We start from the raw sequence: 72,089 nt of genomic DNA on the forward strand, positions 1-72,089 counted from the left end.
TTCCAACATTTTTGATCACTTTGTTACCACTGTTTTATACTATACTTTAATACATGTATATTCTACCTAGACTATAAACCCTTAGACGCTAAGACTTATGTCTTTTTATTCATGACAGACTGGAATTAACAAAGCCACTATAAATTCAATTTCTTACACTTTACTGAGGTAACAAATGGCCAAGTAATGAAAAACCAGATTCTTTGAAATCCAAGCAATTACGGTTATAATAAAATCAATTTATACTTCTTCTTAAACTTGTTTCTTAAATAGGATATATTTAAAGCATTATCATATTCTTATTTTTATTATATTTAAGTGTGAACATTACCAGGTACATTGCTTAGTTCATGAAACCTTTCAGGCTACTTTAAGAGGAATTTTGAGAATATACTTATAATATCAGCTCATTTTGTCAGTAAGATTATTTAAATTTAAAGAGAACGTACATAAGCAGAATAAAATTGTATTTGCTCAATTAAAAAATTCATCATTCAATTCCTTCTGTTGTCCTTATAATATCCTAAATTATGAAGAGCTTTAATAGTACTTTAAGTAAAAATAAAGAATAAAAATAACAGTTCTATGACTATTAAATTCTGGAAAATATATTGAACTCATTCAATTTGTCCCAAATCTAAACCTAGGAAAACTTCTCCACAGCTCTCAAATATCTCATTTTATTTACTGAAATAAATTAGGTTTATTCAGTTAGTTCTATCCCAAAGCTGTTTATATTCTAATAATAACATGATTATTACAGTTAATATTGCAAAGGTATTATTGGGAAAAAATAATATTAATAAGCAGATTATTCTGTAAAATTCTTTATGTTGACCATTTCTAATCTCCAGATCCAGTAAAAAAAAAAAGAATTCTAAACCACAGCTTGCCATATCTTTCTGTGCCCCAGCCCTCACCCATAACTGTTTTAGGTGGCTGGGCCTTAGATCAGGAATTGGTTGTACAGACAGAAAGATATCAGGCTTTCTGGGTTTGAAAGTTTTAGGTAAGAGCCATGGAATTTTGAGAGTTTCTATGCTCTTCTTTTAACTATTTCTAATTATGAGATCTATTTTATTAAAAGTTGTGACCAGACCATTGGAAAAGATCTTTGCTTTTTCCAGAGGCAGCTATTTGGCAGTTTTATGCTGCCTTAGGGAAATTCAGGGGCAGTTATTTTTCTAATGTCCCCCTTTGTTTACCATAATTACAAAACTAAATTTTTTGAATTTTGCCATTCAGAGTTTTTTCTTTTACTTCAGAAGTACCAATTTATCTATTTGTATCAGACACCTAATTATTTCTAAGCAGCTCAAATAGAGCTCATTAAGAATTTTCCTATTAATTTGCTCTTACCATCCAGAGGTATGAGACTATACATTGAAAATGTATAAAGACATGGAAAAACTCAGTACTTCAAAAAACAGAAAAACAATTTTGAGAGGGACAAATAAAGGATCAAATGTATTATCTCATCCCATTTCTACCTTTTGCAGTACAATTCTAACTGTAATATTTTTAACTATAATCATAGTATTTCCATTTAAAATCATAATGATGCCTGATTATGCTACACAAATATAACCTTTTTAATAGTCTCATAACTGAAGTCTTTCCAATTTTCAATACAGCCTAGAGGATCCCTTTTTAAAGGAACTTCCATAATCAGCAACCAATTATGTTCATTTGACCAACATAAATGCAAGAGCACACCAATTAATAACTGGATTGAACACATCAGCTAACCAACAGGCATTAAACACTTGATACACTGATTAACAATTAAACAAACATCAACATTTACTATACCCAGGTAACACACTGGCTAGCATTTAGACAGGCTTACTTAACATCAATAAATACCAATTAATTGTTGGATTATTCCTTTTTTTTTCATGGGCAGACACTGGGAAATGAAACCAGGTCTCCAGCATGGCAGGCAAGAATTCTGCCACTAAGCCACCATTGCACCACCTGGATTACTCATTTTTTTAGAAGTATTATCAACAGACAAATTTAGGCCAGGGTCTCTAAAATGACATCACCTCCTCTTGCTAGAATCCTTAAAAGCTTTGAATTCCCTTTGTTCAGGGAAACAGATTTTGGGCCATTAGGCTGTATGCTCTCCTGCTGCACATGCAGTAATAAACTCTTTCTCTCTTTGAAACTGCATTGTCTCAGGAATTGGTTATTGAGCACACTGGGCAAAATAATCCACAGCCTTTGTTTGGTATCCATTTGGCGACCCAGGGGAGACAATGCCTGAATCTCTGGACCCCTAGCAGAGCAGGTAAGCCAGGTAATCAAGCCTTTTGTGGATGCTGGGGAGTGAATTTATTCTAGAGGCTCAGACATTGGCATCTCTCTGTTCTGCTGGCACTCCAGAGACTTTTGGCATCTTAAGAAAGCTTCAAAGAAAGAAATCATTTCCAGTTATGGGTTAGGACATCTGACTGGGTGAGTGGGGTTATCAGGGAAAAAGTGGATTGGGGAGTAAATAGGATGTTTGAGTCCCCTTGACATAGCAGGGTCATGCTTCCAGAACCTAAATCTTTTCAGTTTTCAATGCAGCCTAGAGGATCCCTTTTTAAAGGAACTTCCATAATCAGTAATGAGTTATGAACATTTGACCAATATAAATGCAAGAACACACCAATTAGTAACTGGACTGAACACACTAGCTAACCAACAGGCATTAAACTCTTAACACACTGATTAACAAACAAACATCAATGTTTACTATACCCAGGTAACACATTGGCTAGCATTCAGATATGTTTACTTAACTTCAATAAATACCAATTAATTGTTGGATTATTCTTTTTTCTTTCATGGGCAGGCTCTGGGAAATGAGCCCAGGTCTCCAACATGGCAGGCAAGAATTCTGCCTCTGAGCCACCATTGCACCACCTGGATTATTCATTTCTTTAGGAGTATAATCAAAAGACAAATTTAGGCCAGGGTCTCAAACCTTATACTGTATACACACTGAATACATTGGCTAACAATTAGCCATAAAACATGTGGTAGTTAGATTCAGTTGTCAACTTGGCCAGATGAAGGTGCCTAGATCTATTGCTGTGGACATGAGCCAATGGCATGTGAACCTCATCTGTTGCTGATTACATCTGCAGTCAGCTAGGAGACATGCCTGCTGCAATGAATGATGTTTGATTTAATTGGCTGGTGCTTAAATGAGAGAGGTTAATGTAACACAGGCCAAACAGCTCAGCATACCTCGCCTCAATACTCACAGCTCAACCCAGGCCTTTGGAGATGCAGAAAGAAATCACCTGGGGAAAGTTGTTGGAACCCAGAGGCCTGGAGAGAAGGTCAGCAGATATCGCCCTGTGCCTTCCCACATAAGAAAGAACCTCATTTGAAAGTTAGCTGCCTTTCCTTAGAACTAACTAAATAAATCCCCTTTTATTAAAAGCCAATCCATTGCTGGTGGGTTGCATTCTGGCAGCAAGCAAACAACAACAAAACACTTATCAAACCAATTCCACAGTTAACCAATACCTGGGTAACATGCTGGCTAGCATTTAAACAGGCTTACTTAATTTCATTATATGTCAGTTAATTGTTGGGTTAGGTCAGGGCTTCAAATCCTATACATTATGATACCCAATATCAGAAGGTGTAGAGGTCAGAGCAAATGGGATCATTCTGGAAGCATGACCCTAGCCTAGATCAAGAGATTCAAACCACCTATTTACTACCCAGTCCACTTTTACCCTTTAGCAAAGGGCAAGCAGAGGTTTCCATGTGTCTTCCCATGTGACAAAGACCAAAGAGGCCTGTTTTTCTTGAGTGAAGGTGTTCTCTTTTTGATGCTTTAATTTAGACATTTTCATGACCTTAAAATGGTAAATTTGTAATCTAATATATCACCTTTGTAAAATCCAATTGATTTCCGGTATATTGTATTCTGGCAGCATTAGCAAACCAAAACAGTGTTCATACCCAAATTATACCCAATGCTTAAAATATAATTTCAAAAATCAACCTTCTGAAAACACAAGATGAACAAAAAAGAAAAGACAAAAAAATTTGTTTTCTTTGGATTTCTCATTCATGTTATTTCTCAATTTTAATACTCTTTAAACAACTCCTGAAGACAATACAAGACAAGAAAGAAACCAAGAACCAAAAGCCAAAAAATCAAGTCCTGAATCTAGGCCTCAAGTTTCAGGGACACTTCTTGTGCCACAGGCTGCTCCCTTTCCCCAACCAAACAAGATTCCAAATGCAGTTTCCCACTTGCAGCTTTGCAAGGCTTAATGTCTCATTGAACACTCAGATAAGGTCCATACACCCATATATTCATCTGCACTCACACATCAGATCTGTTTTCCTCCACAGACAGCTACAACTGGGATCTTAGATGCCTGAGGCTGGAAACTTGAGTGCTGAATTCTTGGAGAAGAATTTCTTCAGTGGCCACAGAGCCAAGACTCATGAACATCTTAACACAGAGGTACATAAATTGACCAAGCAGTGCATCTTTCAGACTTTGGGTCCCATGTTGGGTGCCAAATTGAAGATACATCTACCCCAAGTATGGCTTCATTGATTTGTATGACTTAATGCACAGGCACACCAAGCAGACTGTGAAGAAAAATGTTATTCACACCAACTGGAGGGCAGGGGGAAATTCCCAAATCTATCTTCCCATAGTGTTTTTTTATGGTTTTTATACACATTAGAGACATTGGAAGGTAATCATCTTGGGTAACATGTAGCAGGGGTCTGAAAAACTTCATTATCTCAGTTATTTACTACTTCATTTAGGATTTACCCCCTCTGAAATACAAGTGCATGGTGTTTCCAAGTCTGGGGCAATAGATGAGAGAACTCAAATAATAGAGATGAATGTATAGCTTAATTGGTGTTTATCCATGCTAGGTGCATACACATTTCACTTCTGTGAGACACATATTTAAATACTCAGCTTGCTTACAGTTTCAAACTTACATCTAAAAGGCTAACACTATGTTATATTTTAATCTCTGTCACTGATTTAATATGGCTTACTACTGATATGAAAGTCTGGCTTGGTCTCTAAAGATGAATGCTTTCAGTGAACTGCTTTTCTTTTGCCTATGAGACCTCATTATATTTTGATTTCCAAGAACAGTTTTTGAAAAAAGAAATTCAAGGAAAGGAATTCAAGGAAAGAATGATGGATTCTGAACAAATATATTCACAATAATTAAAACACCATAGGTCACTTGCCAGTAGAAAGGATTGTATGCAGTTATGCTGGTCAAAAGTTGGTTAAATTGGTCATTATTTGCCAAGGGATGGCTTATAACACACTGAATCCATGAGGAAATGTAATCTAGTGAAAATAACATACATCTTTTAGTAACACGAATGTGGTTAGAATACAAATGCCTCAATTTACTCTTTACTGGCACTGAATACCAGATTATCCACCAGTTAAATGAGCATAACAGTATTAGGGTTAGAATCTTTTTGAGGATTAAAAAATTTGGGAACATTATATTTATATATTTCTTAGTCTCCAGTATCTTGGAGCAGACAGAAGGAAAGACCTAAAATTGTGGCACTGCAACCCGTACCAATCTCGGAAATCTGTGGTGTGCTTTAAAATTTGTTGCTTTTTTGTATATGTTATTCTTCATATTTAGAAATAAACAAGATTTGCTTTGCTGTAAAAAATGATAACACTTAGTATTGATAAGTGTATGGAAATAATTACTTAAGCAAGGCTGATTATAATACAATTATAATTATGATTATAATATAAATCAGTAGAAATTTGGGGGAGGAGAATTTAGCAGTATCTATCAAAATTTTAAATATTTTCTGTTTCAACAATTCTACTTCTAGAAATGTATTCAATTACAATCATCCTAAAAATTGACAAATATAAACCAGAAATATTCGTTATAGTATTGTTGTTTACATTTGTGAAAAACTGCCTGGTTTAGGTAAAATATTTTATATCCAAGCAGTGGAATATCATGTGGTTATTAAAAGAATAAAATATGTTTCTGAGAAAAAAATATGAGAAAGGATAATGGCTCATGGTAGGCACTTGAACATCATCTTATTATCTCACTTTTTACTATAAGCCCAAAGATTTGAGTTCTCATTACAATTCCATTAATTATAAATCATATAAATATGAAGGAATGATTTCTAAATGAGGATACCATATGTAATAATTGAAAAATATATGAACTATTTATATATATATTTTCACACATGTCCCCATGCTTCTAATAAATTTAATGACAATTTTACAATTATACAGAGAGGTTTAGAGTTTCTAATTCATGCACATCTGTATTTCATTTTAGAGAATTTGTAGATTTACAGAAAAATCATGCAGAATATACAGATTCCCCATATATCTCCACTATTACTAAGATCTTTTATTAGAATTATATATTTTCTTATAATCAATAAAATAATATTATGTTTTATATATTATTAACTATATTCCATGGTTTATAATCTTAAATTCCACTTTTTGTGTTGCAGTATCCTATGTTTTCTTTGTTGATTTTTCTTAAATGTTAATTATTAGGTTTCTTATTCATAATTTGAAAGTCCTGGGTATTTAGAAAACTATCTAGTCAAAGTAATACTATAAGAATATTAAGGTTAAATTTGAGGATTTTCCACATAACTATTAATATAGGAAAAAACAGAATGATTCTCTCTTAACATTTTCTGGTGATATGTAAATTGACTTTTTCTTTTCTGAGAATTTAGCAAGTAGGTTTTGCAGCAGGCAGGCCTCTCCCCCCCATTTTTCTTCTGATTTGGCTGCTTCCTCTGTGGAAAATCCCCAAACCCCCTCCCATATACTCCAGAAATGGGTGAAACTGCAAGCAGGCAAGATAAGACACATTCCTGAGGAGGGAGCGTCTCCCTTAGCCTCCAGGAATGAGTGAAACTGTGAGTAGGCAATACAAGACACATTCCTGGTGATAGGGACCCCTCCCTTAACCACTTATCTACTTCTGTAACCCAGCTTTGTACCCTTCTCAACTTAAACCAACCAATCATTTTTCCTTTTATGCTTACCTTATCTCTAGCATGTAAGATGGTCTATAAAAACTAAGGTTGCCTTTTGTTCATGTCTCAGTCTTTTCAGGTGGCTTGGCTGAGCCCCATGCACATGAGCTAATAAAACACTTTCTTCCCAAAACCCTTGATGTCAGCTTGTTCTAATTTCACATAATGTTCCTGAAGGCCTCCAGCCTCATCCCTCATTTTCATGCTATAAGAACAATTGGTTTCAATTAGAAAAGTGTTACAGAATTGTTAATAAATGAGTGCCACTGTGAAACATATCACAAGAAAATATCTCAATTATAGGTAGTGGGATTATGAAAAGTTATGTCAATTTGATGTACTTCAAATCTCATTCGGGGCACCAAATAAGTACAAAGTATAGGATTTTCAATTTAGAAAATTAAGTTTTTGCTTATGCACACAAGGATGGAATGGGTTGTAAAAGTGGAAAAAAAATGCATGAACTCAAACAATGAGATAGAGTGTAGCATAAAATGTAGAGAGTGATGAAAAATTAAGTAGGAAGGAAGGAAGATAGGAAGGACCCACCACAATACAACAGATATTAACATATTGACAATAGTATTTGAATATATTTTTTCTGCATGCATATATAATCTACAAGCCATATCATTTGAATACATAAAAATCCATTATTATTAAAAAACTTATTTAGAAAACTGCTCTTTTTGGTTATCAGTTAGGAAAAATGTTCAACATTAATAAAGGTAGACCTTTTTTATCAGATGTAATGGCCATTTAATATTTTCCCAAAGAGCTGCTCAATAACTTAACTAACTAAACAACTATTAGAATATGTTTAGACAACTTTCATTTTGGGCTAATTGAAAAAACAGTGTACATACTTATACACTTTTTATTATGTCCATAGATACCCAGCAATAGAATCATGGTTTAAGGAACTTTCATTAAAAATTTGCTGTTTACTCTTTGTTTTTGTTTCCTGACTGTTGAAGCAAGTATCATAGAATGCATTGGCATAACATCATGAATTGATTTGTTCACAGTTTCAGAGAGTAGAATGTATGTTCCCTCCTAGGATTGGAGTCTTTTGGCTAGTTCACAATATTTTGGGTTCTGTTGAATTCCAGTTTCTGGATACTCCCTATGACGTCTTTTGTGCATCCAACTTTCTTTGATTATAGCTACATTGGGTTAAGTTCCCCTTTCACTCAATTTAGGCACTTCTTATTGTAACTGGTGCCCAGCTGGCAATGATGCAAGTTGTGCCCTGATCCAGGTTCATTAGTTTCAAAACTAAATGAATTTAGAGAAAAGAGGGCCAGTAGGTATAAATAGCAAAGTTTCTTAAAAAGAGAAGCTTATTAAAGACAAAAAGTACACATTAGAAAGGTTAATGTGGACATGCCCAAGGGAGAATTGAGTGGAGCTGGCTAACTTGTTTTATAGGAAAGTTTTGTTGGTAGCAGATTTCCATAGTAATCTTTGAATACAAGGCATCTTCTTTGTTCTAGAAGGAGATAGCTAACTTGTGGTTTGCTGCCACATACGTAAAATTTGTCTTTCAGCCAAAAGTTAACAATCTGTATGATCCTATACATCCTATCATTAATTAAGACCTGGCTTTGGGCCCAGAATTTTACAAGATTTTATGGTTTGGGGGAGATTTCAATGGTTTGGGGAGGTTTGAGGCTTTAAGGAAAATTTTGTACCAAAATTTTCAAGTCTGCAGTGGAAGTTTGCAGTTTGCATTTGTTCCTTTGGAGACAAAAAACAAAGGGACTTGGAGTTGTCTGTTAACTCATTCAGAGTTGAATAGGGAACCCAGTACTTACAGTTATCCTGTTTTATCCTGCTTCATTACTTAGTTAATAACATCTGAAAAAGTCCTATTAATAAATATATTCACAGAACCAGGGAGTTGGAACCAGGCTTTACTTTTGAGGAATATATAACTCAGTCCCCAACAGTGTTAATTTGCTTTACAGAAAGATGAAAACAAATTAATCACTACTAGATGTTTAAGATTATACTTATTTGCCACCAAACTTACCAAGAAAGGACATTATCACTTTTTTAATTGTCTCACTGATGGAAAAACTAGTTGTTACCCAGCCCTTTGATATTTAATGTGATGTATGTATTTCAATGAAATCAGTATATAATAGTATTATTGCATATTAATGGAAGAAAGATACTTCAACCCTCATCATTGATTTTAAATGCTGCTTTTAATGTTTTTTAATGTGAAATATAATATATATACAAGGTAAAGAAAGATAAAGAAAAAAATATTTGAAGTACATTTCAACAAGTAGTTACAGAACAGATTTCAGAGTTTGTTATGGGTTACCATTCCACTGTTTCAGATTTTTCCTTCTAGATGCTCCAAAACACTGGCAGTTAAAAGAAATACCAATATAGTGATTCAGCAGTCAGACTCATTTGTTACATCTTATTTTCTCTGTTCTAACTCCTCCTTCTTCTTCTTTGGTCCTGCTTCCAATCTATAGGAATCTTTGTGCAATATCAACTCTGACTTTCTTACATTTTGAGAAGGGGTGTTGACAATAAAGGATAGAGGGAGTAATTAGTTGATAATCTTGGAGAAGTTGGTCTCTGTGTTTCAGTATTTATCAGAATTAGGAACTCTCTGGAAGTTCTAGGGTCAATGAAAGTAAACATAGGACATGAAGCTTTTATAGAATCTCAGTTAGAGCCCTAGTTGTTCTTAAGAGGTAACAGGGGTGATATTGTTTACATAAGAGTGGCCTCCAGAATAGTCTCTAGATTCTATTTAATCTCTCATAGCCAGTGGTGCTTTATTTTATGTACTTCCTTTCCCCCATTTGGTCAGGAAGGCATTATCAATCACACAGTGCCATAGCCAAACTCATCCCTGGGAGTCACATCCCATATGGTCATGGAGATTTTAACCCCTGGATGTCATGTCCCATGTAGGGGGGAGGGTAGTGATTTACCTTGCAGACATAGCTTTAGAGAGAGAGAGAGAGAAAGCCCACCTCTGAGTAACAAAAGAAGTTTCCTGGAAGCAATTCTTAGGCCTAATTGTAGGTAATCTTAGCTTCTCCACTACAGAAATAAGCTTCATAAGAGCAAGCTTCAAAATAAAAATGTGGCCTAATTTCCTGATAATCCACAATGTTTGACAGAATATCCAGAGTTCCCAGATGGGAAAGTTTAATTATTCCATATATTTTTCTTCAGTCTCTCAAGGGACTCTAATAATACTCTTTAATTATTGGCCCACCATAGTCTGGGATGTATCTGGGTAAAATGCTGGTTTAAAATATGGTAAAATTACATAAGGTATGTCTTTTACTAAATGTTATATTAGATTATTTTATTTATGATACCAATTTACTGTTATATAAGTACCACCAGTTCTCTGCTGGAGGCAGCTTATATTAGCTTGTAAGAGTCATTCTGACAATGCACCCAATTATGTTAGTAGAAAATGGCCATGGATTCTTTTGCCTGACATGCTCAATAACCAATTCCTGAAACACTGGGGTTTCAAAGAGAAATAGTTTATTACTATACATGTAGCAAGAAAGCAGATGGCCTAGCAGCCCAAAATCTTTCTCACCAAATTTAGGGGATTCAAGTTTCTTAAGGATTTTAGCAAGGGGAGGTGAGATCATTTTGAATAGTAAGTTTAAAGCAGAAAAGGAGACAGTGTTATCATTATAATTTCAATAGAATATAAGTTGAAAGGAGGGGAAGCAGAGCTATCACTTCAATACTAAAGGTGTAAGCCAAAATGAAGGGAGACAATTTCCTTTCAATAGCAGAGTATAACTGATATGATTTTAAAATTTATGGGTCTGAAACTAGTTAATGTCTGACTTCAAATTCTTCATTAGCATTAGTGCCTTTGCCCTACAATAAAATGACAAGATAAAAGGAGAAATACTCCTAAAATCACAAAGGCACAAGATCAGGGCATTTATAGTCTTTTCAGATATCAGGGTGGCTGAATTATAATTTAGGGATTTCAAGTATTCTCCTCTGTCTACTCCAATATCCCAGAAAGAAAAAAGGAGTGTCTAAATAATGATTCTGCGATCAAAATTATCCCTCAAATCCTGATTTCTGTTAGAACTTCTGATAATTATCTCTCAATCTTGAGGGATATATGGGTGACAACTCTCTGACTGCTTCAAAGCTGAAAAGAGGTGTTGCTGTTAAGTGTCAGAGGAATGAAACAATGGAACCTGTTGTTGTTCTTGAAGAACCTAGTTTTTCTGGGTTTCAGAACTTCTCTGGCATCAAAACAATATGGAGGTTTCAAATCTTTGAAAAACAAGCCTAGTAAGAAAATTTTATAAAGCCCAGGATATCTTTCAGGGTTTCCAGGAATACTATTGATCTGTTGATTACTGGCTGCTGGAATGAGATATACCAGAAATGGAACAGCTTTTAAAAAGGTGAATTTATTTAGTAGCAAGTTTACAGTTCTAAAGTAGTGAAAATTTCCAAATTAAAGCAAGTCTACAAAAATGCCCAAATTAAAGAACCAAGAAGAGGTTGCTTTCACCCAAGAGAGGCCAATAAAGTTCAGGGATTCTCTCTCAACTGGAAAAGGATGTGGTGAACATAGTGGCATCTGCTAGCTTTCACTCCAGGCTTTTTGTTTTATGAAGCTCCCCAAGAGGGTTTTCCTTCTTAAGTTCCAAAGATTTTTGGTTGCATGAGTTCTCACGGTTCTCATGGCTCTCTCATAGCTCTCTTGTGACTCTCAAGCTTTTTCCAAAAGTGCTTCATCTTTTAAAGTATTTCAATAAACTAATCAAGATCCTCCTGGAATGGATGGAGTCACATCACCCTCTAATCAAATGTTAATACTCACAATTGGGCATGGCACATTTCTGTTGAGATAGTTTAATAAAGTCTCCACCTACAGTACTGAATAGAGATTGAAGGTAATGGCTGCTCCCACAAGATTGGATCAGGATTAAAATATGACATTTGTAGGGCAAATAATCCTTTCAAATCAGAACAGTTCTGATATGTCATACTGTGGTAGTTTTAAAAAATCATTTTTCAACATTCTGAGCAAAGTGCATTTTGGACCCAAGAGCTTACTTGTGTGAACTAAATGGGTCTCATCAGAGAGACTATTTTTATATCTTAAGATAACTAATCCAGTAATATATATGAAACTATTCTGCATTGATTGAGTGTACCAAAATTTTAAAAGTTGGTTTATTTTTCAGAAACTTAAAACTTCCAGACTGTTCCAATGCCAGATAAACCCAGAAACATAAAGGTTCTTCATGTTGTAGAGAAAAATTTCTCTAACCATAATGTTGACACTCTTTTTCAACATAAACAAGTTGGAATGATCATTGCCCAAATTGACAGCATGATCAAATGAAATGGAAGAGTTGTAACAGAAAATTTAGGATTTAACAATTAATTATTACTACTGAATCTTCAAATAGATATTTTTTTTGTTTCTAATATAGTGGAACAGCCAAAGGAAATAGCTGAAATTGTGGAAATGAAATCCATGCTAATCTTTGAAATTTGCTCCATAACTAATTGTTAAACTGTACTTTGGGATTTATCACTTTTCTGTATATATTTGATGCTTAACAATAAAAATGTTAAAAAAAATATGAATGATTGAACATAGAACCACCATATTGCTCCTAGCATATGTCCAAAAGAATTGAACATGGACACTGAACAGGAATTTGTAGAATGTTTGCAGCAAGCTAATTCACAATGGCCAAATTGTGGAAATAACCCACATGTCCATCAACAAATCAATGGATACTCAAAATATGGTAAATACCTTCAATGAAATATTATTCAGTCATGAAAGCAGTGAAATTCTGATACAGGCAACAACATCGATGAACATTGAAGACATCATATTGAGTGAAATCAAGCCAGACATGAAAAGGCAAATATTGGCTCTCATTTGTATGAAATAACTAGAATAAGCAAATTTCATTGACACAGAAATAGATTACCAGTTACAGGGGCCATGAGAGAAAAGCATGGAGTCATTAACTGGTACAGAGTTTGTTTGGGGTGATGAGAAGTTTCAGTAATAGATGGTGTTGATGGTAGCAAAATGTGAATATAATTAATGTCACTGAATTGTACCCTTGCAAGTGGTAAAATATTAGAAATATGGACTTGAATATTACTCTACCACAATAAAAAGCTTAAAATATGAAAAAAATTATAAAGTATGCATGTCTACACATATCTTGCAACCTTCCCATCATAGAAATGTAAATGTCAAATCTATATGTAATAGAAAAGGGGAAATAATATCCATCTGAGAGCCTTTTAGAGCATATAAACAAAACATGGAGAGATTCAATTTTTGACTTGAGACTATAAAATTAAAATTTTGATTAGCCTGTCCAGAAATAGGGACCCTCAAACAATGTTGATAGAAGTGAAAAATGTTATACCTCTTTAGTGGAATGCTTGGCATTATCTCATAAAGTTGCAGCAGCCAATAATCCCACTTCTGAACAAAAATTCCAAATAAATATTGATGCAAATATAAAATACACATATGCAAATTTATTCACTGAAATATTACTTACATTAGCAATATATTGAAACACAAATATTTCATTGATATGGCTGCAATCCCAGGAATAAGGAAAAATTTTTGGCATGATAAATAATGATCATCAGAATGTGATATTGCAAATAAAAAAGGAGAAAGGAATTAATTGTATGCTCCATGCTGTGGATGAAAAAATTAAGATTAAAGATATGTATATTTAATTAATATTTGATTTAAAAGTAGGCATTGGTAAGTCAAAATGAATAAAAAATTACATTGGCAAGTCAAAATGAATAAAATGGTTACCTTTAGGACATAAAAGGAATGGAGGGGTAGGTCAATCTTTTTTACATACCTTGCTATGTAGCCTTGATTTTGGAAATATATTAAAGATTTACATAATTCAAAAGTAAATCTTCAATGAGAAAATAGTCATCTATAGTAGTGTAATGTTTACCTTCAAGTGTCAACCTAGCCAGGTGATTTCCTGTTGTCTGGTGAAGCAAGCACAGGTCTATCTGTTGCTGTGAGACATTTTCTGTACTCAAATCATCAACACATTGAATGTGCCTATATCTACTTACATCTGCAGTGGGTGAAGTGGAGTGCCTTCACAATGAGTGTCATTTAACCTAATCAATTGAAAGTTTTGAAAGAGAAATCAAAAGAAAGAATCCCTCCACTTCAACCAGTCAGCCTTTCCTGGGGAATTCATCAAAGATCATCATTGTAGTTGCCAACTTGTGGCCAGCCCTATGGAATTTGAGCTTCTGCATCCCCATAGTAGTGGAGACACTTTTATAAAATCTCATATTTAAAGATGTCTCCTGTAGGTTCTGTTTCCCTAGAGAAACCTGACTACTATAACTAGAAACTTTCCAATGTTTTCAATTTTATTCCAGTAAAAATAAAGAACAAACGTGACCCACAAATCTCTAAAGAATTTGGCCTCATGTTGACTCTTGGACCTTGTTGCCTATTCCTCTTCCTTTTCCACATTGTCTCTCAAAACTGCAGCCTTGCTCCCCCATAGGGTTTTTGCAAGTTCTTCAGCCTGGTATCCTTTTCTCCAGATATCTGCTTTCTCTTTCACTCCCCTGTCAGTCTGGGTTCATTCCAAAATAAAGGAATATTTTGGAAACAAAAAGCCTTCTTATAAGAATTAAGGCTGAGACAATGTTGGTACATATCAATGAGCAAAAGTCAAAGCATCCAATACAGGACTAGAAAAGCTGCAACCCAAAGGACAATGGAATAGATAATGAAAGCCTCATCCTAAAACACTGACGCTAGTTCCCATAGCTCTCCAGTATACTTTGTGCTAAGAGGAATCTTTCAGAAAGCTCGACATTCTGAGCTTACAGCAATAAATCAGAGGCTTCATGACCCATGCAAAGATCTGATATGACTCTCACATTTATTTGCTCATAGATCAGAAGTAATCACAACCAGGATAAAGTGGCTCTTACTATTATACTGCTGTCCAAGTATTTCAAAAGTTCCTGTCCCTATCAAATTCTAACATGATACCTTATTTGGAAGGATATTCTAGAAAAATGAAGATCCTGACTTCTCTGCAATGCAGAGGAAATTTAGAAGGAGTTGATGGTGATTGTGTTGGTTTTCTATTGTTGCCATAATAATTACTAAAAATGTAATGATCTAAAATGATCCAAATTTATCTCACAATCTTCTAGGTCTGAAGTTCAGGGACAGTGTGGTTTGGCTGATAAGAATCTCATAAAACTGAAATTAAGGTATCAGCAGTGTTATACTCCTTCTGGAAGCTCCAGGAAAGAATCTGTTTCCTCTTTAATTCAGGTTACTGGTAGAATTCAAAGTCTTACATTTGAAAAACTGAAATAATCTTTTCCATGTTGGCTATCAGCTTAGACTTCTCTTATTCTAAAGGTCTCCCATATAAATTGACTCATGCCCCCCTTCTTCCAGTTTTGAATCCAAGCAACATCAGCCTGAGCTCCAATCACACTTCAGCTCTCTTGTACTTCTTACACAACATCTCCACAACTGCAGCTGGGAAAGAGTCTGTACCTTTAAGGTTTCATGTAATTAGATCAGTTCTTGCTGGAAAATCTAGGATAATGTCTCCCATCTCACTATTTATAACCTTAATTACATCTGAAAAATCACTTATGCCATGTAATCTAGCATATTTAGAGGTTCCTGGGATTAGGATATGAATATCAATGTGGTGCTGTTAGTCTGCTTACCACAGTGCTATTTAGTTTAAAACTGAAATACCAAAATAGTCCATTACATTGCAAACTCTGCATTCATCCAAATGTTAACAGAAACATTATTGTTTCCCCTATTGGAAGCTATCCTCCTTTGGCAGATAAAATAGGTGAATTACCAGAGAACAGAATTTTGGCTTAGGGAGGCAAATATTTTGCCTTAAGATTATTACTTTTAATAGTGAGGAGACAATTTAAATAGTGACTTTTGGTTTCCAAACCTGTATATGTTGGCTAAGAGGGAAACTACCCAATAATATGTTATCACACAATTGCCCCTCTTAATTGTCAACAGCCCATTACAAATGTATATCACATTGGCTGTTTCAGCATGACAGGGTAAGGCCAAAATAAATTCCATATGCATTTTATAGTTCATTTCCTATGTAATAAATGTCTTGGTTTGAAGCAATGTTGCTAGAATACCACAATAGTCAGAAGAGCTTTTTCATGTTAATTGGTTTAGTAGAGACACAAAAGAAAACTCAGTTACATAACCAGAGTTAAACATCTATTCTGGTGATAACAGATTGTTGCTGTTGCATGCTGATGCACATCCAGAAATAGTTACTATGCTCAACTATGTTCTTGAGTCAATGAATAACCATCATCCATCCTGCCATAGCTACCTTACTCAGGAGAAAATTTCATGTACAGAAGTAGCCAATAAAGAGACTGATCACAGCCATCACAATGCAGATCATATTTACTCATGCTTAGAGAGGCTTCTTAGGTGAAGAAACCCCTAGGTGAATATTTACATTGGTATCATTACCCTACCAAATAGTACAAAGACAGAAATTGCTCCATGTACCACTTAGTCATTGCTATTGCTTCCTACAGACCGGAACTTGAAGGATATTAAGGAATGATGAGAAAGAGATGGGATCAGAGGGTCTGAAGATCAGTGATAGCAGATAACAGACAACTTTATTCTTAACCAGATCCTGCTTATATACTGCAGGATGACAAAAGACATGCATGCATTTCCTGAGGGAACAGAGTGCTTATCTTTCAGTGCTCTTCCTTCATACTTAAGATAACCATTTGGGCTAAACAAACATTCTCTTCCTCCCAGACTGTTCTACATAAAGCAGATAACATAAAGCAGATTACGAGCTCCACATTTTACTGCCACCACCACCCTGATGCCAGCTGCTCCCAACTAATTCTGCAAGTCTTGTTTTAACCCTAGCTCCTATAGCTGCTTGTCAAGTTTTTAAATCATTCTTTCAAATTCCTTATATTAAGCCAAACTACTATCCAAAGCTCAGGTATCCTTGAAGAATCATACTTCTGGCCATCTTCTTCAGATAAAGAGAACAACCAAGTGTATTGCTTGAATAAGAGCTCTTTTTGAGGATTTCCCTTACCCATGTTTTTTTTAACCACCTCTAAATGGAGTGATTTTATTGTCAAAGTGTATGAAAGGTTTGAGATTTCACCATACTTAAAGCTAACAAATTAGCCTTGCCATCATTTTATAGTTCTAAAAGAAGAGAAAAGATATCAGAAACAGGAACAAAGAACTTTACTACTCATTGCCCAGCAAACATCAAAACCTTCATTTTATGTCTGCTTACCTTACTCTCTTCCCCAACATCTTATTAGTGTGTGTAATTACTGTGTTCTTGATTCTTGATTGTTAATGCTTTTGTTCAATTTTTATCCCAGCATCATATGTGCTACCTAAATTTCCCCTTTTTAGCCACAGTGAGATATATAATTCAGTGTTATTAGCTACATTCACAATGCTGTGTAACCATCACTATACATTACCAAAACTTTTACATTACCCCAAACAGATACTCTGCATCAATTAATAATTAACTCACAATTCCTATCCCTACCCCAGCCCTTGTTAACCTGAATTCTAGTTTCTGAATCTATAAGTTTGCCTATTCTAATTTTTTCTTATCAGTGAGATTATATAATAATTGTCCTTTGGTTTCTTACTGACTTCACTCAATATATTGTTTGTCTTCAAGGTTCATCCATATTGTTGCATACATCAGACTGGACTTTTTCATAGATGAATAATTTATTATATGTATAAGCCATATATTTGATTCAGTCATCAGTTGATAGACAGTTGTATTGCTTCTGTCTTTTGGCAATTGTGAAAAATATCACTATGAACATTGGTGTGCAAATATCTGTTCAAGACTCTGCTTTCAATTATTTTGGATATGTTCTTAGATGTGAGATTGATGTGTCACATGGCAATTCTATAATTAACTTTCTGAGGAACTTCATAATTGCTTTCCATTGTGGCTGCACCCATGTTATATTCCCAAAAACAATGAATAAGTGTTCCTATTTCCCCACGTCCTCTCAAACTCTTGTAATTTTTCATTTTTTTAAGTACCTATTAGAGTGTTGTATAGAAGGGTAACCCATTGTGGTTTTGATTTGCATATTCCTAATGGCTAATATATTTGATCATGTTTTTATATGCCTTTTGGCCATATGTATAAAAGAAATGTGAATTCAAGTTTTTCATCAATTTTTAAAATTGCATTCTCTGTCTTTTTGTTGTTGAGTGGTAGGAGTTCTTTGCTAATTATGGATAGTAAACCCTTATCAGATATGTGGCTTCCAAATATTTTCTCCCATTCTGTAAGTTATCTTTTTACTCTCATTATGAAGACTTTTGTTGCACAAATTTTTTTTTATTTTGTTTAAGACCCATTGATCTATTTTTTTTCTTTTGTTGTTTGTATTATTGGTTTAAAGTCAAAGAAGATATTTCCTAATGCCAAGTCCTGTATAAGCTTCTCTATATTTTCTTCTAGGAGTTTTATAGTTATGTCTTTTTATTTAGGTATTTGATCTGTACCAAGCAAGCTTCTTGCAACAGGTGGGCCCCTCACCCTCCTTGCACATTTAAGCTACCTCCTCTTTAAAAAATCCCCCAAATTCCTCTGAGCAGTCAGAACTACACATAAGCAGGATGCTTGCTCTGGGAATGGGTAAATCTGCACGTAGGCAAGATAAGACAAATTCCTGTAAAGAAACCTCTCTCCTAATTGCTCATCCACTTCTGTAAACCCAACTTCATGCCCTTCTCAATTTAAACCAGCTAACCATTTCCTTCCAACACCACCAGTTACCATATGAAGCATACCTTGTCTTTAACATGATATCCTGTCTATAAAAACTGATGTTAACCTTTTGTTCCAGGCTCAAACTTTCAGAGTCTACATGGCTGAGCCCTATGACCATAGAGGAATAAAAACCTACTTCCTGAAACTTTGGAGCCTTGACCCCAGTCTGTTCTGTTTCTGCATACCATTCTTGGAAATTTGCAACCTTGTCCCTGGATTTTGTGCAACATTTCTGGGGGCTTCTCTGGGATCAAGAAGCCAGTGATATTTTCACCTCCCTTGCCCATAGTGACAGCACCACCCAAACTGGTGACCCAATGTAATCCAGTGCTGGCAATGGGTCCTTTTCCCATCATTTAGATTCCTGACCTCCCTGGGTAGGGCACCCATCACTGCTTGAGTGGCAATGGATCCAGGACAGTTTTTGGAATCAGATTTCTGGAAACACCACCCAACTGACTGGTAAGCCCTGGGTGCATTAGGTATCAGCCCACTCATAAAAGACTAGGGGAGCCTGAATGGAAGGGGAACCTGATCACCTCCCAGGACTCTCTGACATACCAGTCTCCATACAGAGGACCAGGGGAAGTGGAAGTCTTCAGGTTCAGTTTTGGGAAGGGTGGTGTGGGAGGGGTGTGGTGTGGAATCTGTACATGTGATTGTGTGAGTGAAAGGAAGTCCTGGGTCACAGGACTGTGCACCAGTCCATGAGTGAGTTCAGATTCTGCAACTTTGTGGTGACCCTCATATGGCTCAGGGTGGGCAACCCCAAGAGGTGGGCCAGCTAGGGGTTTATACTGTACCACCAAAGCCAAGAGGTGCCCAATGTCCCCACTAGGGAAGCAGCTAGACTGAACAAAGGGACAGTTTGTTCAAAACCCTTTGTTGTTTGTCCATAAGCCCTCTCCATAATTATTGGTGCCACAGATATGAAAGGGGAAGTAAGTAAGACACTGTTGTGGTGCATAATGTCTAACTTTAAGAAAACTTTTACTGATGACTGGGAGCCAAACTGACCCCTGGCTGACTTAAGAAACTGTATGAATTAAAGTGGACCACTTTTTTTTTCTCTTTGCATAGGCATGCACTGGAAATTGAACCTGGGTCTCCAGCATGGCAGACAAGAACTCTGCTGAGCCACTATGGCCTTCCCTAAAGTGGACCACTTTTGGGGAGGATAAAAAGAAATTCTCTTGTATTTTGACTTATCATTACCCTGTCTTATAAATTAAAATTTCCACATTTCAGAGTAAGAGGAGAACATCTGTATAGAGGTTTTAAAATTTTTCTCATTAAGAGAGTCTGTGCTGTACAACTGATGTTGCCATTGCATAGCCTTGGTAAGAAACAGTTGAAATGTGTACTCTTTCTTGGAGGACAGGCTACCTTCCCAGAAGGAGGTGTACTTTAATAAAGATATCTAGGTCCAAGGAAGCTCCTCTTGGTCCCTAGCCAGTTCACAGAAGACTGAACTGGGCCCAATCACATAAGCTAATTGGAATTTGGCCACTATTATGTGAAAATATCATAAAAAGAGACAAAAACTGCATGCAAGCAGAGAAAGAAAGAGGAGAAAATTAGGAGAGGAAGAGAGAAGAATCTTATGAGAGAGGAAGAGCACATTATCAAAATCTTATGCTCTCCTATGTATCTTAACTAAGGAGACTTTGAATGCTGTCCCCAAGATTGCTGTGTATTTTCACTAATGAGACTTGGAATGCTGCTTCAGAGACTTCCCAGCACTTCTCTTCAGGTGTTGGTGCCATCTTATCTAGTGAGGTAAATATGCTTTATTTTTGAAGACTCTTTTAATTACTATCTTTTAATTATTTTATTTAATTACTTTCCTAATAAAATCTGTTTTTATATCACTGAAGTCTGTGTTGTCCACAAATCCAAACCTATAAATTAAATGGCTACAAATACCATGTTGTCTTTCACGCAACAAAATTGGTACTGTGAGCAGGATTTGCATTTCAGCACAACTTTATTATGGTGAAGGTCAGTAAGATAAGCTTTAGAAAATTTGTGAAAAAAATATGGGCTGTGTTCTTCTGAAGATTGTAGTGCTTTATTAAGATCATTCTTGATAAATTTAAAGTTGCTGACTTCTTGTTCTTTTTGTGTGCAGAGTGTTTTCAATTTAAACTTTTTGTCTCCCTGGGTTGTACTTTCCAATGCTATAAGACATTTGGGAATCTTTAAGTCAGTAACCCCTCTTCAAGATTTACTTGAGATAGATTAATAGTGGGCCATAAACTTTGGACTTGGATTAGGAGATAATATCATTTTAATCCCAGGATGGGATGATTTACCTTACTCCTCACTTGCAAAGGAATGAGCAAAATGCAGCAAGACCCTGTGAAGATTGGGGAAATAAAATCCAACAGGGAAAGCCTATTCAGGTTGCTCTGTGTCTAGAAAACATTCCATTAGAAAAAGGGAAAGAAATGATTGGAGTGTATAGAAGGGGTTGGTTTTTGTTAATGGAATGTAAAAAATAATGTGTGAACAGAAAGATCAAGTAGTTTCTGAAAAAAAATGAATTATGAAAAGCAATTGGCAGAATTACAGGAAAACTGTCCATGCTGCAGAATCAAAATTTGTTTTGGAAAATCAAATTTTTAATTATCAGTCAGTAGCTGAGAGGGCCACAGTCCATGAGGCCCAATATAAATATTAGAAAAAAGATGAGGTAAAGTGAACCAAAAGAAAGTACATATGACACTAGCCACTGTCACTGCTGATTAGGGCCCTGATAAATGGGATGGTGATGTGTGGGATGAGGCAGATGCTAAAACAGATGGAAATATTTTAAATTAGAAAGTTTGTCAGAACAAAAGAGTACATATCCTCCAAAAATAGGAGTTAGCTCAATACAAAGGCAAAAAGAAGAGAAACAGGGAAATTGGGTTACTTTCAAAACTACTATAGAAGAACAGAAAGTAACTGACATTCTTAGGCATTTTACTGAGAAAACTGGTGAGCCATTAATGAATTACCTGGATGGTCAGAATTGCTGATGCAGGGGTTGGAGGAGGCTGCTAGTCTATGCTGATTGCATAAAACTTGTAGGAATTAGCACCGATCCTTTCATACAAACTGCTTTTCAGGAGTTTGGTCAGCAGACTGGAAAAAATTCTAAGTTGCTGGCATTGGCTGGAGAAATGTGTACTGAACAATGTCCTGCTGACATTATATGACCACAAAATAATCAATCCTGGTACACTTTATGAGATGCTATGCAGAAATTTTAAAAGGAAGTTAAGAAGTCAGCAATTGTACTGGAGAGGCCAACACATACAATGTCCTCCTGGTCAATGCTTCACAGAGAAATGCTATCATTAAGGCAGCACCTCCACCATATAAACACTTGATAATGACTTTATTATTAGGAAAAACAGGCAGTCCACTTAAAACTGTCTTAAATAAAATGGCAGAGCTGAGAGACATGGGAAACTGGAACATAGGGAAAGAAAAAGGTCAAAAGATATCATGGGAAATGGCTCTTCAATACCAGTGACAGGATTTCCTGCAGAGACATTTCCAAGCCCTGCTGGAAGCTGGGCTCAAGTATTAAGATTTTGTCAAATGGTGAGATAAAAAGAATGTATAAAAAATGTAAACCAAGTTATAATCATAAGGTGAATAGATCTCCTACTCCTGTCAAGGCAGAACATGTGCATCCAGCTCCCTTGGCACCTTTGTACCCTCATTTAGTCCCTTCTTTCCATACAAAGGGATTAGGCCAAACCCCATTATCTTTGACTCCAAATTTGTGGCTACCCTTTGGTTTTAGTATCATATTTTTAAATTGGGGAAGCTGTTTCATATTGAGAAACTCCTTGCTTGCAAGTTTTATCCTTACAGTTTTTTTTTAAAGTCTCAATATGTGCCATTAATTCTTATTAAAAATTTGTATATTGATGTTTCAAATATGCTTTGATTAAAGCATGTTAAGTATTTAACATTATTCTGATAAATTCAATTTTGATGGTAATTGTACATACTGAAATGTTTATTTGAAGTAATAACTTAAGTATGAAGGATATAATGGATGTGTTTTTTACTAAAATGAAAAAGAGAGTAGTGTTGTCCTAAGATAAAATAAATGGCTGTTATAGAATAAGGGAAATGTAAGACAAAGCCTAAACAAATATAGTAAGTTGCTGAAGGTTTGTGAAAAAGGAAATTATGGCCAAAGTTAGGAAAAGTTTTAGGTGAACTTTTGGTATTGGAAGCAGTACCCAAACCCTTTAGCATCCACCCCCCCCATAGGAGTTTGAACCAGGGGACTTGGTGTGAGTAAAAGACTGGAAAAAAGGCTCCCTCCAGTTTCAGTGGAGAGGAGGGAGTTGTTTTGGTAACCCCAATAGCTGTCAGAGTCGTGGAGATCATCCCATGAATTCACCACCCTCAGGTCAAGAGGGCCACTGCAAATGACCCTGGGAGTACACCTGTGATCCTAAATTCCTGATGCATATCATCCCCTGAAAGCCACTGTGCCCTTCTCCATTGTAGCAGAGATCAGCTGACCAGCCCACGACTGAAGCCCAAATGACCATTGTTGCCCTGCTCTAGCTCACCAAAAGCAGCTAGTCAATGCACAGGTGAAGCCTGAGGAGACCACCAAGCCCTGCCTCAGTCACCCCAGAAGCTGACTGATCTACACATAGTCAAAGATTAAGGAATCAATGCATGAACATACAGCCTGCCAGGTCTGTGGACTGATTGTCTTTTCTTACTCTTTGTGTTTATATTTTGTTTAGCAGTTTTAGCCTTCCTGGAAATAGGTCGCCTGAAGTTCTTACCAAAAACCAACTTTACTCTAATTTGGTGGGATCCCTCTTGCCCAGGTAATTTCCCCCTTCTTAGTCGCTGCCTGGAGTGTGTGTTTCCATTCCTTCCTTGAGGCTAATTGTATGTTCATGTGGTGGCACTCCCCATAGCCAGCACCATGCACCTGATTCCTTTGTTTCTGCTCAGCGTGTCCATTAAACCCTTCCAAGTGGAATGACACATGCCAGAGATGTCTCAAGACCACCTATGTTGAGAAAAAGGTAAAAACTATAACCGGTATTTATACCAGGGTAGTTCTCAAACCTGCATTATTCTGTATGCACCCTGAATGAAGATTCCCAAGTATGCTATAATCCCACCTCACCAGGTTCAGAAGTGCTGTTTTCACTACTCTAGGGCAGCAAGACTATAGCCATAACCCCTAAAAAGGAAACATTTCCAAGTCCACCTGGCCTTCAACACATGTACAGTTTTACCCCCCCACTGAATCTGATATCTTTCCTGGTGCAGTTCTCCTGGTGGTGCAATGCATGTGAGATCAGGGGGGAGCTCTTGGCTGGGCTGAGGTGGAGGTCTCCTGGGAGCTGGTGCCATGAAGTTTGTCTCTTTCCCAAAGCAATGAGCTGGTCCCTCATGGAAGGAGAAAAACCTGGGTTCCTCAAACATGTGACTAATGCTGGGGCCCCACCAGTGGGTAAGGAAATCCCAAGGCAGGTGCTGAGCATGGAGACCAGGTGGCATAGATTGTTGAGGAAACAGATTGGACCCTCTGGGGGGCATTGCCCCTTCCTTACTTGCACACCTCACAACAACCTGCTTGACCCCAGAGGATGACTGGTTAGCCAAAGATGGTTAAGTTTCCTCAGGGAAAGAGCAAGCTAAGACAGCCACAGTCACAAAGGGGCCAGCAGGGGGAAATATGAGGCCAACAGAGTGGGGGCACAAACCCTTACCCTCCCCAACTTCACAGGGGCCTAAATCCTGCATGGCTACATTGTTTTCCCTGCCCAGATCAGATCAGGACACACCAACACCTGCAGCAAAAAAAGAATGAAATATAAATGATGCTAAAATCCCTTCCTATAAAAAAGATTTTTTTTTTTAGGATAAGCATCAAAGGGAAATGTAGCAAACAGACTTTAAACCATGCAGGCTTCTCCCCCCCCCCCCCCCACTTCTTTTTCTGGTTCAGCTGCCTTCTCTGTTGAAAAGTCCCAACCCCCCTCTCCTAACCTTCAGGAATGGGTGAAATTGCAGGCAAGCAAGATAAAACACCTGGGATGGGGACCCTCTCCTAACAGCTCATCTGCTTCTGTAACCTGTTTTGCACCTTAAAGTAACCAATTGTCTTTTCTTCAATATTGGCAGTGGCCATATTAAGTTTACCTTATCTCTAGCATGTAACACAGACTATAAAAGCTAAGGTTGCCTTTTTTGGGGGGCCCAGACTTTCAGAGGCTACTTGGCTGAGCCCTATGGCCATAGAAAATAAAACCTATTTCATGAAACTTCAGAGCCTCAGCCTGGTTTATTCTATTTTTTATAAGGTTCCAAGAGGCTTAAAGCTTTGTCCCTTTTTTCATGCAACATTTCCAGACAATGTCCATGGACTCTTATATCTGAACAATTCCTAAGACACCAGGGTTTCAAAGAGAGAAACAGTTTTACAACAAGTACAGTAGGAGATCAGACAGCCCAATAGCCCAAAATCTGTCTCACAGAGTTTAGGGGATTTGAGGTTTTTAAGAATTCTAGCAAGGGAGATGAGGTCATTTTAGATAGTAAATTCAAAGCAGTCAAGAAAACATTGTTAACATAAGTTAGCATAAATTGAAAGGAGGGGAATCAGAGATCGATCTTTCAGTGGCAGAGCCTAGCAGAGCTGAGAAGTAAACATTGTTAACATAGGTTAACATAAGTTGAAAGATAAATTGAAAGGAGAGAAGGCAGAGCTATCTATCTTTCTATAGCCTATCAGAAATTGTTTACAGATGTAAGGGACTGAGGTAGCTAATGACTATCTTCCTTAGCATTAGAGCCTTAAGAAAATAACCAGATAAAATGTGTAACAGCTTTTACAGTCACACATGCCCCAAATAAAAGATAAGGGCTTTTGCAATCCTTCCAGATGTTGAAACAGCTTAGTTATAGTTTAGGGCTTACAGACACTCTCCTTCATCTACTCCAAAATGTCAAAAAGCAAAAGAAGCATTTATATAATTAATTCAGTAATTAAAATCATCCCTTGAGCTGGGCCAAGATGGAGGCTTAACAATGTGTGAATTTTAGTTCATCCTCCAGAACAAGTACTAAATAACCAGAAACAGTACAGAACAGTTCCTGGGGCCATGTCAGTGACTGGACATACAGTGTACCCCAATCTGGACCAGCTAGACTGGCTGTGAGCCCCCCCAGAACCGTGAGTTCCCCAAGCTGCTGTGGCTAGCACCTCTCCCCCACAAGCTGCTTTCCAGAGGGGAAAGGAAAGAGACCTTACCAGCAGCAGGGGCTGAGACCAACCAAATGCCAATTGTGGAATTAATTAACAATTTCTGACCACTAAAACTAGGCTCCCAGCTCAGATGAACCTGGTCAAAGCAGAGGTCACTCATTTTTGGCCTGGTGCCAAGGGGGCAGGGATAACAGAAAAAGGAAATAAAAAGAAGGAAACGGGTTTTTGTGGCTGTGCTTCTAAAAAGGCTTGACTGCCTTTGGATACAGCAGCAGGGCTCCTCAGGCTACAACTGCCCCAAGCATAGGCAGAAACAAACTCGTTTGAGGGCTTGTCTGGAGCATGTGACTTCACCAGCGGAGGGGTTAAACCCAACTCAGGTGAAATCCCACTATCAAGGAATTCAGATACCAGGGCTTGGCAATTTGAAGCCATTAAAACCAGCCTACAACTTCTCCTCAGTCTCCACCACACATCCAGCCAAACTTAAAGGTACCACATCATCTTATGCTGGTGGGGCCTGCAGGCAGACAAGCACCAAATACTGGGCAGGATAAGAAAAACAGAGTCCAGAGACTTCACAGTAAAGTCTTTCAACCTGCTGGGTCTCACCCTCGGGGAAAACCAATGCAGGTGACTCTTTCCTCCTGATAGGAGGCCAGTTTGGTCTGGGAAAATCCGGCTGTGGTCTATACTACCTAAGTAGACCTTCCTAAGTGTGGGGGGAAAAAAGGCACCATAAAGCAGGGCAAGAAAGAAGAAAACAAAACTGAAAATTCTCCTCTGTTAAACAAAACTTAAGCTGGAGGTCCAGATAAAGCTGAACTGGATGTCAAAGAACAGATAGACAAAAAATTCATCCAACAAGAAAACCCTAGGAAAAAGAAATACAAGCAACCTCCACAATAAACTAATTAAGGTAATTAAATGCCTAGACACTAGCAAAAAATAATAAATCACACTAGGAAAATTGAAGATATGGCCCAGTCAAAGGAACAAACCAACAATTCAAATGAGATACAGGAGCTGAAACATTTAATTCAGAACATACAAACAGACATGGAAAACCACATCAAAAACCAAATCAATGAATTGAGGGAGGATATAAAGAAGGCAAGGAATGAACAAAAAGAAAAAACTGAAAGTCTGAAAAAACAAATCACAGAACTTACAGGAATGAAAGTCATGGTAGAAGAGATGAAAAAAACAATGGAAACCTACAATGGTAGATTTCGAGAGACAGAACATAGGATTTCTGAACTGGAGGATGGAACATCTGAAATCCAGCAAGAAAAAGAAAATATAGGGGAAAAATGGAAAATTATGAGCAGGGACTCAGGGAACTGAAAGGCAATATGAAGCACACAAATATACATGTTGTGGGTGTCCCAGAAGGAGAAGAGAAGAGAAAAGGAGGAAAAAATTAATGGAAGAAATTATCACTGAAAATTTCCCAACTCTTATGAAAGACTTAAAATTACAGATCCAAGAAGTGCAGCATACCACAAAGAGAATAGATCCAAATAGACATACTCCAAGACACTTACTAATCACAATGTCAGAGGTCAAAGAGAAAGAGAGAATCTTGAAAGTAGCAAGAGAAAAGCAATCCATCACATACAAGGGGAGCCTGATAAGACTATGCATAGATTTCTCAGCAGAAATGATGGAGGTGAGAAGACAGTGGGATGATATATTTAAATTATTAAAAGAGAAAAACTGCCAACCAAGAATTCTATATCGAGCAAAATTGTCCTTCAAAAATAAGGGAGAAATTAAAACATTTTCAGACAAAAAATCACTGAGAGAATTTGTGACCAGGAGACCAGCTCTGCAAGAAATACTAAAGGGAGCACCAGAGACAGATACAAAAAGACAGAAGAGAGAAGTGTGGAGAAGAGTGTAGAAAGGAAGACTATGAGTAAAGGTAACAAGAAGGAAAATTAGATATGACAGACAAAATCCAAAAGGCAAAATTGTAGAAGAAAGTACTACCCGTGCAGTAATAACATTAAATGTTAATGGATTAAACTCCCCAATCAAAAGACATAGACTGGCAGAATGGATTAAAAAACAAGACCCATCTATACGCTGTCTCTACTCAAAGGACATGAGAGTAAGGACACAAATGGACACTTGCACACCAATGTTTATAGCAGCATTATTTACTATTACCAAGAGATGAAAATAGCCAAAATGTCCATCAACAGATGGGTGCCTAAACAAACTGTGGTATATACATACGATGGAATATTATGCAGCTGTAAAACAGAATAAAGTTATGAAGTATGTAACAACATGGATGGACCTTAAGGACATTATGCTGAGTGTGGTTAGCCAAAAACAAAAGGACAAATACTGTATGGTCTTACTGATATGAACTGACATTAGTGAATAAGCCTGGAATATTTTGTTGGTAACGGAGACCATCAGGACATAGAAATAGGGCAAGATATTGGGTAACTGGAGCTGAAGGGATACAGATTGTGCAACAGGACTGAACATAAAAACTCAGAAATGGACAGCACAACACTACCTAACTGTAATACAATTATGTTAAAACACTGAATGAAGCTAAATGTGAGAATGATAGAGGGAGGAGGGCTGGGGGCATAAATGAAATCACAAAGAAAGATAGATGATAAAGATTGAGATGGTATAATCTAGGAATGCCTAGAGTGTATAATGATAATGACTAAATGTACAAATTTTAAAATGTTTTTACATGAGGAAGAACAAAGGAATGTCTTTACTGCAGGGTACTGAAAATAGATGGTAATTAATATTTTAAAATTTCAACTTATGTGTGAGACTAAATCAAAAAATGTCTACTTGGTACAGAATTTATATTTTGACAAGTGCTTCTGCTAATATAACTTATGTAGATAGTTGGTTGAACAACATAAGTAAATGGAACCTTGTGTAAGACATTAGATTTTATTGGTTGGTCCAGAGTGAAGCCGTGATAAATCCCAGAGTGACTTGATCAGTGAGTGGGAAAGTATTTGCAAAGTCCCCTTTGGGGAATGGTGATAATGGGGGAAAATTCAACTTTCCCAAGTTGAATTCTTGATATTCTCACAGGAAGGAGAGGCTGGAGGGAACTGCCTGAGAGTGTGGAGCTGTATTCCAGTAGCCATATTTCTTGATGATGATTGTAGAATGATATAGCTTTCACAGTGTGACTGTGTGATTGTGAAAACGTTGTGTATGATGATCCTTTTATCTACCTTGTCAACAGATGAGTGGAACATATGGAATAAAAATAAATAATAGAGGGAACAAATGTTAAAATAAATTCAGTTTGAAATGCTAGTGATCAATGAAAGGGAGGGGTAAGGGGTATGGTATGTAAAATTCTTTTTTTCTTTTTCTGTTTTTATTTTTCTATTTTTTTATTTCTTTTTCTGAGTTGATGCAAATGTTCTAAGAAATGATCATGATGATGAATATGCAACTATGTGATGATATTGTGAATTACTGATTATATATGTAGAACAGGATGAGCATATATTAAGGATGTTTGCATTTCTTTCTTGCATTTTTTTAATTAATAAAAAATTATTTAAAAAATCATCCCTTGAATCCTAATTTCTTGGTTAAAATTGGATATCTTTTGATGTCAATTTTGATCACTTCCTTCAGATTCAAGATTTCTCAGAATTTTTACATGAGACTTATTATTGAAATTTCTACAGTTATGCCATGGCCAAAGGCAGACATTTAATAGTGACTGAATTCATCCTCTTGTGGTTTAAGGATGATCTGGAGTCTCAGACTATTATTTTTGGTATCTTTCTAATGATCTATTTAGTTAGTGCCATGGGTAATCTTGGACTGATTGTGCTAATCCAAATTAATATCAATTTCAAATATCCATGATTTCATTTTTCCTTTCCTTGTAGGCTTGTTTATTTTTATAGAACTTTGGTGTTATTTTAAACCTCTAGTGAATTTTCTACATAAAATTGAAAGCATATCTTTTTATGCATGTGCCACTCAAGCATGTTGCTTTATCTTATTTATCGTATTTTCAGTGTACGAAATATTCCTGGCCTCTGTCATGACATATGAAGGTACATGATCATCTGTGATCCTTTACCTTATGTAGTTCTCATGACCATGGGAATTGTTTTCAAATTATCACTATTATGTATATTTATGGATTCACCATGAAACTCCCAGAGGCAGTGGCCTCCATAAATTCCCTGAATTCTAGTTGCATTCATTCCTGTTTCCATTATATGATAGAAGTAGTAACTTTTCATCATAATGGGGTTAACTACCCAACAAATAAGTCAACTCCTTTTTTACCCTTCTGCTCCACTGGCAAGAGGAATGAAAAGGTCCCAGGTAGTAATCATGGTATGAGTTCAGTGAGGATCCCACTGCCTTCTATGATAGAAGTGTCCCTCTTGAGTAATCAGACCAATGAGCTGACTAAGCCTCTATTACCAAAAGAGATTTAGAATACAAACTCCTCAATGAGTCATTGAATGTGATGATAAGTGCCATTGTTATGCTTGAATCACAGTACCTCAAATTCCATCAAAGGTGCACACAACACCATTTATCAGGTACACATTCAATGAGAAGGAACTGTATCCAATGCAGTGCCTTAATTGAACAAAAGACTATTCTTTGCATTAAGGCTGTTTCTGTGTGATGGGATACAAGAAAAGGCCAGTGACTCCTATAGTCACATGCCCATTGTTACAACCTTCTTGATGTAAAATATATTTCTTTTCCTCAAGCAGCATTGTGTGGAATACAATGCCAATAGTTAAAGCTTTCATTAATCCCCAAAATGGTTATGTTAGCAAAAGCAGGGGAAGCAGAGAAGGCACATTCTGACCCAAGAGTATATTGATTGCATGAAGGGCAAATTACTTCCCTCTCTAACTTGGAACTGATTTGATGAGATCTGCCTCCTACCATGTTGTTAGCTTCTGCCATTGAGGAATGGTTCCATTCGAGGACTCAGATATTTTCCTTGCTGCTGTTAAGCTAAGTGATGAAAGGTGGCAGTATCTAAGTCAGTACTGAGAGAAAGAAAGTACACTTTGATGGACCCACCCGTGACTTCATGGGCACATTACTAATGGGGTGATAATTATCAAGAAAGCCTGGATTATATCCATAGGCTAGGTCATTCATATATGTCTCCTCAGTGGTAGATTCTACCTGGTAGGAATTAGCATTAGCTAATTAATGCCAGTATGAAACTGTTGTGTGCTCAAGAAAAGCCAAGTTCCACAATCTTTATTCAGTATTACTGGGTGGGAGCTTTTTGATTGCTGCCATGAAGATGTGACCCACCCAATTCTGGGTGGTAACTTTTGTTTAGATGGTTTCCATGGTCTGAAATCAAGAAACCATGGGCCAGTAGAGCAGATCCAGTCAAGCATTTGGAGAAGGTGAGTTTGCTACAAAGGTAGAGGGTGGTTCTTCCAACTCATTACAGTGGAAGAGTTGTGTCACCTCCACCTTGGTGAGGATGTAGCATGTTCCTTGGGGACTGGGGAGAGCCTGACTACCACCACATTGTTGTAGAGGGGCTGAGTGTGTGCTGTGGAGATGGTGGAGAGTCTGGGTGCAGCCCCAATGCTTTGAGAGGGTAGAGTGAAGAGAAAGGTGGTCCAACAATGTCCCCCTAGGTTGCATTCAGAGAGGCTACTTCATAGGCCTTTGGAAGGGGTGGGACTGCCACTTTCTAAAGTCCCCAAGATAAATGACTCTCAGACTTGAAATCTAATAGAGTTTCCCCTTCAAGATTTTAAAACTTTTTGGGTCTGTGTTCTTTCAAATTGTTTTCCAAAAGAAATGGGAATATGTATCCTATGACAGTCTCTGCTTTGCATATTGGGAGCAAATAACTTGTTCTGAGTTTTGCAGTTCCAGAGCCAGAGAAGAATTTTGCCTTAAGACAGACTATGCCTGTAGCTGACTTTGATGAGATTTTGTACAGTTTCTGATTTTGTGTTGTATTTGTATTATATCTGAAATGGTTTAAGGCTTTGTGATATTGTGATGGGATAAATTATTTTGCATTTGGAAAGAATATGCCTTATTGGGGTCCAAATTCCAAAATGTGTAAATATGCCAATTTGACTCTATTGTGTACCCCAGAAAAACCAAGTTATTTCATCCTCATTCAGTATTGCTGGGTGGGATCTTTTTTATTGCTGTCATGGAGATGTGACCCACCCAATTGTGGGTAGCAACTTTAGATTGGATGATTTCCATGGAGATGTGTCTCCACCCATTCAAGGTAGGGTTGCTTACTGGAGCTCTTTAAGAGGGAACCATTTTGGAAAAAGCTACAAAGCTTATGCAGCAAGAGATCTTTGGAGGTGAGGAAGGAAAATGACCCTGAGAGAATTTCATGAAACAAGAACCTTGGAGAAAAAGTTTTCAGACATTGCCAAGTTCACCATGTCCCTTTTCACTTGAGAGAGAAACACCAAACATCATCAGCCTTCTTGAATCAATTTATCTCTCCTTGGATGCCTTAATTTGGACATTTCTATAGCCTTCCTTTAACTTGGTGATTTTTAGAGCTTTAGAGCATGTAAACTTGCAACTTAATTAATTTCCTTTTATAAAAGCCATTCCATTTCTGTTATATCACACTCTGGCATCTTGCAAACTAAAACAGATACCAACATCTGCTGCTTTGAGTTCAAATCCATAAATTCATCCATCTAATTCTTCCCCAACTACGGTCTTGCACCTTCTATATTTTTTTCCTTCTAGGCAAAACTATTCTTCTCTTCCCAGAATTCAATATGTTTATACTTACAGCCATGTTTTGCCCTATATACCAAATATCATGTTCAATGTTTTACTTGTTGGAAGGAAGTTGTCACTGTCTTTCAGGGTCACATCTAATGGGGTTATATTTAATGAGCTTGAAGTTTATGTCTGCCTAATTTCACAGGCTTGTCTATGAATAAGACCATGAGGAATTCATGGTTTAATTACAATTTACTTAAAGTTCAACAGATTATTGAATTTCATACCTAAAGTTGAGATTTAATGCAATCTAATCTATTACTTGATGTCCTTGCAAAGTCCAACATCAAATTAATTCACTTTGATATAATGCATACTGTGACCTCTTACTGAAATTTATAAAGTCAATAAAATCATACTAAAGTATAAAATATAAAGCATATATAGCTAAACATTTTGTAATTTATTCTCTCCTATGATAAAATAGCCTGTGCCATTAATGATTATTTCATTATTACACTTGGACTTTGCATAATGTTCTGCTATTTGAAGTAGTTATTTCCTGTCTATTAGATAAATTGGGTCCATGCATGGGAGACATCATTAAGTGTTTAAGATGATGTAATGCTGTTAGGCAAGACTCATTCCCCCACGATGTGACAACCCTTAAAAACTATTTCCACACAATAATTCCATAATAGCTAGCCCTTAACAGATATTCCCACACAGCAGATCCATAATTGATCCTACTCTGGCCTTTCAACAGCTGTATCTGCCCTCCAGCTGTTACAGCCCTGCATGATTGCAGCATCATTTAACTTTTCAATCTGCCCAGGTCCTCAGGTATAAAGATCCTCTAATTGCTCTCCATAGTGGGATGAAGCCTGACATCAGACCAACACCTTGCTGGTACCCAGAATAATTCCTTCTCCTGTGGTCAGTTTGCCTCAGAGCCTACTTTAAATCTAACATTTTGGTGCTGAAACCTAGGAAGCCTTCATTGAGATGAACTAATCAGTGGAAAGCCTCTACCTCACCTTTGCCAGCCAACCTAACAACACTAGATAGTGATTCTGGTGGCCCAATGTGTCTTGGGACCTCTCTGGAGGCCTGTTCAGTGGGGAGCTATCCCCTAGCCATTCTTTTACTGAAGACCTGTCTCTGTGCTGTTCCATTTCCCAAGAATTGTCCCTTCCCATCTGAAAATCCTAGCATTAGGTCTGTAAACTTTTCCAGCAGTGGGAAACTGTCTGCTAGTCTTGACCCCCACTCCTGGCTCTCAGCAGGCCTGGTCCTAGGATCAGTCACTGTTTTCCACAGGTTGAGGAAAAGGGACATGGGGATGCCTGTCTTTCCCCATCAATCCCCATCTGAGGTTCCTGGGCTCATCAATTTCTCTGGGGAGTTCTAACCCCTCTCTGGAGGGTCCAGCTATCTCTTGAAGCCTGTATCTTTCTTTTCTCTCCATTCCTCATATCTCTAATACTAATCCCTCTATCTACCATGGACAACATTCACTCCATTCCCCCCAAAGACACTCCCTTAGGGTGCCTCTTCTTCTGTAATCTTAACATTTTCTATCCAGGGGATGATATCTGACCAAAAAACCCTCATTTTTTACCTTTCATCAATTTGGCCACATTATAAAGTAAACAATATTAGCCAATGGCCTGAACATGTTACCTTTGACATTCAAGTCCTCCCAAACTGAGGGCTTTATATACTGCAATGACAAATGGTCTGAAGTTCCTTACATTCAGGCTCTCCTTTTCCTCTGTAACCTTCCTTTCCTCTGCCAATCCTATGCCACCTACCAAACTTTGCTCCTCTGTGAATACCTGCCTCTTTCTTTCCTTTCCCCCAAAAAACCAGAAAAACCTCTATGGAAGAATCCTCTACAGAGTCCTCTAAAGATTTTGATCTTCTGACAATGTGCCACCCCCTACCCCTTATGCTCCTTCAGCATCCACTGAATGTCCTTTGGCTTGTGCTGGGTCCCCCTCCTTCTGTCAAACTTTCTTCACTTATCAACACCTTCTCCTTGCCCTCCTAACTCCTCCTTTGATCTGGCCAAAGATCTTCTTCTTAATTCTACTCTCCCTCCCCCCTATGCAGCCCTCCCAGCCAACCTGCAGCTGCCACTAAAACATAGCTAAAAAATAGCACTCCCCCTTTCCCTCCTCCCTCCCTATCTCCAGATCCACCACAGAATCTCAGCCCTCCTCCAGCCCCTCCCTTCCTCCTCTTCCCTACATACCCCTTCCTAGCCAAGGTGAACCACTTCCATGCTCCCTTTTCCCTTTCTAATCTTTCTCAAGTCAAACAGCATCTAAATTCATATGCTAATAACCCCAGCTCATTTGTTTAAGAATTTCAATACATGACTGTGTCTTAAACCTCTCCTAGTGAAATCTAAGCTTTTAATGCTTGATAGTTTTTGTGCACTGTCTTGTTATTAATTGGTGTGTTACTTAAATGTAATAAGTGTTAAATATCTGTTTCAATTTGTTAGTTAGTATTTTTCTGCATCTGTATTGGTCAAATGTCCCTAATTGATTACTGATTACAGAATTCCTTAAAAAGGTACCTTTAAGCTATGCTGTCTGAATCAATAAAAAAGTGTTTATTTATGTAACATAATCTGCCTTCAAAATGATTTAAAATGAAAATACTACCATTACAGTTAAAATTAAAGCTACTGGGCAGGCCACGGTGGCTCAGCAGACAAGGACACTTGCCTGCCATGCCAGAGGACCTGGGTTCAATTCCCGGTGCCTGCCCATGTCAAAAAAAAAAAAAAGATTAAAGCTACTACAATTAAAATCGTTCTGCAAAAAAGTTTTAATTGTCCCTCTCAAAAATATCTCTATGTTTCTGTTCCTTGTATAACTAACTTTCTATTTTGCCTGTCTGCCTATTCAATACATATTTTCATACTACCAGATAGTAATAGCAAATTAATAAAAAAATCTTTGAAAGCTCTGTTTTAACTGCTTAGAAATAATTAGGTGTCTTATAAAATTCCTAAATATCTGACAATGCTCTCACTCCCCATGTTCTAACCTGATACTAACCCATATAATGTTTAGCAATGGTATGGTGTTGATAGTTATAGATTTACTTATTCTCAAAAAACTACAGATCACAAAAATAGCCAGATTATCTGTTGCACTGCTTTGCTCTAATACTTTTCTAAGAGTATATGTAGTCATCTATAAGTCAGAGCTCCATATTTAACAAGGAAATCTTTAATAGAAAAGCAGGACAAATATATATATATATACTTTTTCTTATTGGTTAACATAACTCTTGTAAATATGTAAAAGTGAAACAGAGCAAAAGCTCTGCTATTGTTTGTTAATATAAAACAACTGTCTAATGTGTTTATTTCTGAAAGTAGCTTCATTTAAAAATGCTTATAAAATTAAAGCTCAGATTGTAAGTTTTAACTGTTATCCTTAAATTTTAAAATGCTCTAATCTTTGTAGAGCTTAGTAGTTCCCTGGAACTTTAAGTGTCTTTGTGAAACCTGAAACTCAGATTTAGTTCTCCAGCTCTGAAAGTCAGCATATGTCCATGAAGTAATTGTTTAAAACTTTAAAAAGATCAAACTCTGATTATAGATGTGATGAAACTGTTCTGGTTAGAACTTAAGTAAATCAATCTGCAAGACAAATAATAATATTTTCTGTATTTTAAAGCTTTAACCCTTGTGTGAGATATGAAGGAAAATATTTATTTTGTCCAAAATTTAAATTTTCTGTAGCACACTAATTTCATCTTTCTAATCAGTTTATTTAAACAGCAAATTCAGCTCTATTTAATATAAAACCTGGAATATGAATTAATGTTAGGCAGTGATGCATTTCAGAATATTTTGGGCAGAAAATGAAAATGTTTTCAAAGACCCTTGAGAGACTGGAAAAATAGAACAATTAAACATCCCCACCTGGGAATTTCCTAACATTTTCCTAAAAAAGAGGGGCTCCCAATTTAATAAGCCAATATGTCAATTTAGAGGCTTTCCTTTATGAAATTTATTTCCATAATAACAAACTGCATCTACTATGATACATGCCCAAGGGTCATCTCTAGGAAATCTCTGCTGTTGCTCAAATGTGGTCTCTCCTTAAGCCAAATTCTGAGCCCCTCCCAAGATAGGACAGAAACTCCATTGATATAAAACTGGCTCTGGCATCAAGGGACATAACTAACCCTGGCATCATGAGATGTAAGTTCTTAGGATGAGCCTGATCCTAGCATCATGGATTCACTGACCAAAAGGGGGGATGAAATAGTTTCAATGTCTAAGAAATTTCAGATCAAGTCAAGAGGTCATTCTAGAGATTACTCTTATGTAAGTTTCAATCAGATATTGCAAACTGCCAAAATATAGCAAACCTCAACTAACAGTGTTCCTGGAAAACCTGAAAAATATCTGTACTCTATAAAAATGTACTTATTAAGTTCCTTTTTCAGAGACTTAAAACTTCCAGATTGTTCCAGTGCCAGAGAAGCTGTAAACTCCAGAGATGCTAGATTCTCCTAGAACAGCAACAATTTTTATGATAACATCACTTTGCTCCTTAATAACAGCACCCATTTTCAGCTTTGAAGCAGTTAGTCATTGCCCAGATATCTATCCTCATTTATAAGACCTATCTTTTAGAGGTCTTAAGTGGCTTTATTCACAGAACTGTTCAAACAAAAACAACTCAGGCTACCAGTGACATGCTATTCTTACAGCAGGATATCAGTACCAGACACTGCCCTGTAATGAAATGTAGGTACAGCTCTACACTAGCCCCCAAAATCCAGAAGCAGAACACAGAACAGAAAGCAGAATGTTGCCCTCAGAATCCCAAAAAAACTAAAAGGAGGAAAACCTTATGGTTCTCCTGGCTTATCCCAATCCTCAACCCACTAATAGATTCTCTTAATATCCACAAGATCCTACATCATGTGAGCTCTAGGATATTTTTTTTCAGTCTACAGTCCATAACATTACTCAAAGTCCATAGAAAACATTCTTATGTTGTGGAAGTTCAGTACCAGACTCTCACCCTCCAAATCCCCCCCCCCTTTACTTCAGTGCCAAGGAGGAAGAAAACCCAAAACCCAACTTTGACCCCTAATAGCAGGAAATAGCCAGAATGAATAACTTCACCCCCTTTCCTTGCACTCCCTCCCTAGCCTGACCCAATAGTCTCTCCATACCCATTCTTTACTTTTTATGTATATAACCAAAGGTTGGAACATTAGGCAAGATCCCTTTCCCCATGATGTGACTAGCCCTTAACAGATATTCCCACACCACAGTTCCATAATGGCTAGTCCTTAATGGATATTCCCACACAGCAGTTCCATAATTGATCCTACACCTGCCCTCCAGCTGCTCCCTCCGTTCTCCAGCAGTTATAGCCCTGCATGAGCAGCAGTGCTTTACTTCTCACCCTTCCCAGACCCTCAGGTATAAAGATCTTCTATTGCTTTCCCAATGTGATGAAATCTTACTTCAGACCACCACCTTGCTGGTGCCTGAATAAATTCCTTCACTTGTGGTCAGTTTACTTCTAAGCCTTCTTTAAATTTAGCAAATACAAAATAAAGCTTTTAGAGGGAACAACTAATCATACAAGATATACTAACACTGCTTAAATGTAACATCAAGTACTGTTGTTGCTCATTGAGTAGGCCTCAACATTTATTGAACTGTATTTGGTTTTGTGTGGATTACTCAAAGACGACATACAGTGGTAAGATATCCAAGGTAATCAAAGCAATACAGAAGGGTTTGGAGTAACACAAATCAGAGATTTATTCATTCAGTCATTTTATAAGTACATTTGGGGAGTCTATTAATTGTTGCATCCTACTAGGTACTGGGAATGAAACTGGGGAAATATAGAACCATATATGGTTATGAAGAATTTGACATAAAGTAAATCACAAACAAATGAACAGATGGATGAATTATTGGCTGTTAACATTGATCACTAGTGAACAGCTTCTAGAAGGAAGGGAAATTTCACATGAAATCTGAAAGATAATTGAGAAGAAAGTAGCCAAATAGAAAGGTGAAGATAAAGGAAGTAGTATTCTGACCAAACTATGTACAAAATGCATTGCCATTAATGAGAAACTGAGGTTATGAAACATGGATAGATCATGGATAGTGCATGAGATAGTCACAAGAGAAGATACTCATTTGCAAGGCAGTAGTTTGTTCATCAAGGGTTGAATTAGCCACATTTAGGAGACATGAGTTTATCTTAAAGTCAATGTGAGAACAATATGAGTCATATACTCAAGTTGGCATAAGCATGAAACTGTATAGGTCTGGAGGCTAAGACTGAAGTTAAAGGGAAGAAATCCAGCAAAATTGTGGCAAAGGCTTACATAAATAAAAGAACGTAGCTGATTGCAAAAATAGACATATTTGGGAAAAAGTATTAAATTGGTTGTCTTTAAGAATTAATTCATTTTTGGTAGAAGGGAGAATGATATGAAAAAATGCTTTCTTGGGGTGGTGCAATGGCGGCTCAGTGGCAGAATTCTTGCTTGCCATGCTGGAGACCCAAGTTCAATGCCAGAGTCTGCCCATGTGAAAAAAAAATGCTTTCTTGGTTTCTCCCTGAATGACTGGCTGGAAGAGGACCATGATTTGGAAAACATTTATGCCAAGGCATATGTATCAAGGGGCATGGATTTTGAATTGCTGAATTCTCTTTTAAACATGATCAATTTTGGTACCTCCGAAATAAGTAATTCTAGTCTGGCAAGCTGTTGAGTACATGTATCCAGAGCTTACAAGGTAAAACTGACCAAGAGAATTAGATTTATGCAAAACTAGCATATATATGCCAATTGCCCTCATCGAAGTAGATAAGAGCTCTCAACAAGAGTATGCAAAAGGAAATAAATTAAATTATGGGGGAATTCTAAAATACTAGCATTATTTAAAGGATAAAGGAAGAAAAGCCACCAAAGGAAAACAAAAGCAGACAGAAATTTGGTAAAGTACAAAGATTCTGGTGACTTTGAATTAAAAAATAAGGGTTTTGTAGATTAAACATAATTGAATGATATCCAATGCTACAGAGTCATCAACTAAGAAGACTGAATTTGGGGATAAGGAAAGTGTTCATGAACTTGGTGAGAGTAATTGTAGTGCATTGCTGAGAAAAACCATCAGAATGCAATACATTGAGATATAAATATGAAGGAGGAATGAGTGCTGGTAACTTTTCTGGGATGTTTGCTCCAGATGTGGTGAAGAAAAGACAAAGGGTAACAGAGATAAAAGCAGAGGAAAAGAAATCAGAGGTCTTTGTTGAAACTTTCTCCATATATCTTCTTTTGAGAATGTTGGGTACAAAGGAATAAAGAGGGAATATTAAGATCATGAGGGCTGAAATACAAATTTAGTTATCATAAAAAAACACCATCAACCAAAATATTAGAAAGGATAGATGTGGAAACAAGTAGATTTTTTCATCTTGTGACATGAAGTTTAAAAGGTTTCCATTTTATTACTCTAAATTTCTCTCCAATGTTGGAATAGTTGACATGCCAAATGGTACAGTAAGGGATGAAGAGAGTCCAAGGGTTTGAAGTAACAACACAGACTTAGAGACAAAAAGTTGATTAAGAAAAAACAAATGCAAATGACTTTTTGATTTTGAAGATGATAATTATGTTATTGCCCACTTTTGCCTCAGTGGTGTTCATTGTAGTTCAGGTGCAATTGTGAAGAGAAGATCATTCCTCAAATGCCCAAATTTTGGTGTGCTTGCATGGAAATAAGGTAAGGAAGTTTAGGATGTGGGCAAGGGTAATTGTAATAATAAATCATAGTGTCTAAGTTGTGTAGGGGCAGAATTAATTAAATAAAGTGATATGATTGATAAGGGATAATTAGGTTAAGAAATAGTGATATGATTTAATAAATGAAAGGTTGTAAGTTCAAGCTATAAAAGGGGTAAAAAGAGGCTGCAGTCATAAAATTGTGTCTTAATTTTGGATACTTAACATTTATCAATTTCCAGATGAAGTAAGTTCCAAGATGGAGTCATGGCTATGGGAAACTCAAGTGTATTATTGGTGGTTTCAAGATTTCATGAATCTGAGAAACTATATTATTAAATATGTTGCCTTCATGGGCACTGACAACAACATTAAAGAGGAGAAATAAAATGATCTCAGTGGCAAAGTATTCAGTGAATTAAAGAATGCTCTAAATAACAATAATGAAGATAGATGTGAATCTCAAAGTATCAGAAGATTTTACACAAGTGAAGAGATATAATAATAAATTTGAAACAATGCCTAGAGCATTAATGATGCCTTATCTTTCCTCCCAATTTTGAAATATCTGAAGAATTGTAAATTACCCAATCTGCAGAGTTGTGACCTGGAGAGAATTAGGACTCAAGGGGGATCCAGATTTCAATTTAAGAAGGTTATATTAAATGATTGAAGATGTAGAGTTTGATAATAAGAAAGTAAATGCTGCACAGGTTTCAATACAGCCCAATTGTGTAAGTGCTAGAGAGAATAAGAACTAAGGAGGACAAGGATTTGTTGTCACAAATTAGTTGTGCAAATGGGGAATACTTTTCAAAATCCTACAAACAGAATAAGTATGTGTATTCATCAGTATGGTAGGATTGTACACATATTTCTGCACAGCAAGCCTCATTATAAATAATATTAATGCTCTTAAGAGCTAATTCTCATTTAGCATATAGTATGAGATAAGTAATGTTCACAGCACATGATGTGAACTAATTCAGAGTGCCTTTCCAAAGTAGTTTTGAGAAGTAGTCTTGGATGGAGAAATCCTTGCCTCTCTGGAAGAAGATCATTGGCATAAACTATGATTTGAGATTAGGGAATCAAGGCTGGGGCCAGTTAATGAGTTATTCTTCTTTAACCCATGCTTGTCACAAAAAAAATGAAGAAGACTTAAACTTTCAGTCTCCATTTCTATATCTGAAAATGAGGATGACAGCTGTCCTATTGATCTATAGGGTTGCTATAAAGATAATCTGAGATTAAATATTGACAAATGGAAATCAAACATTTATCTCTTCTGCTAGAGTAAATATCATTAAAAGGTGCTTCCTTTTAATTAGCCAGAAACAAGTTTATATTTTACAATTTTTCCTAGAACATTTTTCTTCTTTTGCCTTGTATTTTAATGTTTGAAGATGCTTAGTAAATGTGTTTTCTGAATTACTTAATATTCTCCTTAATCTTGTTATTCATATTTCAAATAAAATAAGCTATTTAAACTTCTGAGGTTTTCCTTCTCTAATTTATGCATACTGCATACAATTAAAGGAAAACTAGAAATTATAAATAAAAGAAGAAAATGAAAATGAAAATTGTCCCAAATTGAAGGTCTAGAGATCATCAGTATTCAAAATCCTTGTCATCTTTCATAAACAAAAAGTTCACATTTTGTGATCATTTAAAAAATTGTTTCATTTCAATTAAGAATTTTCAGATGAATTTGTAGAATTTGATATAATGGTCCAAATACCAATAATTTTTTGAAAATTGATAACTGTGATTAAATAATTTTCAATCTTTAATTCCTATTATTAAAATACAGGACAGATTTTTCAATTGCATACAGTTGAAATAAAATACCCTTTTTCTACCTTTAAAAATACCCATAAAATTTCATGTTTTGTAATTTCTGCTTACAACAAATCTCTTCATTCTGAAAGAAGAAACTGACTTGAAAATAACAGAGTGAACCCATAAGAATTCTCCTTTGGATGAATTCAACATAAGATTACTTTGGGTCAGAATCATCTCCCAACATCTACTTGAAACTTGCCTATGGAGTCAAGGATACTCAAAATGTATGCTGTAGGAGTATTTGTGGTGGAAGTATTGTTTATGTATTCTATGGCCCAAAGCAATCATTCAACAGTATCTGATCTTCTCCTCTTGGGGGTTACAGATAATCCAGAATTTTAAACCATTCTCTTTGGTGTCTTCCTAATGATCTATTCTGTTAGTGTCCTGGGAAATTTTGGTCTCATTGTGCTAATCCAAATCAGCCCCCAGCTTCAGAATCCCATGTATTTCTTTCTCAGCCATCTGGCTTTTCTTGATCTTTCTTTTACTTCATTTGTCACCTAAACACCTTGGCAAACTTTCTGTGTGAAGTTAATAGTATAATATTTTATTCCTGAGCCATTCAGGTATGGTCTTTATCACATTTTTAGTTTGTGAAATGTATTTGCTTTCAATTATGGCATCTGATTTTTATGTTTCCAACTGCAACCTTTTACTCTTTATTGGTCTCATGCCTAGCAAACTCTGTATTTGAACGATTGCTAGCACATACAATTATGGATTCACTGTTGGTCTTGTTCAGATGGTGTCAACATACTGCTTGCCTTTCTTTGACTCCAATATGGTTGATAACTTCTGCTGTGATGATATTCCCTTGTTCTGAAAACCTGCAGGGCAAACACCATTGTATTTCAAAGTCTGAAAATAATTTATCCCTTGGCTTTAGAAAGTGGCAGTCCTACTCTCTCCAAGGGCCTATGCAGTGGCCTGCCTTTTTCCAAATTAACCTGATGGGACAATGATGAGACCACCTTTTCCTTGGCTCCAACTTCTCCAGGCATTTGGGACACACCTGGGCTCTCTGCCATTTCTGGGGCACATGCTCAGCCCCTCCATTGGTGGCAGCCAGGCTCTCCCTAGTCCCCAAGGAGCATGCTGTACCTTTTCCAAGGCCTGAGATGGTAAAACTCTTCCACTTCAACGAGGTGGAAGACTCATCCTCTCCATATATATGAGTGGGTCCACTCTCCTGGCTGAGGTTTCTTGGCTTCAACCCTGAATTTCCATGGTTCTCACTCTGAAAACTCCAATTTGTCCCTTTTATGTCACTCTTTGTCCAGACTGGCAATGGTTTCATTTACACCAACTGTCTCTTCAAGCACTCCAGGACTTTTCCATCATTCTCTTCAGAGTTCCTCCAAAATTTTCCCCTTATCCATCCAAAAAGCTGTCCAACATGACTGTATTTGCAGACTGCAGCAGCACCCTGCTTCTCTGGTACCAAATCTGTTCTAGTTTGCTAGCTGCCAGAATGCAACACACCTGAGATAGATTGGCTTTCAATAAAAGAGGATTTATTTACTTTACGTATAGTTCTTCAGAGGAAAGGCAGCTAACTTTCAACTGAGTTTCTTTCTTATGTGAGAACGCACAGGGCGATATCTGCTGGCCTTCTCTCCAGGCCTCTGGGTTCCAACAATTTTCCCCCGGGTGATTCCTTTCTGCATCCCCAAATGCCTGGGTTGAGCTGTGAGTGCTGAGATGAGGTATGCTGAGCTGCTCAAGCTGAGTTATGTTGAGCTCTCTCATTTAAGCACCAGCTAATTGAATCAAACATCATTCATTGCAGAAGGCATGTCTCCTAGTGGACTGCAGATGTCATTAGCAACAGATGAGGTTCACATGCTATTGGTTCATGTCCACAGCAAGTAGAACTAGGCACCATCACCTGGCCAAGTTGACAACTGAATCTAACTACCATGAGTAGGTTGGTGTTTTCTTCCACCACTGTAATGAATGGGGGTGAGAGGGCTGACAAACAGTTCATGTTTTAAGGGAAGCATTAGGTGCCCTAGTGCTGCCTGCTTGGCAGCTGAATCTGCTTTTTGATTGCCTTTCACCATTAAGGAGTTTCCTTTTTGATGACTGTGGCAATGAATAATCACTACAGTGGTGGGGGTCCACACCACTTCCAGCAGAGCTAGAACTTCTGGTCCATATTTGACATGCTTTCCCCCTGCTGTCATTAACCCCCACTCTCTGTATAATGCCCCATGTACATTTAGGGTTATGGATGTGTGCTTTGAGTCAGTATAAATATAAACTTCTTGTCCTGCTGCTAATTGTAGACCCCAGGTGAGCACTATAAGCTCAGTTTTCTGAGCTGATGTTCCTGAAGACAGGACTTCTGCCTCTAAGATGTCTGCTAAAATGATGGCATATCCAGCATAATGCACTCCATCTTTTATCATACTGTTTCCATTGGTGAACAGTTCAATGTCAGGATGTTTTAATGGTTGGTCTTTAAAGTCAGGTTGGCTGGAGTAGACTTTGTCTACAGTTTCCATGCAGTCATGTTCTGGGGCTCCTGGCCCCATGGGCATCAGGATGGGAGGGCTGAGGGTCTGACAGACACCAAAGTGTAAGTTTGGAGTTCACATAAAGTAGCCTGGTACTTGGTGAGCCTCACATTTGATAGCCAGAGATGCCCATTTTCTTCCATGAGGCTGGGGAGTGAGTGGGGGACTAACAGTTAGCTTTTGCCCAAATGTGAGCTTCCTGGCTTCATGAAACAGGAGGGCAGTTTCTGTGATGGCTCTTAGGCAAGAGGGCCATCCCTGTGCTACATTTTCTAGCTGTCTAGAGAGATAGGCAACAGGCCTTTTCTGTGACCCAAGAGTTTGGGTTAAAACTCCAATGGCTCTTCCTTCCACTCATGGACAAACAGGATGAAAGATTTCTCTAAGTCTGCAAGGCCTAAACTTGGGACTTGCATGAGTAACATTTTTAGATGCAAGAAAGTATGCTCTTGCTTAGTTCTCCATTGGAATGGGTCCCTATCACCCCCCTTTGTGGTTTCATAGAGAGGTTTGGCTAAGAGCACACAGTTCAGAATCCAGACTCTGCAGAACCTTCTGGCCCCTAAAAATTCTCTGATTTGTCTTTGGGAGATTGATGTGAGGATGGCACAAACTACCCACTTGCACTCTGGTCCGAGGTTCCAGGTTCCCTGTTGTAGGTAAAAGCTTAGGTATTTGACCTGCTGTTGGCAGAGCTGGGCCTTCTTACAAGACATGCAGTAACCTGCCTGATCTAGGTGGTGAAGGAGACACTCCATTCCTTACTTATAGTCATTGAGAGACTCAGCAGCAAGTGGGAGGTCATCTACATATTGCAGGGCAGTACAATTGTAGTTTCTGGCTGGGAATGACTGTAAGTCTTTCCCCAGTGTTTGCCAAAAAATGGTGGAAGAATTTTTAAACACTTGAGACAGCCAGGTCCAGGTGTATTGTCTTTTGCTTCCCCCAGATGGCCTTTCCCATTTGAAGGCAAATATTTCCTGGCTAACTGGAGCTATTAGTATGCAGAAGAAGCCATCCTTTAAATCCAAACATGAGAACCATTTGGCTTTTCCCATGACCAGGCTGAAGAGGGTGTGTGGATTTGGAACCATGGGATGGATGGTTTCCATGGCTGCATTAGCTGCTTGCAGGTCCTGGGTGGGGTGGAATTCCCCAATTCAAGCCTTTTTCATGAGCAGCAGTGAAGTGTTCCATGGAGAGTTGCATGACTGCATGATTTGATGGGATTCTAGCTACACTAAATGGCTTTGAATCCCTTCAAGGACCTTTTGAGGAATTGGGTACTGTTGTTCTGTCACAGGGTGCATCAGAACAATTACCACTGGAGGGCAGTATTTAGCTAAGCCTGGTGGGTCATGCTGTGCCCAGATACTTCATATATCTGGAAATGGCAGGTTAGGGGAAATTTTCCCTCCTGTTCCAGGCTTCTCCTAGCCATCACTCTTCTCTTGTTGGTGTAGTTAAAGATAGGATTTTCTGTGCACTGTTAATTTTTAGCAAGGCTTTTCTTTTGGGGCCAAGGTAATTTGGGCATGAAGCTTTCTGAGGAGGTCTTGCCCCAACAATGGCAATGGGCATTCACGCAGGTACAGAAACTGGTGTGACCCAGTGTGGCCCCCAAAGCTGTACTCCCTAGCTTTCAGGAATGGCTTCTTCTGTGCTATACCCATGGCATCCACAATGTCCAACGTTCAGCCAGAAGATGGGCAAGTATTCCTGAGGGGCTGAGTCACTACAGAGTATTCAGTACCAGTATCCACCATGAAGTTCATTGTTTGGTCCCCTAATTTCACTTCAACCATGTGTTCCTGGGGCCTAAAAATATGGAACCCAGTCTTCCCTAGTCTGAGAGTGGTGTCAATGGTGTTGGGGGCCAAATGAGGTCTGGAGCTAGCATCCTGCCACCTTCTACCTGTTAGTGAGGTGGTTTTATTGGGGTACTCATTCCTCCAGTGCCCCTCTTCTTTGCAATTCAGCACACTGATTCCAACCTAGGGACACTTGTGCTGCTCACCACATTGTTCTTGATCAGGGCCCTTGGTCCCACTTCTCAAAGGCAGCAACAATTATCTGTGCTTCCTCCCTGAATTCTTGCTTCCTTTCTTGAGCTTCTACCTGGTCCCAATTGACAAGCACCTATGTGGCCACCTCTATCAGCTGACTTGTATTCATGCCTGCAAGCCCAACCAGCTTCTGGAGCTTACGCTGAATGTCAGGGGCTGCCTGTCCTACAAAAGCAGCATTTACTAGCATCAGACTTCCTGGGACCTCAGGATCAAATGATGTGTATTGGCAAAAGGATTCCATAAATTGCTCAAGAAATTCACTCATGGGCTCATCTGACTTCTCTAAGACCTCTTTGACCTTGATCATGTTGGTGGCCTTTTGACTGCCTTTCCAGAGGCCCTGAAGTAGGGCCTCATGGAACCATTGGATGGACTGCAACCCTTCATCAGTGTTTGGGTCCTCACCTGGAAAACTGGATAGCTTATTGGGCTGGGTCTAAGGTGCCATCAGGGGCACTTCTTCCAGGTGCTTCTGTGCTGCTGCTACCATGCACTGACATTCCTCAGCGTTGAGGAGAGTTACAAGCAGCTGGCTGCAGTTGGGCCAGGTGGGCTAGTAGGTCTGGACAATGGACTGGAACAAGTCAATCATCACCTGAGGCCTCTCAGGTAGGACAGCATATGATTCTTCCAGTTTTGCAGGTCAGTAGAAGTGAAGGTAATATATATGAAGCTTCTTCTCCTTTCCTGAAAGTCTGCTGGGCATCAACATAGGGAGGTCCTTGGGTTTCTCTCAGAGGCATTAAGGGCATGGCTGTGGGTGGAACAGCTGCACCCAGCCAAGGCCATAGCTGTCATGGCTCAGGGAGTCCAGAGACAGCTGGGCTCAGTGCAGCCTAAGTTGATATTTATGGGCTGCTGAGGGGTTGAGGGGTTGCTGTGCAGGAGCTCAGCAGGGTTGCAGGTGTGGGTTGTGTGAAGTAAGGTGGGGGTTTTCTTCTACTTCCAGTGCATTGGATAAGACTGGGACCTTGGGCTTCCCACCTGATTCCTTGTGGGGATTCTCCATCACTTGGGTGAGAAACACCTTGCACTGTCCATCAAGGCAAGTCTTTACCCACCCTGGTTTCTTTTTTGAGACCTCCAGCCAGGTGGCAAAGTAGGGAAACTGAGCTATGTGTCCAGGCATCCCTGACACTATACTATAAATTGTCTTTAACTTTTCTAACTCAGAAGTTCCCTCAGATGGCCAATCTACCCCAAAGGTGGGACATTCTAGCATACAGAATTTCCTGAGTTGACTGGGAGGTCAGCCTGACTCCCCAGTCATCAGTAAAAGCCTTCTTAAAGTTGGACATCATACACTGCAATGGTATCTTACTAGATCCCCCACCCCCATATTGGTGGAGCCAACAGTTAGGGGAAGAGTTTACAGACAAACAACAAAGGGATTTTAGACAACCTAGCACTTCATTCAGTGCTAGTGGGGATGTTAGGTACCTCTTGGCTTTGGTGGTGTGGTATAAACTCCCAGCTGGCCCTCCTCTCAGGGGTGCCTGCCCTTAACCATATGAGGATTGCCACAAGTTGCAGAATCTGAAGTCACTCGAGGCCTGGTGCTTAGATCCTAAGGCCCCGGACTTCCATTCACTCATTCAGTCACACACATTCAATTGACATTCCTCCCACACTGCCCTTCCTGAAACCACATCTGAAGACTTCCATTTCCTGTGGTCCTCCAAATGGAGATTGGTACTCAGAGAGTCTTGGGGGTTGATCAAGCCCCCCTTCCACTCAGGCCCCTGGCCTTCTAAGAGTGGGCTGATAAACTGATGCACTCAAGTACTTACCAGTTATATGGGCTGTGCTCCGGACTCTTGGTTTCTGAAACCAAACTGGACTCATTACTCCTTCAGCAGTGATGAGTGCCCTGGCCAGAGAGGTCAGGAGTCCAAAAGATGGGAAAATCCAGGTGCCAGCACTGGATTCCATTGGGTCTCCAGTCTAGGTGGTGCCACCACTGTGGGCAAGGAAGGCAAGAACATCACCATCTCTTAGATCCTGGACAAGTCCCCAGAAAAGTAGCACAAACCCAATGATGAGGCTGAAGGCCTCCAAGAATGTTACACAAAATTAGAACAAGCTGAGACCAAAAGTCTGTAGTTACAGGAAGCAAGTGGCTTATTAGCTCATGCACACAGGGCTCAGCTCAGTCACCTTGGAAGTCTGAGCCCTGGACAAAAGGCAACCTTAGTTTCTATAGTCATGCTAGAGATAAGGTGAGCTTAATATGGTGACTTGTGATGTTAAGGAAAAAATAATTGGTTAGTTGAAGGCACGATGCTGGGTCACAGAAGCAGATGAGCTGTTAGGGCATGGGACCTATCCCAGGAATTCACCCTATCTTGAAGTTTCTTCCATTCCTGGAGGCTAGGGGAGGGGGTCCCTATCCCAGGGATGTGTCTTATCTCACCTGCCTGCAATTTCACCCATTTCTGGAGGCTAGGGGAGAGAGTTTGGTGATTTTCCACAAAGGAGGCAGCTGAACTAGAAGAAGAAGGGGGGAGAGGACTGCCTGCTGCAAAGCCTGCTTGCTACACTGTCACCTTGAATTATGTCATCATGTGGGCAAACATGGACCTTACCTCTCTAATAATATGCCATTCTTGTTCTAAAGAAGGTGGTGTTTTTTTCAATTTAACCTTCTTAAGATTTATTTTGCTTTGTAATTTTTGAAAATAAGGGAGGATTTTAAAGTTAAATATCATCTGAATTAAACCAAGTGGGAAAAAAATCAGTAAAATGACACTGTCTTTGCTACTCCTGCTTTTTTATGCATATATTAATATGGCAGCATAAAAATATATAACTCATAAATGTAACCATATTGTACTCTCCTGTTTTTAACTTTTGTGCATTGCCAGCATCCTAAAATATTAAAATAAAGCAATTATTTATATGCCATGTTAATCTGTTTACTATATTCCCTCTCCTATATATGCAGAATTTATGCTATAGCAGCTAAAAGAAAATTGTTTAGAGATATGGGAAAAAATCTGATTTTGTTTATATAGGTATTAAAGAGACAGGTCTTTTTTCCCAATTCAAAGTTCACCATATTTTTGTGTTTTTGACAAAAATTCTTAATAAATCAAGTAGTTTATCAAACACCATTTGAAGCTAGAGGAGGAGAAGTATGTGGGGGCAACCAGGTATCAATATTTTGAAGCTCTCCTGTTGTTTCTAACAATAGTCACACTTGAGAACAGGTAGCTTAAATAACAAATTCAATAATTAAAATGTGAAGAAGTTCTCAGCCATATTTTTGCAATTATTTATTTTCTTTTGGTTTTGTTTGGCTAACTTATGTTTGAATTAGTTTGAATTCATGCCACCAGACAGCTAAATCAATTGGAGTATGCCTATCCAGTTCATACAAAAAGATTCACCATGGGCTACATGAGCAAGGATAGTCTTTGAAAAATCAGTGTCCAATTATCCCATTTCTATTTATTTAGTAATTGTCATTTTTAATCCTTGCTAATAACTAGCTAAATCTTTAACAACAAGCAGTTTCATCTAATTGGTTTTCTCTTATTTTCTGTACATTCTATCCTGTCCATCTATATTCTCAAAACATGGTTGAAAGAGTGAGTTAAATCTCCCTTTTATATTAACTCTTAAAGAGGAGAAGCTGCAAAAAGTATTTCAGTGGCACAACGTGTTTACAGACAAGAAGTATGGCCACAGTCAATGAAGATAAGAGTTTTCTTGGATCCTGGGAAAGAAACAGTAGGAGAACAAGTTAAAACACAGACAAAGGCTCAGTTCACAATAGGTTTATTTGAGTTTTGGATATATCCTACTGTAGAAAGAAATAATTTTATGTGCAGGAGTAACATAATTAGAGTAACATTTTCAAAAGGTCTCCTCCACAAAATCATTCACAATGTTGAAAATGCCAATGGAGGGTGGCAAGAATTCTGACAGAGAGAAGAGTTGCAAGTCTTTGGGATGGCCAAGATCATGATAATGCATGTTTGGAAACAGCACAAATAATCACTATTAAGAACTAGCTAAGCAACTTACATGATAAGTCAACATGACTGAGTACCATGCAATTAATGGAAAGAAACTGATATATGGGAAAATTAAAAAGTAGAATTCAAAATGAAAATGTGTACCCAGCAGACACAAACACACACAAAATGGCCTGTGTGTATGCACTTAAAAGAATGAGAAAATTTAAAGATTTGTGTTTATAGCTTACTATGCTCAGGTTGTGCTGTTGGTGTGTGGTGGAAATCACAATAAAAGTGGTGGGATTTTTGTTTGGGGTAGCATGAAAGTTGCTTTGGTTGAGATATGGAAAAATTTAGGGATACATACCTATGTGTGCATCAGTCTATGTATTTATGCATCTTTGTATCTATATATTATGTACCTATTTATATCTTTCTCTACCTATCATCTATCCATCTGTTTATCTAATATAATATTCATGCTATTACATCAAATAATGAACATCCAAGGTTTTTTTTTTACAATTACTACAAGAGACACTATCATAATATATTCTGGAGATTTTTAGACAATTTTGAAAATATATTTTGAGAGACCACATAAGGGTTGAGAGTATCCATGCTACAGTTAAAACTGAGAATCTGGAATCTCACATATTTATTGGCTGTGATTTGAGGCAAACTATTTAAATTCTCTGAGCCTCTGTTTTACTATCTGAAATATAGTTTTACCTACATCATAATGTTCTTGTGAGGATTGATGCTATAATATATGTACTGTTTAGCACCTTGTCCGGGGTTTAATAAGTGGCCAATAAATGTGAGGCACTGCTGTTTTATAGTTAAAATTAACATTCTTTTGACAAACATAGTATCATTAATTTGAGGTATGAAAAGAAATTTAGAATCCTCTACAAATTTATTATTTTAAATAATCCTGCACTGTAATTACTAGTCCCATTTCTTAAATGAGGCCAAGAGTTTATAACCTTCCCAAGAGTGCATGGCTAGATAGTAGAAGAGCCTGGCATAAATCTAAGTCTGGCTTAAAATCCTCTCCTTTTCCACTGTGCTATCTTGTTTCCCAAAGGAAGGTTCTTTCTCTAAACAAAATTATCATCTCTGAAAAATCAGATAATTACCTCACTGCACTTTTAACTAAACTGCATAGTCATTAATCTTAATGAAAATTTGAAACTCTGAGTTTGCTGTGGTTGGTTTCAGTTAATATTTCCCCAGGAAAAATCTCATAAACCAGTCATTTTAATAAGGCCCCTGGAAACTGATTAGCAGGTAGATCCACATTATAGCAATTAGGTAAATAATTATGTATGCAATGAAGAGTTTCATAATAAAACACAGTGAGACAGTTTAACATCAACACTTAAGCAAACTCTGATTTTGATTTTCCTTTGCTTAAAGATCAGCAATTGTCTAATTAAAATCAACAGATGAAAATGTTAGCTCCAAAAAATGACATTTTTTCTAAATTTTTCCAAACACTTTGAACTTTTGTAGCCCAATCAGAAATGAATACAGTAACCTAAATCTTTTCTTACTATATAATATATACTGGCAATAGGGAATTTGGAACTCCTAAGTTCTATGGTGTAATTACACATATAAATTCAGTTAAAATAATTAGGGAATGTAATCACTGATTAAAAATCTTCCAAAGTCAGCAGGAAACATTATTTTTATCATAGTTGAATATTTTGGCATTTAAAATGTATAGAAAACTATGTGTTAAGGGAGGCTAAATGATATTCAGTCCTTCCTTGAACAGAAGGATTGACTAGGTAAAGGCCTACTCACATGGAGATAGGATATAACTATCAATTGTTAAGACATAAATACTAGGAACACAAAATTGGATATGCCCTGTGTGCACAGGTTGAATGTGGGTGATAGTCTGTGAGTGCAATAATAAGGCAAAATAGTACCCATAAGGCTATAAATATGACTTGAAATTGGAAGAATCTTCTATGATTTCTTCATGGCTTGGGTGTATGTTCATAATGCTATGAACTAAAATGTGATAAATATTTATGCTTATGGTTTGAAAATTTTATGGAAATAAAACAAGCCACAAAATCTGACCACCATGTTAAGATTATATTAAAAGATATCAAAAGAAGTCATGAGGAAAAATTGCTAAAACAAAGTTGCCTGATGAAGGAAACCAAATTTGCATTTAAAATATCAGGAAATAATAGCATATGTTTGTGTGCATTGTGTGTGTGTGTATCTGTAGACACCTACTTTATTTTGAAATTTATGGAATACTAATGAGAAGAAACACAAAGGGTTATTCACATAGAGACATATGTGCCTTTGCAGTTAAACATTAATATGAAAGACTGAAAATAGATACAATGGGAATTAAGTACCAAAATGTGGTTAAAAGAAATCCTTGAACAAATGAAAGTGGGAATTGTAATTAAAAAAGAAAAACAGCTAAGTAAATGTCTGTATAATAAGTGTTTAAGGGTTTGCCATCTGGGGGGGGTTGGGAAATGACCCTGCATTCTTTGTCTCTAACCAACACAATTTGAGCAACAGTAGCCACCAATTCGTTCCTCAACTGAGCTGTGATTTCCTCATGTCCAAATAGGCAAAGAGTCTTCAGAGATATGTCTATGCATATATATATGTCTTTATTTTCAACAGCACAGCAGTTGCTTAATGTAGCAAATATGCTTTTATTTTCAGTAGTGCTCAAGTATTATCAGAAGAAAGGATAATTACCAGAAGAATAAGAGACATTAAAAATACTATCAAATTAGAATCCAAATGTAAAAAATAATAATACTTGAATAAATTCAAATGTATTGTCAAGAGGGTATAACTATTTTCAAGATATTTTAAATGTAAGGATTATTCTAAGAAATAATATATTGGTTTAATTTATTGTAGCAATTCATTAAATTAAGATAAAAGGAAGATAGCAAACTGCTCTTTCAATACATTAAAAACATATTTGATAAAAATTCAAAACTAGCCCTGAAGCTCCTGGGAAACATGCAAGAAGAAAAACATTAACATAATTAAAATTATCTACCATAAATCAATAGTCACTATCATATTTAATGGAGGAAGGTTAGAAGCATCTCAATTAATACCAGGGAAGACAAGATTCCTGTTAACACAACCTTTAAGGTTTTTGGTAAATCTCGAGAATATGGATTTTTGTAGGGTGAGGATCAAAACAATAGGAGACATGAAAAGTAGAAAGAGAGGACCCAAATGCAATAATGGTTAGAAAAATAATAATAAGCTTAAATATTAGCAAGAAGGCAAATTTCCCATTATTATAAAGATATTAATACATACTGCCTTCAACTTAACTTATAAATATGAGGCAATTTAATCAAGTTAATTTTGTGGAACATAACATAATTTGCATAACAACTCACATAACCTGCAATACATAAAATTACATATTGGATATTATATATTAAGAACATATTATAAATGTTTACATCATTATGCTTACACAAATATATACTTGCATATGTATTATATACTATAAATATTTTTATAATTATATATTAAAACTTCTGTACACAATTATCTATTAGCATATATATATATACTTGATTAAAAAATAACAGACGACCCTTACTATAATTGCTTAGGTAACAAATCACACTTACAAATATAAGGCATATTCAATCTATAATAATCTTAACAGTGTGGAGCAAGCTGAAAAAAATAACTATATTATTGACACATAATAAAAATTAAAGAAACAAATCAAGGTTAGAAGGAATATTTCAAGAATTTTTTTATTGCTGTCCTGGTTTGCTATCTGCCAGAATGCAATACACCAGAGACAGATTGGCTTTCAATAAAAGGGGATTTATTTAGTTAAAGTATAGTTCTTCAGAGGAAAGGAAACTAACTTTCAATTGAGGTTCTTTCTTATGTGGGAAGATGCAGGGTGATCTCTGCTGGACTTCTCTACAGGCCTCTGGGTTCCAACAACTTTCCTTGCGGTGGTTTCTTCCTGTATCTTCAAAAGCCTGGGCTGAACTGCAATTGCTGAGATGAGGTACGCTGAGCTGTTTGGGCTGTACAATATTGAGCTCTCTCATTTAAGCTTCCAGCCAATTAAATCAAACATCATTCATTGTAGCAGGCATGCCTCCTTGCTGACTGCAGATGTAATCAGCAATAGATGAGCTTCATGTACCATTGGCTCATGTCCACAGCAACAGAACTATGTGCCTTCACCTGGCCAAGTTGACACCTGAACCTAACTACCACATGTCCACCCCTTGTCAACTTGGCAACTATAAGCATCACCTTAAACAACATTAAAGTAGTATGAATTCTCTTCTGGCTCTGGACATATGAATCCCAAAACAAATTATCTGGTGCCAATATGCAAAGGAGGGAAAGCCACAGGACACATATTTTCATTTCCATAGAGAGAAATTGGAAGGAACCCAGATATGAAACCTGCAGGGCAAACGCCATTGGATTTCAAAGTCTGAAAGTCATTCATCCTTAGGCTTTAGAAAGTGGTGGTCCCACCCTTTTCAAGGGCCTATGCACTGTCCTGCCTCTATCTGAATCAACCTCAGGGAACACTGAAGAGACCACCTTTTTTCTTGGCTCCACCCTCTCCAGGCATCAGGGCCACACCTGGGCTCTCTGCCATTTCTGGGGAACATGCTCAACCCCTCCATGTGTTGGTGGCCAGTCTCTCCCCAGTCCCCAAGGAGGGTGCTACACCTTTTCCAAGGCCTGAGGTGGTACAACTCTTCCACTGTAATGAGGTGGGACACTCATCCTCACCCTTCAGGGCAAACTCACCTTACAAATAGGAATTTATTAACCCCTGTAACTCTCCAAAAATAGTTCCCTAAATTTTTCCCTGAGGTCTGGGTTTTCTATGGAAAGAAAAAGCATATTTTTATCTGTTGACAAACTTCAGAAATCAGTTATTTCTTCAGAGGAATATTTGTGTATGAAAAAAACTGTGCATCTCTTAAGAAGAAAAAATGTATATTAAAAAAATAAATTGTGCAAAAACTGATATCACCTAAGGAAGAAGTAGAATCTTCTACAATACACCACTCTCATTAATGGATAGAACATTTAAACAGAGGATAAATAAGGAAACAGAGATGTTGAATAATATGATAAAAAGTTAAATTACTAAAAACTAAACTCCAAACTCTATTTGGATACAGATTTAGAGATCTTCTTATAGTTTCCATTTCCACACTTAGTAAAGAAAATAAACATAATTTTATGTGCTTAAAAACCTAAAACATTTATGCAAAAAGCAAATGCTTTTAGAAGAGGGTAAAAGAAATGATTACCAGTTTCTCACTAAAAAGTGCACTGGGAAAGGAAGGGACAAATGTAAACAAATGCCAATAATGCATTAGAAATGGTTATGACATTTAAATTGTTTGCCATCTGTTTTGTTTTGCTTTGCTTTAATTATATAATTTCACACATATATAATCAGAGATTGGCAATTCCAAAGTGACATCTAGTTCAGATATCACATTTGTGTATGAAAGAGATGTGCATCTCTTAAGAGGGCTGATGAGAAAAAAAGAAACAGAGGTTTTTGTGGCTGCATTTCTATGGAGGCTTGGCTGTCCTTGGATGCAATGGCAGGGCTTCTCAGATTGCAGCTGCCCCAGGCATAGGCAGAAACAAGCTCTTTGAGAATTTTTCTGAAGCCAATGCTTTCCTCAGGGGAGGGATGAGGCCCCACTCAGGTGGAATGCCTCCCTCAAGGAATTCAGACCTTAGGGCTTGGTAATTTGAAGCCATTAATATCAGCCTGCAATTTCTCCTCTGTCTCCACCACATCCCCAGCAGGGAAGGTCTGCCAAAGTTAAAGATACCACATCATCTTATGCTGGTGGGACCTTTAGGCAGACAAGCACCACATACCGGGCAGGATAAGAAAAACAGAGTCCAGAGACGTCACAGGATGGAACATCTGAAATCCAACAAGCAAAAGAAAATAAAGGGGAAAATGGAAAAATATGAGCAGAACTCAGGGAATTGAATGACAATATGAAGCACACAAATATATGTGTTATGGATGTCCCAGAAGGAGAAGAGAAGGGAAAAGGAGGAGAAAAATTAATGGAAGAATATGTTACTGAAAATTTCCCAACACTTAAAATTACAGATCCATGAAGTGCAGCATACCACAAAGAGAACAGATACAAATAGGCATACTCCAAGACACTTACTAATCAGAATGCAGAGGTCAAAGAGAAAGAGAATCTTGAAAGCAGCAAGAGAAAAGCAATCCATCACATACAAGGGAAGCCCAATAAGACTATGTATAGACTTCTCAGCAGAAATTGTGGAGGTGAGAAGACAGTGGGATAATATATTTAAATTACTAAAAGAGAAAAACTGCCAACCAAGAATTCTATATCCAGCAAAACTGCCCTTCAAAACTGAAGGAGAAATTATAACATTTTCAGAGAAAAAAATCACTGAGAGAATTTGTGACCAAGAGACCAGCTCTGCAAGAAATACTAAAGGGAGCACTAGAGGCAGATACAAAAAGACAGAAGAGAGAGGTGTGGAGAAGAGTGTAGAAAGGAAGACTATCAGCAAAGGTAAAAAGAAGAAAAATTAGATATGACATATAAAACCCAAAAGGCAAAATGTTAGAAGAAAGTACTATCCATACAATAATAACACTGAATGTTAATGGATTAAACTCCCCAATCAAAAGACATAGAAAGGCAGAATGGATTAAAAACAGGACTCATCTATATGCTGCCTACAGGAAACACATCTTAGACCCAAGGATTAACATAGGTTGAAAGTGAAAGGTTGGGAAAAGATATTCCATGCAAATAACAATCAGAAAAGAGCAGGAGTAGCTATACTAATATCCAACAAATTAGACTTCAAATGTATAAACAGTTAAAAGAGACAAACAGGGACACTATGCATTAATAAAAGGAACAATTCAACAAGAAGACATAACAATCAGAAATATTTATTCACCTAGCAAGAATGCTCCAAAATATATGAGGCAAACACTGCAAACACTGAAAAGAGAAATAGACACATCTGCCATAATAGTTGGAGACTTCAATTCCACACTCTCATCAATGGACAGAACATCTAGACAGAAGATCAATAAAGAAACAGAGAATTTGAATAATACAATAAATGAGCTAGACTTAACATACATTTATAGAGCATTACACCCCACAACAGAAGGATACACATTTTTCACAAGTGCTCATGGATCATTCTCAAGGATAATGATAAGAGAGTCAAGCCAACTCACCCGGGACAGAACAGTCTCTTCAATAAATTGTGCCTAGAGAACTGGATATCCATATGCAAAAGATTGAACGAGGACCCATGTCTCACACCCTATACAAAAGTTAACTCAAAATATATCAAAGACCTAAACACTAGATCAAAGACCATAAAACTGTTAGAGGAAAATGTAGAGAAATATCTTATCTGTCTTATATTAGGAGGCAGTTTCCTAGACCTTACACCCAAAGCAAGAGCATTGAAGAAAGAAACAAATAAATGGGAACTTCTCAAAGTTAAACACTTTTGCACATCAAAGAACTTCATCAAGAAAGTAAAAAGCAGCCTACACAATGGAAGACAATATTTGGAAACAATGTATCAGATAAAGATCTAGCATCCAGAATTTATAAAGAGATTGTTCAACATCAACAACAAAAAAACAGACAAGCCAATTACAAAATGGGCAAAAGACTTGAACAGATAATTCTCAGAAAGGAAATACAAATGGCCAAAAGGCACATGAAGAGATGCTCAACTTCCATGGCTACTAGGGAAATGCAAATCAAAACCACAATGAGATATCATCTCACACCCACCAGAATGGCCATTACCAATGAAACAGAAAATGACAAATGCTGGAGAGGATGTGGAGAAAGAGGCACACTTATCCACTGTTGGTGGGAATGTCAAATGATACAACCCCTGTGGAAGGCAGCTTGGCAGGGCTCAAAAAGCTAAATATAGAATTGCCATATGACCTGGCAATACCATTGCTAGGTATCTACTTGGAGGACATGAGGGCAAGGACACAAACAGACATTTGCACACCAATGTTTATAGCAGCATTATTTACAACTGTGAAGAGATAGAAACAGCCAAAATGTCCATCAACAGATGAGTGGCTAAATAAATTGTGGTATATACATATGATGGAATATTAAGCATCTGTAAGACAGAATAAATTTATGAAGTATGCAGCAACATGGATGGATCTTAAGGACACTATGCTGGGTGAGATTAGCCAGAAACAAAAGGACAAAACTGCATGGTCTCACTGATATGAACTGACATTAGTGAATAAGCTTGGAGAATTTCAGTTGGTAACAGAGACCATCAGGAGGTAGAAATAGGATAAGATATTAGATAATTAGAGCTGAAGGGATATGATTGTGCAACAGGACTGAATGTAAAAGCTCAGAAATGGACAGCACAATACTACCTAACTTTAATACAATTATGTTAAAACACCAAATGAAGCTGAATCTGAGAATGATAGAGGGAGGAGGGCTGGAGGCACAAATGAAACCAGAAAGAAAGATAGATAATAAAGCCTGAGATGGTATAATCTAGAGAGGCCTAGAGTGTATAATGACAGTGACTAAATGTACAAATTTTAACAATATTTTTGCATGAGGAAGAACAAAGAAATGTCATTACTGCAGGATGCTGAAAATATATGGTAATTAATATTTTAAAATTTCAACTTATGTGTGAGACTAAAGCAAAAAATGTTTATTTGTTACAAAATTTATATTTTGACTAGTGCATTTCCTAATATAATTTATGTAAACAACTTAACTGAGCATCATAAGTACATGGAACCTCTAGTAGGACAGGGGATTTTGTTGGTTTGTCAAGAGTGATGTCCCGATACATCTGAGAGAAATTTGAACAGTGAATAAAAAAGTATTTGCAAAGTCCCCTTTGGTAAATGATGAGAAAGGGGGAAAATTCAACTTCCCCAAGTTGAATTATTGATATTCTCACAAGGAGTGCAGACAATCAAAGCTATAGACTGAGCCCCCAGTCTTTGGGCTTGTTCATATGAAACTTAACCCCACAAAGGATAGGTCAAGCCTACTTAAAATTAGGCCTAAGAGTCACCCCCAAGAGAACCACTTTTGTTGCTCATGTGTGGACTCTCTTTACAGCCATCAAAACAAGCAAACTTGCCACCCTCCCCCTATCTATGTAGGACATGACTCTCAGAGGTGTGGGCCTTCCTGGCAATGTGGGACAGAAATCCTGGAATGAGTTGAGACTCAACATCAAGGGATTGAGAAAAACCCTAGAATGAGCTGAGACTCCACATCAGGGGATTGAGAAAACCTTCTCCACCAAAAGGGGAAAGAGTGACATGAGACAAAATGAAGTCAATGGCTGAGAGATTCCAAACAGAGTCAAGAAGTTATCCTGGAGGTTATTCTTATGCATTAAGTAGATATCACCTTGTTAATCAAGATGTAGTGCAGAGGCTGGAGGTAACTGCCTGAAAATGTGGAGTTGTGTTCCAGTAGCCATGTTCCTTGAAGATGATTGTATAATGATATAGCTTTCACAATGTGACTGTGTGATTGTGAAAACCTTGTGTCTGATGCTCCTTTTATCTGCCTTATCAACAGATGAGTAAAACATATGGAATAAAGATGAATAATAAGGGGAATAAATGTTAAAATAAATTTAGAGTGAAATGCTGTTGATCGATGAAGGGGAGGGGTGGGGGTATGGTATGTATGAATTTTTTTCTGTTTTCTTTTTATTAAGTTCTCACTGTTTGTAGATGACATGATACTGTATGTGGAAATCCTTAAAAATCCACAGTAAAGCTACTAGAGCTAATAAATGAGTACAGCAAGGTGGCAGGGTACAAAATCAATTCCCAAAAATCAGTAGTGTTTCTATACACTAGTGATGAGCAATCTGATGAGGAAATTGAGAAAAAAAAATTCCAATTACAATAGCAACTAAAAGAAAAAAATAATAAATTGAACTAAGGATGCAAAAGACTTATACCCTGAAAATGAAAGCAAATTGCTAAAAGAAATAAACTAAACCTAAATAAATTGCAGGCCATACTGTGTTCATGGATTGGAAGGCCATACTGTGTTCATGGATTGGAAGTATAGTTAAGATGTAAATTCAAAAAAAATTGCTCATGATTCACAATGGATGAAAGTGGTCTAAGGGTACAATGACTGAGGAATGGAAGGGAGACTTGTGGTGCATACATACCATGGGCTACTTAATTTGCCTCAAGAAGGAATGAAGTTGTGAGACATGCAGCTAGGTGAATGAAGCTTAAGGACTGCATGTTGAATGAAATATCAGAAACAAAAGACAAATATTGTACCTCATTCATATGACTAACTGTAATATAAAAAGTTGGTGATTTGAAGTTGAGAACATGGATATCGGGTTGGGGCCTATTGTAAAGGGTCCTAGATTGCAAACTCTTACAGCAGACACATATATTCAGGAGTTGTAACTTATTTAAAATTCTTATATTTGTTTGTATATAACTTGTTTCATTCCCAGAAATCTTCAGTATTTATGTAATTCCTAAATCTCAGAGCTAGGGCTGTGAAGCTATGAAAGTCAGCACTAACTCATACAGGAACTGCTTAAATATTGAAAAATGGATCAGACTTTGACTAGATATGAATGAAGCTGATCTGGATAGGTCTAAGGTATACCAGAATACCAGGATGATATTATCCATACTTTAAAACTTCAACTTCTGTGTGAGACTGAAGGGAGCAATGTTCATTTGTTGTGAAACTTATATTTTGGCTAGCACATTATCTAATTTAACTTGTATGGTCAATGTAGTTGAACACCATAAATACAGGGAATCTTGATTATGGTGTGAGGTCTTTTTTGGTTTGCCCAGGTTAGTATGATGGTGAATATATCACAGAGTTATTGGGCAGTGTTCTAGTTTGCTAGCTGCAGGAATGCAACACACCAGAGATGGATTGGCTTTCAATAAAAGGGGATTTATTTAGTTAATGTACAGTTCTTCAGAGAAAAGGCAGCTAAGTTTCAACTGAAGTTCTTTCTTACATGGGAAGGCACAAGGTCTTCCTGCTGGCCTTCTCTCCAGGCCTCTGGGTTCCAACAACTTTTCCCAGGGTGATTCCTTTCTGCATGTCCAAAGGCCTGGGCTAAGCTGTGAGTGCTGAGATGAGGTATGCTGAGCTGCTTGGGCTGTGCTATGTTGAGCTTTCTCATTTAAGCACCAGCCAATTAAATCAAACATCATTCATTGCAGCAGACATGCCTCCTAGTCAACTGCAGATGTAGTGAACAACAGATGAGGTTCATGTACCATTGGCTCACGTCCACATCAACAGAATTAAGCACCTTCTTCTGGCGAAATTGACAACTGAATCTAACTACCACAAGTAGAGAATAAAAAAAATTTGCAAAGTCCTCTTGTGGGACTGTAGAGAAAGGAGGAAATATTCAACTTCCCCTTCTGGGGAATTCTTAATATGCTCCCAAGCATTGGGTACAACCAATCCAATATGCTGAGACTTTGATCTTGGGGCTCAACCCTAAGAAACTTATTCCTGCAAAGGAGGTGCTAACCCTACTTATAACTATGCCTAAGGATCACCCTAGAGAACCTCTTGTTGCTCACATGTGGCCTCTTTCTAGGCAGACTCTGCAGGTGAACTCCCTATCCTCCCTGTATGGGGGACATCAATCTCAGGGTGAAAATATCTCTGGCAATGTGAAACAGATCTCCTTGGATTTGCCAGTACCCAGGATCGTGGTATGAGAAATCCTTCTTGACCAAAAGGGGGAGGAGAGAAATTAGACAAAGTAGTTTCAGTGGCTGCGAGATTTCAAACAGAGATGAGAAGTTATCCTGGATGTCATTCTCATGCATTATATAGATATCCATTTTAGGTTATGGTGTATTGGAGTACCTGGAGGGAAGTACTTGAAACTGTTAAGCTGTGTTCTAGTATTCTTGATTCTTGAGGATAATTTTATGCTGATACAACTTTTCCAATGTGACTGTGTGATTGTGAAAACCTTGTGTCTGATGTTCCTTTTACCCAGAGTATGGACAGATATGTGAAAAAAATGGATAAAAATATATAAGTAATAGGGATGATAAGGGCTAAAATAAAGTGGGTAGATTGAAAAATTAGTGGTCAATATAGAGAGGAGTAAGAGGTGCATGAGCTTTTTTCTTTTTTATTTTTATTTACTTTTCTGGAGTGATGCAAATGTTTTAAAAATGGTCATGGTGATGAATACACAACTACATGATGATAATGTGAGATGCCAACTGTACACCAGTACAGTATGGACTGCATGTGTGTGAAGATTTGGCAAGAAACTATTTAAAAAAAATTGTATATCAAGGAGACATTCCTAGGCAAAAGTAATACACAAAAGCAGAATCCTGTCTTTCCAAAACTTGAATTTTAAGAGAGTATATGAATTTTGCTCTTTTTCTTTCCTCTTAAAAAGGAAAATAAATGAGTTTGATTTTAGTGAATATGCAAACAAAACCCAATATCAAAGCTCCCATCAATTATCTATAAAATTCCAAAGTGTTGTTTATTACTCTTGAAAGAACAAAATAGGGGCATGAGTCAGTATGTCTGGAAGTGAGCAAATGATAACCAAGTCAACACTCCATCATTCATCATTTTATTTCACATTGAAAATTGTGAGCTTCATTACAGATAGCTGTGGTAAGACAAGTCAGTTCAATAGCCCCATTCTATCAAACTTCTCACACAGTGGTCACTGGCTTTAGAGGGAAGAAATAAACACGTATACATGTTTATAATATATTTGTGTACATAAAGATATCTATCTATCTGTTTGTCTATAGTTTGCTTGCTTATGTTTGAGAATTCACTAGATACCAATTATAGTGTTAAGTTTGGGTCAATATTGGAAGAATAAAAATTTAAAAGGACATATTATCTCACCATTAGCACTAAACTGTTAAAAAAAAGTTTCCAATTGTGCAATATATTTGGGTAGTGAAAGGGGATTATTCTGCTTATTTTACACAGTTTATTTTTGCAATTTATACAGTGAGAATTACTTATCTTTCACTTTTCCTCCTTCATTAGAGTTAACTTTCTCATATTCTAAAGGTTGACAGGTGCATATAACACCCAACAACACATGCAGGTTGTCACAACCATAGGCCTCTTATGAATGTGGACATGAGATAAATGAATTCTGACTATGGAGATCAGAGTAAGAGGACACTGAGGAACAAGGATCTGAGGAGACTTCATGAAGATGGTGGCAACTGGAAGAAGGTATTGCATTGCATTTCCTATGAGCAAAAACAAGCAAGGAATGAGAAGTGGCTGACCTTTAGCAAGGGAGGGAAAACAGCCGATGCTTTGGCTTTATCTTCTTTCATTGCTTCCTCCTCTTAATAGACTCTCACACTACCCACGATGCAGACTCACAGCTTGGACACTTTAAGAAGGACCAAGAGGCAATACTGATATAGTTACAATTATGGACATCAATGCCATTACTCTAACAATGGCAATTTTCCATATGTCATAAGATAGAAGTGTTAATTTTTTATTTCTAATGTGATTTTTTTGGCATAGGCAGGCACTGGGAAATGTCTGATGTAATTTTATTGCAATATATCCACACACCATGCATTCCATCAAAATATAAAATCAGTGGTTCACAGTATCACTGCATAGTTATACGTTCATCAACATGATCATGTTTAGAATATTTGCATTAATCCAGAAAAAGGAATACAAAGAAAGAAAGAAAAAAAAGGAAACTCCAAACATCCCATACATCTTATGCCTCCCTTTTATTAATCACTATTATTACACTCTACCCAATTTTAAGACTCACAATAGATGTGTATATACTAATAAAATATAGTAACTAACAGCATAAATATAAATGTCAGAACAAAACATCCAGAAGTGGATCCATATAAACATGGGCAACTGACTTTTACTTTTCTTTGTAATATAGCTGTACAATATTATAAAATATCAGGACTATTGGATACAGTTCAGCAATGTGCTGTTTTGAATGTGTTATGTATCCCAGAAAAACTACATTCTTTTAATCCAATCTTGTAGGGTCAGACATAGTTTTGGGTGGGAACTTTTGATTAGGTTTTTAACATGGAAATGTGACTTGGGTCATTCAAGGTGGGTCTTAATCTGTTTACTGGAGTCCTATAAGAGTAGATAATTGGAGACAGAAAATACCCTGGGAGATGCTATGCTAAGAGTTGAAATCAAGTTTGTCTTGGTGAAGATAAGAGATGACCCATCGATTCATAGAGAAGGAAAATGCACCAATGGAAGGCAGAAGGACTCACAGGAGCAGAGAGAGCCATTTTGGAAACCAACTGTGCCAGTCTGAATCTGTGGTGGACCCCAGAAAAGCCATACCCTTTAATCCTCATTCAATATTGCTGGGTGGGAGCATTTTGATTGTTTCTATGCAGAAGTGACCCACCCAACTGTGGGTGGTAACTTTTGATTAGATGATTTCCATGGAGGTGTGTCTTCACCCATTGAAGGTGAGTTGCTTATTGGAATCCTTTGAAAGAGGAAACATTTTGGAGAGAGACCCTTTTTGGTAGAGCCATGAGAAACCCAGTAGATGTCACCATGTTCACCATGTGCCCTTCCAGCTGAGAGAGAAATGTTGAATGTCATGGCCTTCTTGAACCAAGGTACCTTTCCCCGGATGTCTTAAATTGGACATTTCTGTAGACTTGTAATTGGGACATTTTCTCGGCCTTAGAACTGTAAACTAGTACCTTATTAAATTCCCCTTTTTAAAAGCCATTCTATTTCTGGTATACTGCATTCTGGCAGCTAGCAAACTAGAAAAACAACCAAGAAGACAAGGGCCAGCAGACATTGCCTTGTGCCTTGTGACTTCCCATGTGACAAAGAAACCCTGGATGCAATTAGCCTTTCTTTTTTTTCTTTTCCAAATTTATTTATTTTTTATTTATGATACCTAACCACATACAAACACAAACATTATTATCATATAATCATTCTGTTCTTGTTATAGAATCAAAAACTCACATTATCATCACATAGTTGTATATTCATCATCATGGTCATTAGCTAGAATATCTGCATCAACTCAGAAAAAGCAATAAAAAGAAAACAGAAAAAAATTCATACATAACATGTCCCTTAACCCTCCCCTTCACCGATCACCAGCATTTCAATCTACTAAATTTATTCTAACATTTGTTCCCCCTATTATTCATTTTTTTTTAACATGGGCAGGTACCGGGAATCGAACCCAGGTCCTCTGGCATGGCAGGCAAGCATTCTTGCCTGCTGAGCCACTGTGGCCCGCCCTATTCATTTATTTTTAATGCACATGTTTTACTTTTCCATCAATAAGGTAAACAAAAGGAGCATCAGACACAAGGCTCTTGTAACCACAAAATCAGACTGCAACAGCCATATCGTCATACAATTATCTTCAAGAAACATGGCCACCGGGGTACAGCTCCACGTTTTCAGGCAGTTCCCTCCAGACTCTCCATTACTTCTTAACTGAACAGATGATATCTATTTAATGCATAAGAATAACCTCCAGGATAACTTCTTGACTCTGTTTGGAATCTCTCAGCCATCAACACTTTATTTTGTCTCATTTTGCTCTTCCCTCTTTTGGTTGAAAAGATTTTCTCAATCCCTTGATGTTGAGTGCCAGCTCATTCTAGGATTTCTGTCCCACATTGCCAGGAAGGTCCACACCCTTGGGAGTCATGTCCCACACAGACGGGGGAGGGCAGTGAGTCAGCTTGCTGTGTCAGCTGAGAGAGAGAGGCCACGTATGAGCAACATAAGAGGTTCTCTTGGGGGTGACTATTAGGCCTAATTTTAAGTAGGCTTAGCCTATCTTTTGTGGGATTAAGTTTCATATGAACTAACCCCAAGATTGGAGGCTCAGCCTATTGCTTTGGCTGTCCCCACTGCCTGTGAGAATATCAAGAATTCTCCACTTGGGGAAGTTGAATTTTCCCTCTTTCTCATCATTCCCCCAAGAGGACTCTGAAAATACTTCCCTATTCACTGTTCAAATCACTCTTGGATTTATCTGGGCATCACTCTGGACAAATCTACAAAATCTCATGCCCTACACAAGGTTCCAAGTACACTATGGTGTTCAATTAAGCTGTCCACATAAATTATATTAGGAAATGCACTAGTCAAAATATAAACTTTGTACCAAATAAACATTTTTTACTTGTCTCACACATATGTCAAAGTTTTAAAATATTAATTACCATTTATTTCAACACCCTGCATTATTGACATTTCTTTGCTCTTTCTCATGCAGAAACATTTTTAAATTTGCACATTTAGTCACTATCATTATACACTCTAGGCATTTCTGGATTATACCATCTCAGTCTTTATTGTCTATCTTTCCTTCTGATTTCATTTGTGCCCCCAGGTCTCTGCCTTTTATCATTCTCACATTCAGCTTCATTCAGTCTTCTAAAATTATTGTATTAAGTTAGGTAGCATTGTGCTATCCATTCCTGAATTTTTACAATCAGTCTTGTTGCATAATCTGTATCCCTTCAGCTCCAATTACCCAATATCTACCCTATTTCTATCTCCTATGGTCTCTGTTACCAACTGAAATTCTCCAAGTTCACTTGCTAATGCAGTTCACATCAGTTAGACCATGCAGTATTTGTTCTTTTGTTTCTGGCTAATTTCACTCAGCATAATGTCCTCAAGTTTCTTCCATGTGGTTACATGCTTCATGACTTTGTTCTGTCTTACAGCTGCATAATATTCCATCATATGTATATACCACAGCTTGCTTAGCCACTCATATGTTGATGGACATTTTGGCTGTTTCCATCTCTTGGCAATTGTAAATAATGCTGATATAAACATTGTGTGCAAATGTCCATTTGTGTTCTTGCCCCCATGTCCTCTGAGTAGATACCTAGCAATGGTAATGCCAGATCATATAGCAATTCTATACTCAATTTCCTGAGGAAAGAACCAGCTGCCTTCCACAGCAGTTGTACCATTTGACATTCCCACCAACAGTGGATAAATGTGCCTCTTTCTCCACATCCTCTCCAGCACTTGTCATTTTCTGTTTTATTGATAATGACCATTCTGGTGGGTGTGAGATGATATCTCATTGTGGTTTTGATTTTAATTTCCCTAGTAGCCAGGGAAGTTGAGCATCTTTTCATGTGCCTTTTGGCTATTTGTATTTCCTCTTCTGAGAAGTGTCTGTTCAAGTCTTTTGCCTGTTTTGTAATTGGGTTGCCTGTCTTTTTGTTGTTGAGCTGAACAATTTCTAGATATTCTGGATACTAGACCTTTATGTGATATATCATTTCTGAATATTGTTTCCCACTGTATAGACTGTCATTTTAATTTCTTGATGAAGATCTTTGATGCACAAAAGTGTTTAATTTTGAGGAGCTCCCATTTATTTCTTCAATGCTCATGCTTTGGGTGTAAGGTCTAGGAAATAGCCTCCTATTATAAGATTGACAGGATATTTCCGTGCATTTTCTTCTGAAAGTTTTATGACCTTAGATCTAATGTTTAGGTCTTTGATCCATTTTGAGTTAATTTTTGTATGGAGTGTAAGATATGGATCCTCTTTCATTCTTTTGCATGCAGATAGCCAGTTCTCCAGGCACCATTTATTGAAGAGACTGTTCTGTCCCAGGTGAGTTGGTTTGAGTGCCTTATCAAAGACCAATTGTCCATAGATGAGAGGATCTATATCTGAACACTCTACTCGGTTCCATTGGTCAGTATATCTATCTTTATGCCAGTACCATGCTGTTTTGACCATTGTAGCTTCATAATGCACCTTAAAGTTAGGTAGCATGATGTCTCCAACTTCATTTTTCTTTCTCAGAATATTTTTTTAGCTATTTGGGGCACCCTGCCCCTCCAGATAAATTTGGTTATTGGTTTTTCTATTTCTGAAAAGTTTTGAGATTTTAATTGGTATTGCATTGCATCTGTAAATCAATTTGGGTAGAATTGACATCTACACTATATTTCATTTTCCAATCCATGAATACGGTATGCCCTTCCATTTATTTAGGTCTCCTGTGATTTGTTTTGACAATTTCTTGTAGTTTTATTTGTATAGGCCTTTTGTATTCTTAGTTAAATTCATTACTAAATATTTTATACTTTTGGTTACAATTGTATATGGAATTTTTTTCTTGATTTCCCCCCTCAGATTGTTCATTACTAGTGTATAGAAGCACTACAGATTCTTGAGTGTTGATCTTGTAACCTACCTCTTTGCTGTACTCATTTATTAGCTCTAGTAGTTTTGCTGTGGATTTTTCAGGATTTTTGACAGTGAGAGTTTTACTTCTTCCTTTCCAATTTCGATGCCTTGTATTTCTTTTTCTTGTCTAATTGCTCTGGCTAGAACTTCCAACACAATGTTGAATAACGGTGGTGACAGTGGGCATCCTTGTCTTGTTGGCTGATCTTAGTGGGAAAGTTTTCAGTTTTTCCCCTTTGAGGATGATGTTAGCTGTGGGTTTTTCATATATTTCCTTTATTATGTTGAGGAAGTCCTTTCTATTTCTATCCTTTGAAGTGTTTTCTATCCTTGAACAAGAAAGGATGTTGAATTTTGTCAAATGCCTTTTCTGCATCAATTGAGATGATCATGTGGTTTTTCTGCTTTGATTTGTGGATATGGTGTATTACATTAATTGATTTTCTTATGCTGAACTATCCTTGCATACCTGGGGTGAAACCTACTTTGTCATGGTGTAGAATTTTTTTAATGTGCTGCTGGATTTGATTTGCAAGAATTTTGTTGAGGTTTTGTGCATCTATATTCATTAGAGAGATTGGTCTGTAGTTTTCTTTTCTTGAAATATCTTTGTCTGGCTTTAGAATGAGGGTGATGGCTTCATAGAATGAGTTAGATAGCTTACCCTCTTCTTTAATTTTTTGAAGACTTTGAACGAGATTGGTACTAATTCTTGCTTGAATATTTGGTAGAATTCACACGTGAAGCCATCTGGTCCTGGACTTTCTTTTTGGGGAGCTTCATAATGACTGATTCAATTTCCTTATTTGTGATTGGTTTGTTGAGGTCGTCTTTTTTTCTTGTGTCAATGTTGGTTGTTCATACCTTTCTAGATAGCTGTCCATTTCATCTACATCATTGAGTTTATTAGCATAAAGTTGTTCATAGTATGCTCTCATTACTTCCTTTATTTCTGTGGGTTCAGTGGTTATGTCTCCTCTTACATTTTTTATTTTATTTATCTGCATCCTCTTTCTTTTTCTTTTTGTCAACCTCGCTAAAGGTCCATCAATCTTATTGATTTTCTCATAGAACCAAATTCTGATTTTGTTGATTTCCTCAATGCTTTCATGTTCTCATTTCATTTATTTCTGCTCTAATCTTCATTATTTCTTTCCTTTTCCTTGGTTTGGGATTAATTTGCTGTTCTTTCTCCAGTTCTTCAAGTGGACAGTTAATTCCTCTATTTTTGCTCTTTCCTCTTTTTTGATATAGATGTTGAGGGCAATAAATTTCCCTCTAAGCACTGCCTTTGCTGCATCACATAAATTTTGTTATGTTGTGTTTACATTTTCATTTGCCTCAAGATATTTACTGATTTCTTTTGTAATTTCTTCCTTGACCCAGTGGTTGCTTAAGAGTGTGTTGTTGAGTCTCCATATATTTATAAATTTTTTGTCTATTATTGATTTCCCGCTTCATTCCTTTTTGATCTGAGAAAGTGCTTTGTGTGATTTCAATCTTTTTAAATTTATTAAGACTTGCTTTATGACCCAGTGTATGGTCTAGACTTGAAAAAGATCCATGAGCACTAGAGAAAAAGATGTATCCTGCTGTTGTGGGGTGTAATGCTCTATAAATGTCTGTTAAGTCTTGTTCATTTATTGTATTATTCAAATTCTCTGTTTCTTTATTGATCCTCTGTCTATATGTTCTGTCCATTGATGAGAGTGGGGAATTGAAGTCTCCAACTATTATGGTAGATGTGTTTATTTCTCTTTTCAGTGTTTGTCTCATGTATTTTGGAGCATTCTGGCTCAGTGCATAAATATTTATGATTGTTATGTTTTCTTGTTGAATTGTTCTTTTTATTAATACATAGTGTCTTTCTTTGTCTCTTTTAACTGTTTTACATTTGAAGTCTAATTTGTTGGATATTAGTATAGCTACTCCTGCCCTTTTCTGATTGTTATTTGCATGAAATATCTTTTCCCAACCTTTCACTTTCAACCTATGTTTGTTCTTGGGTCTAAGATGCGTTTCCTGTAGACAGCATATAGATGGGTCCTGTTTTTTAAGCCATTCTGTCAGTCTATGTCTTTTGATTGGGATAATCCATTATCCATTAACATTTAGTGTTATTACTGTATGGGCAGTACTTTCTTGTACCATTTTGCCTTTTAGATTTTATATGTCACGTCTATTTTTTCTTCTTTTTATCTTTACTGATAGTCTTCATTTCTATACTCTTCTCCATACCTCTCTCTCTTACCTTTTGTTATCTGTCTCTAGTGCTCCCTTTACTATTTCTTGCAGAGCTGGCCTCTTGGTCATAAATTCTCACGGTGAATTTTTGTCTGCAAATGTTTTAATTTCCCCCTCATTTTTGAAGGACAGTTTTGCTGTTGTAGAATTCTTGGTTTGCAGTTTTTCTCTTTTAGTATCCTAAATATATCATTCCACTGTCTTCTCACCTCCATGGTTTCTTCTGAGAAATCTATGCATAGTCTTATTGGGCTTCCCTTGTATATGATGAATTGTTTTTCTCTTGCTGCTTTCAAAATTCTCTTTCTCTTTGACTTTGTTGTCTATCTGTT

Source organism: Tamandua tetradactyla, chromosome 2 (assembly GCF_023851605.1).
Source record: "Tamandua tetradactyla isolate mTamTet1 chromosome 2, mTamTet1.pri, whole genome shotgun sequence".
NCBI lineage: Eukaryota > Metazoa > Chordata > Mammalia > Pilosa > Myrmecophagidae > Tamandua > Tamandua tetradactyla.